At 48.9% G+C, this 72,089-nt stretch overlaps 1 protein-coding gene across 1 annotated transcript; it reads left to right on the forward strand.

Annotated features, from left to right (window-relative positions):
* The first annotated feature begins 5,364 nt into the window (after nucleotides 1–5,364).
* LOC119967078 (myelin and lymphocyte protein-like) lies at nucleotides 5,365–39,759 on the forward strand. Its single transcript, XM_038799129.1, has 4 exons — nucleotides 5,365–5,595; nucleotides 12,628–12,795; nucleotides 22,323–22,448; nucleotides 38,777–39,759. Exons 1-4 carry the CDS (start codon nucleotides 5,488–5,490, stop codon nucleotides 38,849–38,851), a joined length of 477 nt encoding a protein of 158 aa, XP_038655057.1. The 5' UTR covers nucleotides 5,365–5,487; the 3' UTR covers nucleotides 38,852–39,759.
* The last annotated feature ends 32,330 nt before the right edge of the window (nucleotides 39,760–72,089 follow it).

A 72,089-nucleotide genomic window follows, 5' to 3' on the forward strand; every position in this document is an offset into this window, starting at 1 on the left:
GGGAGAAAATCTGCTGGCAGGTCGCGTCTGAAATCTCACATAATAATTTGTAAAGGGCTTTGATACTATGAGGGGCTGAAGGGAGGAGGTTGGGGGGGGGGGGGGGGGGGGGGGGGAGAAAGGTGCGATGGTTCCAGGACAAAAGAGTTTAATGAGTTGGGCAGTGATGCAGGGAGAGTGGGGGGTGGGGGGGTTATAGTTGAGGGAGGGTGAGAATGCTAAAAGGTTACTGTCATAACCCTCACAAGGACCACGGGGAAACCATTATCGATTTCTGTTGCCTTTTTTTACTCACTGTAAATATGGCAGTAAATAAGGTTGCTCTTCTTTGTCTAGTTATTGATATTATATTGCTGTCAGAGTTGCCAGGTATCAAATGATACCACCACAAGGTTCAACCGGATATCGATCAAAGACCCAACAACCAGTTAGTTAGTTCAAGTTCAATAATACTTTATTTACACACAAGATTACTTATACATGCAACATAAACACTACAAGTTAAACTACACCTAACAACTATGACAACCTGTACTTAATTTCAGGCACCTGGCTTAGGTCAGAGGAACAGTGGCCTTTGTTCGAATCTGGATCTGCTGGGTCTGGAGCAGTAACTGCTGTTCAGCTAGGCTCATCCGTCTGGTAGCGAGCGTTGACCTTGGACTTGCTTCTGGTCGTAGTGCTACAGTTGGAGATAGACGTTGCCGGAGTGCCAGGTCCAAAAGAGATCGAACACATGGCAGTGTCTCTCTTTATCCTTGGGGGGTTTCGTGCTCTTTTGGGTGGTCCTTAGGTTTGGACCCAATTATTGGGCAGTTCTTGATCACTGCCTTCGATCTGAGCCAATAAAGTTGCGGGTGCCTTGATGGCTGGGCGTGTCCTAAGCAGTCATTGACCTTGCTATTTATGCTTCCTGAGTATAGGGAGTGGCGCCAAAATGTCTGGACTTTCGGTTACCTGAGTATCAATCCTTTGTCTTACAGAGATGGGCCATTAAAATGCTAATCGGTTGAGGGTTTCGATGCTGTCTGGCTTCTCTGCTCACGAATATACATGCAGGCTCTGTGCCTGCCTGAATCTTACATTGTCCACATTTCCCTTTAGGCTTTGCGAACGTCCATGTTTCTTGTTGTAAGTGGCCATCCTAGATGGCTACATTTCCCTGTGAGATTCGTGGAATATGAGCTTCCCAAGTAGAGGGCGGAGGCCAAACACCTGGGGCTCGTTATGAGCTAACATAAAAGCTGGCCCAAAACAGGGATTGGCGAAGCTTCACCTCATGCTGTCGAGCGGTGGGAAAAGGAAGGCCCTTCCGGTGATCCCTTGGCCTTTTGCCCCGAAATTCTCCAAGCGCTGTTTGGAGGATGGCTTTATATTGTGAGGCGCTTGTGTGGTCACCCCTGCACTTGGCCCATGCACTTGTATGCCATGGGATCGCAAGTGTACATATAAATGGGCCGCACGGTAGCACAGTGGTTAGCACTGTTTCTTCACAGTGCCAGGGTCCCAGGTTCGATTCCCTCTTGGGTCACTGTTTTTGTTGAGTCTGCACCAGATGCTCCGGTTTCCTCCCACAAGTCCTGAAAGAGGTGCTGTTAGGGTGAATTGGACATTCTGAATTCTCCCTCAGTGTACCCAAACAGGCGCTGGAATGTGGCGACGAGGGACTTTTCACAGTAACTTCATTGCAGTGTTAATATAAGCCTACTTGTGATGATAAAAGATTATTATTATTAAATTCTTCTTAAATGAGGGTCAGAAGCTGATTCATTCAGGAGATTCCTTCAAGAGATTCATTCACAGAGATTTCATGAAGAGAGATTCCGAAACTACCAGGTAAAGGCTTCAAGGAAGGAAAGTCTGTAAGGAACCCCAAGAAGAATTCAACAGAACTGAGACAAGCAGAAAGCTACAGGAAGAAACTGTTGTAAAGGTCGAGCCGTGTTAAAGAAGGAACAGAGAATACGGTTGGTACCTTTTAAACCAGCCCCAGGAGCAGTGAGTATACTCTCTCAGCCTTTAGAAACCCTCAATTAGGTCAGGTTGTTGAGGTGGGTGGTTTGGCAGTAAAGGTGATTGTACAAAAGTAAGAATTTACATTGTGCCGCCGTTAGTTTCTTGTTATCATACCATAGTAGTGGGATATTGTGTGCGGTGATCTGAGTTTTTTTTTGTGATCTGGATTTTCTCGAATAAACTATTTGTTTTTAAGGGAAAAAAAATGTTATGTGGGTCTCTGACTCCACCACCCTATCAGACAGCGAATCTAGGGATCGGCTGGAGGTGTGGGCTGTGGTAGAGAGCTCTTTCCAAGAGCCGGTGCAGACTCGATGGGCTGAATGGCCTCCTCCTGCACTGGAAATTCTATGATTCTATGAATTCCAAACTCCCACCACTCTCTGGGTAAAAATGTTTTTCCTCACATCCCTCTCTAAACCTCCTGCCCCATAATACTGGAATGTACAGGATAATGTCTGGTTTCATATAAGGTCCCGGGGTTCAGGGAAGGATCTGGAGAAAACATGTCGACCACTTGCCGAAACATGAAACTGCTCTTCAGGAAGCCGACCGGTGGAGGTAGCGCCTTCGCCTCAATTGGAACCGCCCCTTGATCCGGGGGCCTGGCGTCTGGTCCAGTAAGGGGACTATGATTTCGGGTCCGAGATGGACGCAGAGGAGTCAGTGCTGGCGGACGATGGCGTGTCTGGAACAGAAGTCCCGGTCAGCCAGGGAAAGCCGATCGGCCAATCGCTACATTCCACCCGACCCAGAGCCAACACAAGCGAAGACGCAGCCATGGGCAAAGTGGTGCAGAGGCCCCCTTTTATGGCGGCTGATGGAGGACTTTCAGACTTTGCAAGGATGAGGGGTGACGTAACCCTCATGGGGAAACCATTATTGATCTCCCCGTGGGACCCAAGGTGTACGATCTTCTCAGGTAGGGAGCAGAGGCCGAGCACCTGGGGCTCGTTATGAGCTAACATAAAAGCAGGCCCAAAATAGAGCCTGGTGTGGTTAATTCTCACAGCTGGGGCAGCACGGTGGTGCACTGGTTAGCACTGGCTCCGAGGTCCCAGGTTTGATCCTGGCTCTGTGTTCAAACTAAAGTTTGTTTAAATATAAAAGCTGTCTACTGGTCAGTCTTATCACTCCTGTGGGACAGTAACATTTCCTCAGTTTTGCCAAATGCAAATAGTTGAGTTCTAATCCAGGATCTTAATCAAAATTGGGGTTCTGTTCTGAAGTGAGTGAAAATTCTACGCATTTTTTTAAGGCTAATGACCTTTCATCAGAGGTAGGGAAAGGCAGGAGAGATCAAAAGGAAGATTTGTGATATAAGGGAAGGTAAGGAAGATTAAATGGAACGGTGAGAATGGTGCAAGGCTAAGGTTCACAATAAAGAAACAAAATGGAGTCAGGAAGATGTAGATGGCAATAACAGAATTATTACCAACGTTATCCAAAAATATGGGAGGGTGGTTCTGATTGTAAACCGTTGGAGGCAGGAATGGGTGGGCCCGGAAGCAACAGAAGCAAGGATTAAAAAAGAAAATTAGAGTGCCCAATTCTTTTCTTTTCCCAATTAAGGGAAAATTTAGCCACCTTCCCTCCCCATCTTTTGGGCTGTGGGGGTGAGACCCATGCAGACAATGTGCAAATTCCATATGGACAGTGACCTGGGATTGGGATTGAATCCGGGTCCTCGGTGCCAATTGCGGCAGTGGTAACCAATGCGACACCGTGACGCCCCTACATGAAAATCACTTATTGTCACTAGTAGGCTTCAAATGAAGTTATTGTGAAAAGCCCCTAGTCGCCACATTCCGGCGCCTGTTTGGGGAGGCTGGTACGGGAATTGAACCATGCTACTGGCCTGCCTTGGTCTGCTTTAAAAGCCAGCTATTTAGCCCAGGGTGCTAAACCAGCCTCAAGCGAGGATGAGAGTTTCGGCAGTGGATGGACTGGGGAATTGGGCGGAGATGTCGGCCGGGATTTAGCAGTCTCCACCTGTGGCCAGAACCGTCGCCAGCGGGACGGAAAATTTGACAGAGCAGCAAAAAGGCCCATTGACTTCTTCACAGGCCATAAAATGCCGGCCAACATTACGGGAGCAAGGCCGCCTTGAAAATATCTCCAGTGGGTTTTTTTTGTACCTCCTTCAGATTTCCAGCTGTTTCACACTTCAAAACCTTCCGGCCTCGTCACTGAGTTCAACCATTTCAGACATTCCCTTTTATTCACTGCCCCTCCTTTCCCTGCCTCTGTCCTTCCTGGTGTGGCGCTGCCAGCGGTGGACTCGGGTGAGCACAGTAAGACGTCTTGCAACACCAGGTTAAAGTCCAACAGGTTTATTTGGAATCACTAGCTTTCAGAGCACAGCTCCTTCATCGGGACCTTCCTGTTACATCTTTACCTTTTCCCCAGTTCGTCCTGAAACGTTAACTTCATTTATTTTTCCATGACCTGGCCGACTGGTCATTTCCAGCACTTTCTGTTTCTATTCCAGATTTCGAACACCCCCAGTATTTTGCCTTTCTTTTTTTTTTAAATTTAGATTAGCCAATTATTTTTTTCCAATTAAGGGGCAATTTAGCGTGGCCAATCCACCTACTCTGCACATTTTTGGGTTGTGGGGGCGAAACCCACGCAAAACCCACACGGGGAGAATGTGCAAACTCCACACGGACAGTGACCCAGAGCCGGGATCGAACCTGGGACCTCAGCGCCGTGAGGCGGTTGTGCTAACCACTAGGCCACCGTGCTGCCCTATTTTGCCTTTCTATTATTAAAAACCAACAGTGATAGAAAATGGACTTTCTGCCTGTGTGGCTGGCCTGTATCCGTGGGTTATTATTTGTTGCTCTACATTATTCCACAATGAAGTCCTTTGAGCGGCTTTATTTGTTCACAATCCCTTCCCGCCCACAACCTACAAAATCTGACACCTCACTGAACAAGCTTATTATCCTTAGCCCAAGACCTGCCTGATTGACAGAAACAGCCTGATGTTCCTTTAACCTTGCAATTTCTACATTTTTGTAACATTATCCCCGCCAGTTGCAATCTGGTACTTTACAAAGGAAATGCAAATGAAAATCAAGCTGGACGCAGCCATTGATCAATAAAGCGTTTTCACTAGATTTTGAGGAAGGGCCAATAATTTAAAGAATGCGGCCATTCATCCCCCCCAACATGCATAGTTATAAATAAGCTTTTGGTGCTTAAGTCTAAGCAAATCGTCCTAGATTTCTTTACGTCTTGGTCACTTCAGAGACTACACATTGAAACAATGCAAGAGAGTATCATTTTTGTTTTAGGAGTGCCAGGTACGACAACCAAAACCAGTTTCTCAAGCAAAATCATGGGAGGGGGTGTGTCCAAAGCAGCAGTCATTTATCAGCGCAATGATCACTGCTTACTGCAAACGATACGAAAGCCCTGAGAATTGAATTGACAGCAGCAGCTTCGGACGGGTGGAATAAAACTATGGAATCCCCGGAGACCAGCAACACTGACCCCCCATCAGACTGTATAATACCTGGAGGGACCAAATTACTAACCAACATCCCAGATGCCCTAATGCTACCTGAGCTTGTGAGTAAAATGGTTCATTTGAAAGAATTGCCAGAGAGCCCTTGCTTTGCCTTGCTGATGTGTATTAGAATGCTCTGTGGCAGGAAGGTATTTTTTAAACCGATGCTCAGCTTCAGTGGCATTTGCTTCTTCTTCAAACCAGGAAAAACACAACATCAAGCAAGAGCAACATAAAGCAGAATTTGATAGCGAGCTACGATAAGAAGATGCTAGGGTAGATACTCAAAATCTTGGGAAAGGAGGTAGGTTGTCGGGGGTGTCTTAAAAGAGGGAAGCGAAGAAAGGTTTAGGCAGGGGATCCTCAACTCAGGGTCTTGGCGGCTGACGGCAAGATGACCAATCGCGGAGCAATCAAAACTGAGACGCTCATCAAGATCAGAGTTAGCAAATGGGAAAGTTGTGGGGCTGGAGGAGATTGTAGAGATAGGGAGGGGCCAGGCTGCAGAGGCGTGTGCAAACGTGGATGGGAATTTTAAAATTGCAGCCTTGGGCGGCACAGTGGCGCAGTGGGTAGCACCGCTATCTCATTGCGCCGAAGATCCGCGTTCGATCCGGGCCACCGTCGATGTGGAGTTTGCACATTCTCCCCATGTCTGCGTGGGTTTCACCCCCACAACCCAAAGCTTATCAGGATAGGTGGATTGCCCACGCTAAATTGCCCCTTAATTGAGGAAAAAAGAATTGGTACTTGAAATGTTTCTTTTAATCACTGCCATGCTTAGCAGGGTGCCAATGCAGTGATGGGCGAATGGGACTTCCTGGGGATTACAACATGGGCTGTAGGGCATTTGGATGGCTTTGAGTTTGCAGAGATTAGAATGTGCGAGGCCGGCTTAGAGTGGGTTGGAATAGTCAAGTCTATTGAGATAATAAATGAAGGTTTTGGCAGTGGGTGAGCTGAGGCAGGAATGAAGTCAGGCAATTTTATGGACTTGGATATATTCAGTCTTCATGATGGCATGTATATGTGATTGGAAGCTGGTCTTGGCTGCGATATAACATCAGGGGCAGAGTTTCACGGTTCTACACCCGTGGGTTTGAAGGCAGGAGAGGCCTCACAAATGCACATTCTGCCCGCCATCTAATTGCCCGCTGCCGACATGTCTTCAGCCGCCCCACCCACCCCAAAATGGCCACATAAATGCCTCATCCCGCTGGCATTTTTCAAATTCAGGCGTGGCCCACACCAAGCAGGAATCCTGTCAGTTTTAGCTGCACGAACTGAGATTGGGCAAGGGTACGGAGGGGTACCGCCTTTGGGGTGCCCTTTGGAGGCCAGCCCACATCTCATCCTCTTCCGCTTTAATCCTCCGTCCCACCCTCACCCTTTGCTCCTACTCCAATCTCTCAAACCCAGCCCCCAACATAGAGAGAGCAGATTTGCAAAAGTCAAAATCGGGACACATTGAGCAGCTCCCGGTCAGTTGAGTTCCCCATACTGCACTGGAGTTATTTGCTGTTTGTTTTCACCAAGTCGGGTCTTCAAAACTTGCTTTGTTTTGCCAAACATTCCTTTCACAGTAACTTAATTGAAGCCTACTCGTGACAATAAGCGATTTTCATTTCATTTCATTCATTTTGGAACCAAAGTGATTTCCTTGTCGAGTTAAGCATTTTGAGTTATTTGCCGTTTATTTTCATAAACCTTTCACCATAATTTACTACTTTATGCCAAATATAACTTTTTTTAACCAAAGTGATTTTCCCGTCTCCCCCAAACCCCCCCCCCCCCCCCCCCCCCCCCCCCCCCCCCACCCCCAACCATCCCCAAGCCTAGATTACACTCCAGTTGCATCTGTATTTTGCCACTGCTTCGTTCCCTTTGGAATAATTTAAAGATTGTTCAAGGGCGGGGCATTGCTGCCTCACGGAGCCGAGGTCCCAGGTTCGATCCCGGCTATGGGTCACTGTCCAGGTGGAGTTTGCACTTTCTCCCCGTGTTTGCATGGGTTTCGCCCCTACAGCCCAAAGATGTGCAGGCTAGGCGGACTGGCCACGCTAAATTGCCCCTTAATTGGAAAAAAATGAATTGGGTACACTAAATTTATTTAAAAAATGAACCTGGCAGTGCTGGAACTACAGAGCTGCCAGCCAGCCAGGAGGTCTCTGAGGTAGGACTTCCTCCCCTGATGGGAGAGAAAATCTCACCCGGAGCCAATTAACCCCGCTGAATATTAAATGGCGGTGAGGCAGCCGGTATTGGGGGGGGTGAGGGGGAGATCTTCCCCACCGACTATTCAGGTGGCAAGAAGTCCCGCCATCAACAAATCCTGCTGCCAGCTTGCGAACAGTCTCCATTTTGTTCGAAAAGGAGAAAAAAATCCCTCAGTTTGAATCAACTGCCGTGAAGTCACTGTATAAATCGCAAACCAAAGGCCAGGCATATCGTATTGAAAATAGAGGGCTTACCCATGCTGACCAATTAATTCTAATTAATGCACATCTTATCCAACTGTACAAGCACCTATTACTGTCAGAGGATCGAAATGCTGTTGGATTATTTGGACGACGTCCAAGTCATTGTTTTCTTCAGTCACAAGGATTGAGAAGGTTAATAAAAATTGAACGACTTGCATTTACATGGTGCTTTCCACAGCCACCAGACATCTCAACGCGCTTTGAGCCAACAAAGTACTTTTTGAAGTTGTAATGTTGGAAACACGGCAGCTAGTTTGTGCTCCGAAAACTCCCACAAGCAATAGTGTGAGGATCTACTGCAGGAACTCCTCTCACAGCGATCACTGCACTCTGTAATTGTGTTATGAAATGCCTTGGATCTAAAGGTTCACCATTAATCCTGGACAAAGTGAGCTGGGTACTGGTGTTTTTTTATTATTTTGGGTAATCTGAACCAACCAACAGTTCAAGCGGTGGTAGCTGGCCATTTGGACCATCAGGTATTTTTCTCCACAGCATACAATTATGGCCAGTTAACTTACTTGCCTAGACAGTTGGCTTGTGATGCGAAGGCTAGAAATGTGGGTTCAATTCCCGTACCAGCTGAGGTTATTCATGAAGGCCCCGGCCTTCTTAACCTTGTTCCTTACCTGAGGTGTGGTGATCCTCAGATTAAATTACCACCAGATAGATAGATAGATAGATAGAACAGTACAGCACAGAACAGGCCCTTCGGCCCTCGATGTTGTGCCGAGCAATGATCACCCCACTCAAACCCACGTATCCACCCTATACCCGTAACCCAAGAACCACCCCCTTAACCTTACTTTTTTAGGACACTACGGGCAATTTAGCATGGCCAATCCACCTAACCCGCACATCTTTGGACTGTGGGAGGAAACCGGAGCACCCGGAGGAAACCCACGCACACACGGGGAGGACGTGCAGACTCCGCACAGACAGTGACCCAAGCCGGGAATCGAATCTGGGACCCTGGAGCTGTGAAGCATTTATGCTAACCACCATGCTACCGTGCTGCCCGTAATAAAGTAGACAGAAAGGAACCTTTCCCCTTGATGGAGGGGTCATTAACCAGGGGACATAGATTTGAGGTAAGGGGCAGTAGGTTTAGAGGGAATGTGAGAAACAGCTTTTTCACCCAGAGGGTAGTGGGAGTCTGGCCAATGGGGTGGACGGGTTGAGAGTCATGAATGTATGATACAGCAACAATAACAATGGAGGGCAGCACGGTGGTGCAGTGGTTAGCACTGCTGCCTCACGGCGCGGAGGTCCCAGATTCGATCCCGGCTCTGGGTCACTGTCCGTATGGAGTTTGCACATTCTCCCTGTGTTTGTGTGGGTTTCGCCCCCACAACCCAAAGATGTGCAGGCTAGGTGGATTGGCCACATTAAATTATCCCTTAATTGGAAAAAATGAATTGGGCACCCTAAATTTATAAAAAAAAACAATAACAATGGATGTGATTTAACAAAAAAAAAGTCCGTTCTCGGCAGGACTCGATGGGTCATTCCCAGTGCTTGTAGCTATCTACAAGCTGTCGAACGGCACTCTTTCCCCCCCCCCCCTCCTGCACTTAGTCGCATATCCTGCACTGAGGAGCTCCTCCCAATGCAAGATGAGATCAGCCTGCCATTGATCTCTCGACCCTTGATGTAACCCTGGAAACCCCCCCCCCCAACTCACCTGCTGGTGGGTCCTCAAGCCCCCGCACCCCACTACATACCGGCATGGTACCCCTGGGTCCAATCCCCGGCTGGGGCAAAATACCAGCGTGGCATCTTGACAGTGACCTTGCCAGCCTGGCAATGTCACCTGGCTACGCCGGCCATGCCAGGGTGGGGCAGCCGGTGTTCCAGGATGGCAGCAGCTGTGCCAGATTTCCAGTCAACCCAGACGCCGACCAACCTGGGGCCTCCAATCGTCTGGGAGACCCCCAAGTGCCGTTTGGCCTCACCCCCCGTTTGATGGGACCAGTGCTGAATGGTGCCCGGCTGGGGTCTCATCGCTGAGGCTGATAGATGCTGGGCGGCCGTTCGAATCAACGGCAGCATACCTAAGTCAGCTTTTAAGTTCCTTTAGCTATGCAAGTCAGAGCCCTGCCCATTGTGGGCAGGATCCAGATCGCGATGTCTCGAGATCTCCTCAGATCTCACGAGGCATGACGACCGGCGGGAATCCCAGGAGAGCCTCTCCTGGGATTTACCAGCCACATTCCGTCCCGATTCCAGCAGCACGCGGCTGGCAAATGGCTCCCAAAATGTGAATTTCTTTAGCACCTTTATGAAATTAAATGAAATGAAAATCGCTTATTGTCACGAGTAGGCTTCAAATGAAGTTACTGTGAAAAGCCCCTAGTCGCCACATTCCGGCGCGGCTGGTACGGGAATCGAACCGTGCTGCCGGCCTGCCTTGGTCTGCTTTCAAAGCCAGGGATTTAGCTCAGTGACCTGTACTAAAATTCCCCAAGGCGCTTTACCATACAATCAAACACAATCTGACACCAGGAAAGCAAGGAGATATTAGGAAGATTTCGCGGTCAAGAGGGAGGCTTCAAGGAGGGAGAGGTGAAGAGGCAAAGATTTAGGTTGGGAATTTAGTTTGGGCTTTGGGTTGAGACACGCTGAAGGCACAGTTGCTAATATTGGAGAAACGGGGTTGTATAAGAGTGCAAAGACCAGAGTTTGATAAAAACAGAGATCTCAGAGTGTTTTTGGGTTGAAGGAGGATAGAGTGACAGTCTGTGTTCACGGAGGTATTTGAACACAGAATGAGAATTTCATCATCTTGGCATTGGTGTAAGGTGAGCACGGTGGGTGGGGGGGGAGAGGCGAGCAGGACTTGCTGTGATTTAGGACAGGTTAGGCACAGTCTCTGCTCTCAATTCGGGATGAAACTGAGATGTAAAAGATTCTTTGACACAATTCGAAGAAGAAGAGGCGGATCACTGGTGTCCCGAACAATATTTATCCCCCAACCAGAATGACTAAACTAAATTATCTGCTCATTGTATCGTTGCTGTTTGTGAATTTTTGCTTGTGTCAAATGATTCCTACATCGCAACAACGCCGACATTTCAAAAGTAATTTATTAGTTGTGAAGAACTTTGGACACCCTGACGCCTTTGAGGCATTATATAATTGCTAGTGTTCTTTCCTTTTTTTTCCCCCCAACCACTTCTCCACTCTTACCCTGTGGCATAGCTGAGTGACGCAGGCCGATTCCTCGGGTTGTTTGACATTCGAATGCGGGCCGTAAATGTGACACTGCTGTTGAAATCAGCTGTGCTCACTGCTGCCACCATCAGGACAGACACCTGCTTATCCAGCAGGCTTCCACGTACTGTTATGGACACCTGGGGCGAAATTCTCCCCTACCCAGCAGGGCGGGTGGTCCCGGCGTAGCGGAGTGGCGCCAACCACTCCGGCGTCAGGCCTCCCCAAAGGTGCGGAATTCTCCGTACCTTTCGGGGCTAGGGGCGGAATTCTCCAACCCCCCGCAGGGTCGGGGAATCGCCCGGGGCCGGCGTAAATCCGGTCCCCGCCGTGGCCAGAATTCTCCGCCACATGGGAATTGGAGGGAGCGGAAATCGCGCCCCGCCGATCGGCATGCCCCCCGCGGTGATTCTCCGGCCCATGATGGGCCGAAGTCCCGCCGCTGTCAGGCCTCTCCTGCCGACGTGGTTTAAACCACCTCTGTGCCAGCGGGATTGGCGGCGCGAGCGGGACCCCGGGGTCCTGTGGGGGCGCGGGGCGATCGGACCCCGGGGGGGTGTCCCCACGGTGGCCTGGCCCACGATCGGGGCCCACTGATCGGCAGGCGGGCCAGTGCCATGGGGGCACCCTTTTTCCTCCACTGCCGCCACGGCCTCCACCATGGCGGAGGCGGAAGAGACCCCCTCCACCGCGCACGCGCCGGTGGTGACGTCAGCGGCCGCTGATGCTCCGGTGTATGCACGGACTCACGCCAACCGGCGAAGGACTTTCGGCCAGCCCCCGACGCCGATCGGTGTAGCGCCAAAGGCCGTTGGCACCAGTTTTGGCCCCAGTCAGCGGAGCGGGAGCCACTCCAGCGTGGGCCTAGCCCCTAAAGGTGCGAAGAATTCCGCACCTTTGGGGAGGCCCAACGCCGGCGTGCTTGGCGCCACTCCGTTACGCCGGGACCCACCGCTCCGATGAGTATGGGAGAATTTCGCCCAAGGCCCGTGCCGGAGTGGCTCCCGCTCCACCGACTTTGGCGCTACGCGATCGGCGTCGGGGGCTGGCTGAAATGCCTTCGCCGGTCGGCGTGAGTCCGCGCATGCGCCGGAGCATCATAATGTCCAGTGCTGTCAATGTCCAGTTTATCATAATGTCCAGTTTATCATAATGACCAATTCTCCCAATGGCTTCAACAATGGCGGAACGTGCTGAACTACCTTTGCTGGTTAGAGGATCATCCAACCTGGCAAGTGTGATCCACGTGGACAAAACTATTTGCACCCTAGTTGTACGCCCTTTGAGGCAGTGACAAAACGGTTACTGAGAAGGAGGGGATGTGGGAGCTGTTTATAATTTTGTTCGGGAAACGATTGACTTTTACAAGTGCAAAGTAATAATCTGTTGTTTTTCCGACAGATTTGTGGCGCCTTAGTCTGGATTCTCGTGGCATCTATTGACGTTTTTGATAAATTTAGCCAAGGCTGGGTGATATTTGTGTCCATCCTCCTCTTTGTGTTAACTCTGCTGTTGCTGATATGCTACTTCCTTGGGTGGCCTCGAAGTTCAACAGCCTGGTGTTTCTTGGTAAGCTTGCAATTTTTATCACAACTTTACACAGGACAGTTACTTAATTTAAAAATAAAATTATCTTTTGAATGTGAGCACTGTTGGCAAGTCCAGCATTTATTGCCTGTCCCAAATCGTCCTTTCCAAGTGGCTTGCGAGAGGTATGTGGAGTCAACCACATTGCTGCGTGTCTGGAATCACAAGTAGGCCAGATCCGGTAAGGACTGCAGATTTCCTTCCTTGAAAGACCAACTGAACCAGATGGGTTTTTACAACAATTGAGTGGCTCCATGATCATTATCACTGAGACTGGTATTTTACTCCATATATGTTCATTCATTGAACTTAATTCCCCCCACCTACCCTGATAGGATTTAATATCATTCCTCTGCAGTTTTGGTCCGGTTATCTAGGTGCAAACAAGGACTCAATGAAACTAACCATCGGATTTCAGCCCTTGGTTAGCAAATGCTGGAGTCGGCGTCTGATTCCTGTGGTTGGGGTTTGATTCCTGTGATTGGGGTCTGATTCCTGTGGTTGCCGTCTGATTCCTGTGGTTGGGGTTTGATTCCTGTGGTTGGGGTCTGATTCCTTTGGTTGGGGTTTGACTTCTGAATTGGGGTCTGATTCCTGTGGTTGGGGTCTGATTCCTGTGGTTGGGGTCTGATTCCTGTGGTTGGCGTCTGATTCCTGTGGTTGGGGTTTGATTCCTGTGGTTGGGGTCTGATTCCTTTGGTTGGGGTTTGATTCCTGAATTGGGGTTTGATTCCTGTGGTTGGGGTCTGATTCCTTTGGTTGGGGTTTGATTCCTGAATTGGGGTCTGATTCCTGTGATTGGGGTCTGATTCCTGTGATTGGGGTCTGATTCCTGAATTGGGGTCTGATTCCTGTGGTTGGGGTATGACTCCTGTGGTTGGGGTCTGATTCCTGTGGTTGGGGTCTGTTTACTGTGATTGGGGTCTGATTCCTGTGATTGGGGTCTGATTCTTGTGATTGGGGTCTGATTCCTGTGGTTGGGGTCTGATTCCTGTGATTGGGGGCTGATTCCTGTGGTTGGTGTCTGATTCCTGTGATTGGGGTCTGATTCCTGTGATTGGGGTCTGATTCCTGTGGTTGGGGTCTGATTCCTGTGGTTGGGGTCTAATTCCTGTGGTTGGTGTCTCATTCCTGTGATTGGGATCTGATTCCTGTGATTGGGGTCTGATTCCTGTGATTGTGGTCTGATTCCTGTGGTTTGGGTTTGATTCCTGTGATTGGGGTCTGATTCCTGTGGTTGGGGCCTGATGCCTGTGGCTGGGGTATGATTCCTGTGATTGTGGTCTGATTCCTGTGATTGGGGTCTGATTCCTGAGATTAGGGTCTGATTCCTGTGCTTGGGGTCTGACTCCTGTGATTGGAGTCTGATTCCTTTGGTTGGGATCTGATTCCTGTGATTGGGGTCTGATTCCTGTGGTTGCGGTCTGATTCCTGAATTGGGGTCCGATTTCTGTGGTTGTGGTCTGATTCCTATGGTTGGGGCCTGATTCCTGTGATTGGGGTCTGATTCCTGTGGTTGGGGTTTGATTCCTGTGATTGGGGTCTGATTCCTGTGTTTGGGGTTTGATTCCTGTGATTGGGGTCTGATTGCTGTGATTGGGGTCTGATTGCTGTGATTGGGGTCTGATTCCTGTGGTTGGGGTCTGATTCATGTGATTGTGGTCTGATTCCTGTGATTGGGGTCTGATTGCTGTGATTGGGGTCTGAATGCTGTGATTGGGGTCTGATTGCTGTGATTGGGGTCTGATTCCTGTGGTTGGGGTATGATTCCTGTGATTGGGGTCTGATTCCTATGATTGGGGTCTGATTCCTGTGATTGTGGTCTGATTCCTGGGTTAGGGTTTGATTCCTGTGATTGGGGTCTGATTCCTGTGATTGGGGTTTGATTCCTGTGATTGGGATCTGATTCCTGTGATTGGGGTCTGATTCCTGTGATTGGGGTCTGATTCCTGTGATTGTGGTCTGACTCCTGGGTTAGGGTTTGATTCCTGTGGTTGGGGTTTGATTACTGTGGTTGAGGCCTGGTTCCTGTGGTTGGGGTATGATTCCTGTGATTGTGGTCTGATTCCTGTGATTGCGGCCTGATTCCTGTGATTGGGGTCTGATTCCTGAATTGGGGTCTGAGTCCTGTGGTTGGTGTCTGATACCTGAATTGGGGTCTGATTTCTGTGTTTGTGGTCTGATTCCTGTGGTTGTGGTCTGATTCCTGTGATTGGGGTCTGATTCCTGTGGTTAGGCATCTGATTCCTGTGATTGGGGTCTGATTCCTGAATTGGGGTCTGATTCCTGTGTTTGGGGTCTGAGTCCTGTGGTTAGGGTCTGATTTGTGTGATTGTGGTTTGATTCCTGTGATTGTGGTCTGATTCCTGTGGTTGGGGTCTGATTCCTGTGATCGAGGTCTGATTCCTGTGGTTGGGGTCTGATTCCTATGGTTGAGGTCTGATTCTATGGTTAGGGCCTGATTCCTGTGATTGGGGTCTGATTCCTGTGGTTGGGGTTTGATTCCTGTGATTGGGGGTCTGATTCCTATGTTTGGGGTTTGATTCCTGTGATTGGGGTCTGATTCCGGAATTGCGGTCTGATTCCTGTGGTTGGGGTCTGATTCCTGTGGTTGGGGTCTGATTCTTGTGGTTTGGGGGGTTGATTCCTGTGGTTGGGGTCTGATTCCTGTGGTTGGGGTCTGATTCTTGTGGTTCGGGTCTGATTCCTGTGGTTTGGGGGGGTTGATTCCTGTGATTGGGGTCTGATTCCTGTGGTTGGGGTTTGATTCCTGTGATTGGGGTCTGATTCCTGTGGTTGGGGTTTGATTCCTGTGGTTGGGTTTTGGTTCCAGTGGTTGGGGTCTGATTCCAGTGGTTGGGGTCTGATTCCTGTGGTTGCGGGGGTTGATTCCTGTGATTGGGGTCTGATTCCTGTGATTGGGGTCTGATTCCTGTGGTTGGGTTTTGATTCCAGTGGGTGGGGTGTGATTCTGTGGTTGGGGTCTGATTCCAGTGGTTGGGGTCTGATTCCTGTGGTTGGGGTCTTATTCCTGTGGTTGGGGTCTGATTCCTGTGGCTGGGGTTTGATTCCTGTTGTTGGGGTCTGATTCCTGTGGTTGGGGTTTGATTCCTGTGGTTGGGGTCTGATTCCTGTGATTGGGGTCTGATTCCTGTGGTTGGGGTCTGATTCCTGTGGTTGGGGTCTGATTCCAGTGGTTGGGGTGTGATTCTGTGGTTGGGGTCTGATTCCTGTGATTGGGGTCTGATTCCTGTAGTTGGGATCTGATTCCTGTGATTGGGGTCTGATTCCTGTGGTTGGGGTTTGATTCCTGTGATTGGGGTCTGATTCCTGTGGTTGGGGTCTGATTCCTGTGTTTTGGGGGAGTTTGATTCCTGTTGTAGGATCTCCGACCTTTTTGATTTTCCCATCACTCTTTTATGACACAGGTTGACCATCTTCTATCTGATCCCCAGAGCTGAAACTGCTTTAATCTTTCCGCACAGGTGATAGCTGACCACTCATGGACATCCTGACTTGTCACCTCTTTTCGCTCTCCAAGGCTCTTAAATTATTTATTGTAGTTTAGCCAGGAGATTTGGGCCTAATTTTGCTACCTAATGGGTTGGATTCTCCGGTCTACCAGCCCCGTGTTTCTTGGCGGCGCTGTTCGCTGGTGGCCGGATTCTCTCTTCCCGCTGCTTGTCAATCAGCATTCCCGAAGCCACTTCACGCCGCCGGGAAACCCGCAGAAGGGGTTGCGTTGCTGGCGGGAACAGAGAATCCCAACGGCCAGAGAATTCCGGCCATTGTTTGGACAGGGCAGCAGCTATAAATAATGAATATCTTGCCGGGCCCTTTACTGATAATATTCCACCCCGAGGGTTTGGGTCACTCTTGACTTCCGTTCAATTGCTCAGAAGCTTGGACCCTAATCCTGAACCCACCACTAGATGTGGTTTCAACTTTCCCTGTGGTTTCCTGCCCCTCAGCTCCCAGGTGACAACCCAAAAGTACAAAGCTGGTATTGGAGGCCAAGAGGTGGGGAAGCACGGTAGCATAAGTGGCTAGCACTGTGGCTTCATAGCGCCAGGGTCCCAGGTTCAATTCCCTGCTGGGTCACTGTCTGTGCGGAGTTTGCACGTTCTCCTCGTGTCGGTTTGGGTTTCCTCCGGGTGCTCCGGTTTCCTCCCACAGTCCAAAGACGTGCAGGTTAGGTGGATTGGCCATGCTAAATTGTCCTCAGTGAACAAAAAAGTTTAGGAGGGGTTACTGAGGTAGTGAGGGCTTAAATGGGTCAGTGCAGATTCGATGGGCCGAATGGCCTCCTTCTGCACTGTATGTTCTATGTTCTATGGAAGTAGGGTGCAAGTCATTGGGTGAAGCGTTGCCTAAAACCTGCTGGTCATTCATAGACTGAAAATAATTCTCCAAATAATCAACTCATCCTGTTGATACTGAAAACAAACCCGAAAGGTTTACCAGCAAGAATCTATAGTGTTTAATAGAACTGCTGCTTATCTGTGGGAAATGCAGGATTTCCTCTTGCAATTCCTCTGTTTTGAGAATATGGAAGAAGAAAGGATCGATGCAATGGGAGCTTCCAGATTCTGTCAAAGCCCAGCCTTGGATACCCAGGTTAGGGGTTCTAAAAGTTGAGTCTGAATTCCTCACGCAAGGGGCTGGATTTAAATTGAGGCGATGAGGCTTTGCTGCCTGCAGCTAGAGAGCCAACATTTAACTGGACAGCAGTGGTCCTGTCCAGTGATCAAAGACCCCCAGCCAATCAGAAGCCGACAGCTTGATTGAACAGCAGCGCCATTGGCCAAGTGGTGGTTGCTGCTGGTATTACAACAACAGCCTAAGGCCGAGGATCATCACTCACTTCCAGCTGCAGGTGAGCTACGGCGAGACGGCGCGAAGGCGGTTTCCTTCATCAGTGCAGTGCCTTAGATCGAGGGAGCACCACATCCCCCCTCCTCGCTCTGCACCTGGAAGCCCATAAGCAACCCCGCACAGTTTTGTCCGTCATACTCTCCAGCAGGGTGAGCCTTCCCGCCCACCACTGGGCTAATTCCAGCGGTAGAGGAATGAGGCCCTGAAGTGGGCATTAAGTGACCACTTAAGGGCCTCAAGTGGTGGCGGGGGTGGGAAGGGCGTCCATCGGTTTTCCCACCCCGGACTTAACAGGGGCCGTGGCGGGAAGGTAGGTGTGTGAAAAGGCTGCAGGACATACCCAGGTGCAGTATGGGAGATATGCCATTGGCTGGACTCAGGTTTGCTATTGTGGCTCAGTTAGTCCCACTTTTGCCTGAGTCACAATGTTCACCTGTAGGCAACAGGTACAACAATGTACGATGCACTATAATACATCTTAATTCAGTTCCTGAGGGTATTCCGAAATCCCTTCTTAGGTTTGTTGATATGTCTGGGGAAGACCTACAATACTGGCAAGAATGGCCAGAATGACAATGGCAAGAAGCATAGCGCAAGGTCTTTACCGTTCAAAAAGCTCCTTCAAACTGCAGATGACTGAGATAATATACACCAGTATATCATGGTGCAGACACACACTGATGGACACACACAGGGACCAATCAACATGTCCAAACACCGCAGCCAATCACCAGTTAGAATACACACACTATAAAGGCAGAGGGCACCACGGTTCCCGCTCATTCTGGGTGCTGCCTCTCAGTGTAACAGGAACTCATCCAGCCCAGCACAGACTCACACCACGTGCTGAGAGAATCAACTGGTTCGGACAAGGCTTAGGTCTCTAGTTTAAGTTAGCATCATTTAGACCCACAGTCATCGTGTGTTAGTTAGTTAGAAGTTAGTTAATAAAATTGAGTTGAACCTTCATCAGTGTTGGAAGTGTCTGTACATCTTTCAAGTCTACACTAGCCAACACTTCAATGATGAAAGAGAAGGCTTTCAGCACAAAGAGACGGCCCAGGAGTGAGACGAGGTGTCAACAAGAGAGATTAAATAGGAAATCATCTGCACAGATCCTCTCGACCATAAGCCGTCATCACAAGAAACCAATTTCCTACCACATCTCATGATACAGGTTACCAGTAGTCCAGAGAATGGACTTTATATAAAATGAGAGCTGAAGACTTCATTAAGAAATGACACAAGCAAGCGCAGCACGGTGGCGCAATGGTTAGCACTGCTACCTCAAAGGGCAGCACAGTAGCACAATGGTTAGCACTGCTACCTCAAAGGGCAGCACGGTGGTGCAATGGTTAGCACTGCTACCTCAAAGGGTAGCACAATGGTTAGCACTGCTACCTCAAAGGGCAGCACAGTAGCACAATGGTTAGCACTGCTACCTCAAAGGGCAGCACAGTAGCACAATGGTTAGCACTGCTGCCTCAAAGGGCAGCACGGTGGCGCAATGGTTAGCATTGCTGCCTCAAAGGGCAGCACAGTGGCACAATGGTTAGCACTGCTGCCTCAAAGGGCAGCACAGTAGCACAATGGTTAGCACTGCTACCTCAAAGGGCAGCACGGTGGCGCAATGGTTAGCACTGCTGCCTCAAAGGGCAGCACAGGGGCACAATGGTTAGCACTGCTGCCTCAAAGGGCAGCACGGTGGTGCAATGGTTAGCATTGCTGCCTCAAAGGGCAGCACAGGGGCACAATGGTTAGCACTGCTGCCTCAAAGGGCAGCACGGTGGTGCAATGGGTAGCACTGCTGCCTCAAAGGGCAGCACAGTGGCACAATGGTTAGCACTGCTGCCTCAAAGGGCAGCACGGTGGCGCAATGGTTAGCACTGCTACCTCAAAGGGCAGCACAGTGGCGCAATGGTTAGCACTGCTGCCTCAAAGGGCAGCACGGTGGCGCAATGGTTAGCACTGCTGCCTCAAAGGGCAGCACGGTGGCGCAATGGTTAGCACTGCTGCCTCAAAGGGCAGCACGGTGGCGCAATGGTTAGCATTGCTGCCTCAAAGGGCAGCACAGTGGCACAATGGTTAGCACTGCTACCTCAAAGGGCAGCACGGTGGCGCAATGGTTAGCTCTGCTACCTCAAAGGGCAGCACGGTGGCGCAATGGTTAGCACTGCTACCTCAAAAGGCAGCACGGTGGCACAGTGGTTAGCATTGCCGAGTTTGATCCTGGCTCTGGGTCACTGCCCGTGTGGAGTTTGCACATTCTCCCCGTGTCTGCGTGTCGCCCGTGTCGCCCCCACAACCCAAAGGTGTGCAGGTTAGATGGATTGGTCACGCTAAATTGCCCCTTAAGAGGAAAAAAAGAATTGGGTACTCTAAATTTATTTAAAAAAAATAAATTACACAACATAGAACATACAGTGCAGAAGGAAGCCATTCAGCCCATCGAGTCTGCACCGACCCACTTAAGCCTATCCCTGTAACCCAATAACCCCTCCTAACCCTTTTGATCACTAAGGGCAATTTATCATGGCCAATCCACCTAACCTGCACCTTTTTTGGACTGTGGGAGGAAACTGGAGCACCCGGAGGAAACCCATACAGACACAGGGAGAATGTTCAGATTCCGCCCAGATAGTGACCCAGCGGGGAATTGAACCTGGGACCCTGATGATGTGAAACCACAGCGCTATCCACTGCCCGTGCTGCCCACGTAAATCAATAATATCAAATACTTCTTTTATTTCCTGTCACAGTATCTATCTTCGGTAACTTGAACCTTATTCATAAGCAAAAGTAAGTGTTGATTTCCTGGCCCTTACACCTGGGAAATAAACATTCCATGGGAACAAAGGAACAGAGACCCGGATTGCCAAGTCAATGCTGCTGTAATTCTATTCCAGGACTCCAAGTAGGGTGCAATGGGGCTAATCACAGCCAGTCCGAGTACAAGTCCCCAGATATTATAGACCTGTTACTTTAAATTTGGCTCACCCTGCTGGCTGGCCCTTCCATATTTCAGTCAGCTGAACTTGTCCAAACCTCTGCTGCTTGTATCCTGGCCCAAACCAAATGCCATGAACATGTCATTGTTGTGCTCACAGACCTAGATTGATTGCTGGGCCAGTAACTCCTCATTCTGTCAATGTTCATCCTTATTCTAATGCCTCCCCCGCGACTTTGCTTCTTATCTCCTCCAGCAGTACAATCATAGAACATACAGTGCAGAAGGAGGCTATTCGGCCAATCAAGTCTACACCGACCCACTTAAGCCCTCACATCCACCCTATTCCCGTAATCCAATGACCCCCTCCTAACCTTTTTGGTCACTGAGGGCAATTTAGCATGGCCAATCCACCTAACCTGCACGTCTTTGGACTGTGGGAGGAATCCGGAGCACCCGGCGGAAACCCACGCAGAGGTGGGGAGAACGTGCAGACTCCGCAGAGACAGTGACCCAGCGGGGAATCGAACCTGGGACCCTGTGAAGCCAAGCTGACTTGTGCTACCGTGCTGCCCTGAATCCTTTGAGATCCCTGCACGCCTACAGTTCTGGCCTCTTGTGGATTCATATTTGTTCCTCAATTCATAGAATCCCGACAGTGCAGAAAGAGGCCATTCGGCCCATCAGCTCGGCACCGACCCTCTGGAAGAGCACTCTACCTTAGCCTTCTCCCATGGCCAATCCACCTAACCTGCACATTTTTGGAACCTAAGTGGCAATTAGCATGTCCAGTCCACCTAACCTGCATATCTTTGGACTGTGGCAGGAAACCGGAGCACCCGGAGGAAACCACTGCAGACTCAGGGAGGTAATGCAAACTCCAAACAGACAGTCACTCAAGGTTGGAATTGAACCCAGGTCCTGGCGCTGTGAGGCAGCACCGCTAACCACTGTGCCACTGTACCGCCCATAAGTGGGCTGCCCGTACTCCCAGCTGTCTCAGCCCTCTACCTCTCTGCTTCTTTCTCCTTCTTTAAGATGTTTACCTTCTGTGGTGAATGTAATATAGATGTATATATGTTAATTCACACTGTCTTTGTAAGCGCAGTAGCGCTGTGCTACCACTAGGGGGAGTAGCACTGGGAGCACTCAGGAACTTGTCCTGGGCTCCACCCTTGGCTCCGCCCACGACTCCTCCCCCTAGTGCAGCTGTATAAATACCCGTGTCCAGAGTCAGCCTGGGTCACTACGAGTTCATCGACAGGTAACAGGCTGGGTCTGAAGTAAGTCGATTAAAGCGTAGAGTCACATCGGAAACACGTGTCTGGTGAATTGATGGTTCCATCACCTTCTTGACCAAATTATTGGTGACCTTTTACCTCATGATAGTCTGATAATGGTCTTGTGAATTGCCTAGGGATACTTTAACTGTGTCCAATGCAATTTGTCATTGTTGATTGTAGGAAACCATTCTTTTCCAATACAGATTATAAAAGGGATGTGGTTAACATAGTTTTTAGCACTGCCCAGCATCTGCGATCATTCCATGGTGACAATGCTTCCAGTTGTTGGCTTAATTAGTCTCTTGGTTTTTTTAACCTAAAACTATCACCACTGTTCTTGAATACCAGTAGAAGTTATTTCCAAGGAGCTTTTTCTAATCTTTTCTTGTTCATCTTTCCAACAGGATGCTTGCTATCATGGCATGGCAGCGCTCTTTTACTCCACTGCTGCAGTCCTACAGGCTAATTCTACATTACGCCTGCAAAATACCGTGTTGCGAAAGCAATACCAGACTGATATTGCTGCTACGGTAAGCACGCACTCTGTTTGCTAAAATGTTCCAATCCTAGCTGTTCTTTTCAGATCTAAATTATACACAAACAAAAATGGGGGCCGGTATTTTCTGAGAGATATTTCCTGTTTACTTTTTTAATCTTGGTTACTTCGCTCTCAGTTTCCAGGTATTTTTTTAAATTATTTTTTTTTATTGGCTCCAGGCGTTGATGGCTAGGCTAATATATATTGCCTATCCGTAGCTGCCGTAGATACAGAGGGCATTTAAGAGTCAACCACATTGCTATGGGTCTGGAGTCACATGTAGGCCAGACCAGGTAAGGACGGCAGATTTCCTTCCCACATTAATGAGCCAGATGGGTTTTTACAACAATGCTTCCATGGTCGTCGTTAAGACTTTTAATTCGAGCTTTGGATTGAATTCAATTTTTATTATCTGTGATTAGAACCCAGGTCCCCAAATATCCCCTTGGGTCTCTGGGTTACTAGTTCAGTGACAATGCCATGACAGCACCACTTTCACTGGATATATAAAAGCAGGTGTCAATCTATGGCAATCGTTGAAGAATAAAGAAATAAATTGTTATGGTGTTCAGGCGGGAAAGAAATGAAATGAAAATCACTTATTGTCACGGGTAGGCTTCGATGAAGTTACTGTGAAAAGCCCCTAGTCGCCACATTCCGGCGCCTGTCCAGGGAGGCTGGTACGGGAATCGAACCGTGCTGCTGGCCTGCTTGGTCTGCTTTAAAAGCCTGCGATTTAGCGCAGTGAGCTAAACCGGATGTCTGGCCTAACAGTCCAGGATTATATGAATTCCAATCCCAGCATCAGAATTTGAATTGAGTTTTAAAATTATATAGAAATAGGGCAGCACAGTGGCCCAGTGGTTAGCAATGCTGCCTCACGGCGCCGAGGTCCCAGGTTCGATCCCGGCTCTGGGTCACCGTCCGTGTGGAGTTTGCACATTCTCCCTGTGTTTGCGTGGGTTTCGCCCCCACAACCCAAAAGATGTGCAGGCTAGGTGATTGGCCATGCTAAATTGTCCCTCAGTTTGAAAAAATGAATTGGGCACTCTACATTTATAAAAAAAATATTATGTGGAAATAAATGGCTGTTATCAGACAAATGTGACCATGCCATATTATTGTAAATTCCCAACTGGTTCACTGTGTCCTTTAGTGGAAGGAATCGTGCCATCTTTACCTAGTTTGGTATACATGTGCCTCCAGTCCCACACCAATTTGGTTGACTTTTCAACTGCCTTCTGAAGTGGCGTCTCAATTGAAATGGAATTAATTTAATGGCTGTGGTGGAGGCCTCGTCCACAGGCTGATGGAAAACCAGCGGCAACCACGATACAGCCAATACTGGGAGCCCCGATGGGATTAACTCCCAATCAGGCACTCACGTGCCTGCCATCAAAGTTCTTGGGTCTTCAGGTTGATGATCTCACCTCCAGGAGTTGCCTGTCAATCAAGGCCAGCAGCTCCTCATACCCGGCAGATCCACTGGGAACGGTGACCACTGCTGGGCCTGTAGGGGATTGGAGACAAGGAGCAATCCTGAAGGCCCCAGATCCCAGGTAGGTGGTGTGGCCTTGACAGGGCCAGTCTGGCTGTTCCCAGTGCGAGGGGGAGGGGGTATTGGGGTGTGGAAGGTTGGGGGGGGGGGGGGGGGGGGGGGGGGGGGGGGGGGGGGGGGGGGACTGTGCTCCCACTCGGCCATCTTCTGCCACTGGCAGGACCATCCTATGGGCACAGGGTGCCCGAATGAGAAGGCCATCCTAGCCCTCAGTTTGCCAGTGGATGCCTGGCAGCCTGCCCATGTGGCATGAAGACGTGGCCACTAAAGGGTCTGGATTGTCCTGGAGGTTAGCAATCCAACCATAACCATCCCCTCCCCTCACCTAATTGGGGAGACCCAAGGAAGGAGCAGTGCTCCGAAAGCTAGTGTTTGAAACAAACATGTTGGGCTTTAACCTGGTGTTGTAAGACTTCTAATTGGGGAGAGGTCAAGACGGTGACAGCCTCTCCAAACTACTCCTTCCCAACCAATATGAAATAGTGAACTTAAACCCACCCCCCATACCCGGCTTGGTGGTATGATAGCACAGTGGTTAGCGCTGCTGCTTCACAGTGCCAGGGACCTGGTTCCAAATCCCGCTTGGGTCACGGTGCGGAATCTGCACGTTCTCCCCGTGTCTGAGTGGGTTTCCTCCAGGTGCCCCGGTTGCCTCACACAAGTCCCAAAAGACGTGCTGTTAGGTGAATTGGACATTCTAAATTCTCCCTCTGTGCACCCGAACAGGCGGCGGAATGTGGCGACTGGGGGATTTTCACAGTAACGTCTTGGCAGTGTTAATGTAAGCCTTCTTGTGACACTAATAAAGATTTTTATTATTAACCCAGCTTATAAACATGCCCTCCCGAGCTGGGGGAATTAAATTCGGCCCAGTAGCACGCTACCACCACCTGCTCAGGGCAACAAGGGATGAATGATAAATATTGCCCTTGCCAATGACATTCATATCCCAACTTTTAAAAAAGGAATCACTGAATATTTGCCTTCGGGCGAAATGTTCAACCGGACTCCAGTCTGAGAGTTAGGCTGATTAAAAAGACTTTGCGATACTTTGCAAAGATAAGAGCCTTTATCCATTTACCCTAAAAGGACACATAAACTGTTGCAAAGGAACGTGCTGTTTTACAAGTTGGTTGTGAAGTTAGTACAGTATTTTAAGAGCAGTGATCCAGCAAGAAGTGGGACTGATCCATGTGATTCGAACAAACACCTCACAACTGAAGTGCTGGCTGCTCCCCTGAATATTTCCAGTAAGAAGTCTTACAACACCAGGTTAAAGTCCAACAGGTTTGTTTCAAACACGAGCTTTCGGAGCACGGCTCCTTCTTCAGGTGAATGGAAAGGCTTTCCATTCACCTGAAGAAGGAGCCGTGCTCCGAAAGCTCGTGTTTGAAACAAACCTGTTGGACTTTAACCTGGTGTTGTAAGACTTCTTACTGTGCTCACCCCAGTCCAACGCCGGCATCTCCACATCCTGAATATTTCCAGCATTTTGTGATGTTGTTCCCTGCTGCCTTTGTGGTGTAAACATCGGTAATCCAGTCAGGCCTAGGGAGGAGGGCTAGGCCACCAGAGGGTCACCAGCCTGGGTATAACTTTCTGCTTCTTGTTCGCCCCACCGCAGGAGTAGCTATTTATTAACTTGCAAGGCAATCACATGCCGAGATTTAACAGCTGTGCGCACCATTGGAAATAAAGCTAGTGGAGCATTACACTTTTAACATTACTGTACATACATCATTAAAGTAACTGCAATTTAAAAATTAATCTGCTGTTTAAAAAAAAAACCCTGCACCTGATTAAGACCCTCCGAAATAGCCCCAGGAGTGCTTCAAGGAGTGCTTCCCGCACCAGCCTCCCCGGACAGGCGCCGGAATGTGGCGACTAGGGGCTTTTCACAGTAACTTCATTGAAGTCTACTCGTGACAATAAGCGATTTTCATTTTCATTTCAAATGAGCGGGCGGGAAACCTAGAGCAGCAACAGAGCCTCGGGAGGTCGAGGTTTGGAGGGGGGGGGGGGGGGGGGGGAGCGATTAGGGTGGGGTGAGGGACGGCAAGTAGTGATTGGTGTTCAGGGGATTGCAATCTGCAGGTAATGGGTAAAGTAAATCAATATGTCAGATGCGTGATAAACTTCCTGACAAGACTTACAGGCCTTGAAATGCTGAAAAACGAGTTCAAATGCAGCCCCCTTTAAATGCCAAGGGAGTTATTTTGAAACACGCCTATTGCGTGGATGTAGGTAAAATGCAGAATCCATCTCGCACACAGCTAGGCCCCGTTAACAACAATGAGATTGATCGGGTTTTAAAAACAAATTTAAAGTACCCAATTCTTTTTGTTCCCCAATTAAGGGGCAATTTAGCGCAGCCAATCCACCTACCCTGTACATCTTCGAGTTGTGGGGGTAAGACCCACGCTGACATGGGGAGGATGTGCAAACTCTAGACAGACAGTGACCCAGGGCCGGGATCAAAATCGGGTCCTCAGCGGCGTGAGGTAGTAGTGCTAACCATTGCGCCACCGTGTTGCCACGAGATTGATCAGTCAACCTATTTCTGATGGTCTTGGTCAAGGAAGGAATTCTGTGATGTTTTTATAGGAGGGAAAACTGAGAAAATGTTGTAGAAAGGGACTAGATGCACCTGCCACTATGTGTTTGGGATGTTGGGAGTGGTGGGGATGGTCAGGGTGGTGCAGTTATGTCCTATAATAGGCAACTCCCTTCACTAACCACCCCTACCCCTACACAAACCAGTTGGTGATAAGCACTGGACTCGGATATCTGTACATCAGGGTTACAAGCACCTTGCAACTCTATTACAGATTGCTGGAGAAGATATCTGTCTTCTAGTTGATAAAGGAAGTATCTGGAGGTTGTGTAAAAGGAAACAAGCTCATGTATCCAAGAGTTGGTGTCTATCCTATTGGACTGCAAAGAGGAGAGCAGCTGTTGACGAAGCTCTTTACCTCCAACAGCTGGAACCACCATTCAGCTAGTTTGCTATATCCATCTTGGAATTACGGATGATAATGACAATGCACTCACACAATTCATATGGGTGGCACGGTAGCACAGTGGTTAGCACTGCTATTTTACAGCTCCAGGGTCCCTGGTTCGATTCCCGGCTTGGGTCACTGTCTGTGCAGAGTCTACACGTTCTCCCCGTGTCTGCATGGGTTTCCTCCGGGTGCTCCGGTTTCCTCCCACAGTCCAAAGATATGCAGGTTAGGTGAATTGACCATGATAAATTGCCCTCGGTGTCAAAAAAGGTTAGGTGGGGTTACTGGGTTATGGGGACAGGGTGGAAGTGTGGGGGATAAGTGAGGCACTCTAATCGAGGGCCGGTGCAGACCCGATGGACCGAATGGCCTCCTTCTGCACTGTAAATTCTATGATAACTGTTGCGGAGGTGGCAGGGAGGGAGGAGGACCCGCCTACTGGTGGGTCTGCTCCTGGACCTGGCCACAGTGGCCATTGATAAGTGCTGGCAGTCAAGGAGCACAATTCGTATTGATCATCACACTTGTCAGAAGCTCCTAGTGCTCCCCATCCAACTTTTCAGGGTCCAGTTATATACGGACCAATGATGAATCAGTAATGAAGATAAGTGGGGTCTTTCTGGGTCAACATGTGTGCTGATGGCAATTCAGAACCATAGAATCATAGAAAATAGAAGCAGGAGGAGGCCATTTGGCCCTTCCAGCCTGCTCCACCATTCATTAGGATCTTGGCTGATTGTCCAACTCAATAGCCTAATCCCTTACTGATTAAAAATCTGTCTGTCTCAGCCTTGAACAGACTTAATGACCCAGTTTCAACAGCCCTTTGCAGTAAAGAGTTCCACAGATTCACTACCCTCTGAGAAGAAATTCCTCCTCATCCCTGTTTTAAATAGGGCAGCACGGTGGCGCAGTGGGTTAGCCCTGCTGCCTCACGGCGCCGAGGTCCCAGGTTCGATCCCGGCTCTGGGTCACTGTCTGTGTGGAGTTTGCACATTCTCCCCGTGTTTGCGTGGGTTTCGCCCCCACAACCCAAAGATGTGCAGGCTAGGTGGATTGGCCATGCTAAATTGCCCCTTAATTGGAAAAAATGAATTGGGCACTCTAAATTTAGAAAAAAAAAGAATCCCTGTTTTAAATGGGTGATCCCTTACTCTGAGGTTATGTCCTCTGATCCGAGACTCTCCCACAAGAGGAAACATCCTCTCGGCATCTAACTTGTCAAGCTCACTGACAAACCTAATTTGTCTCAATAAGGCCGCATATTGTTCTTCTAAACTCAGCGAGTACAGGCCCAATCTACTCAACGTCTCCTCATAAACAAATCTCCCATAGCCGGGAGCAATTTAGTGAACTTTCTCTGGACTGCCTCCAGTTTCAGTATATCTTTCCTTAGATAAGGGGACCAAACCCTTTCACGGTATTCCAGGTGTGGTCATAATAAAGGAGCAGGAAATGGCTGACATTCTTTGGTTATCTATTTAAGATACTATTTGCACATTCTTTGCTCCTTATACATAATTTTTTTTAAAAATTCTTTATTCTCCTCCTTTTTCGCATTTTCTCCCAAATTTACACCCACCAACGATAAACAATAATCAGCAACAAATGTCAATCCCCACATCAATAACAACGATCCCATCCTCCCACCAAACCCAAAACATTAGCCCGCATGTTCACATGAACAACTGACAAGAAGGGATCAGGAATCACCCATGGCCCCCATTAACACCCATCACCCCCTCCCCTCCCACCCATCCCCCAACTAATGTTTGATGTTATCCAGTTCTTGAAAGTGCACAATGAATAATGGCCATGAATTGTAGAACCCCCCCATCCTTCCTCTCAATTCAAACTTAACCTTCTCAAGAGTCAAGAATTCCAACAGATCCCCCTCGCCACGCCAGGGCACAGAGTGGAGAGGCTTCCCTCCAACCCATCAGGATCTGCCTTTGGGCGATCAACGAGGTGAAGGCTACAACATCTGCCTCCGCACCCGTTTCCAACCCCGGCTGGTCCGACACCCCGAATATGGCCTCCCGGGAGCACGGGTCCAGTTTCACGTGCACCACTTTAGAAATGATCCTAAAAACCTCCTTCCAGTAATCCTCCAGCTTTGGACAGGACCAAAACATATGAACGTGGTTAGCGCCTCCCCCATCCCCCCCCTAACATTCACACACACCTTCTACTCCTTCGAAGAATCGGCTCATCCTTGCCCTCATGAGGTGTGCTCTGTATACACCTTCAGCTGTATCTTCCCCAACCTCACACACGAGTTGGAGGCACTCACTCTCTCCGGTGCACCTCACACCAGAACCCCTCCTCCATATTCTCTCCCAACTCTTCCTCCCACTTTGCTTTCATCCCTTCCAGTGGTGCCTTCTCCTCCTCCAAAATAGCTCCGTAGACCGCTGACACTACCCCCTTCTCCAGTCCTCCTTTCGTCAGCACCTCCTCCAGCAATGTGGAGGCCGGCTCCACTGGGAAGCTCTGCATCTCCTTTCTGGCAAAATCTCGAACCTGTGTGTATCTAAACATTTCCCCCCGCTCCAGTCCATACTTCGCTTCCAGCTCCTTCAATCCTGCAAACCAACCCCTAAGAAACAAATCCTTCAGTGTCTTAATCCCCTTCCCCTCCCATTTCCGAAAATTTCCATCCCACCTCCCTGGCTCAAATCTGTGGTTCCCCCGAATCGGCATTTCCCTTGACCCTGCCCCCAACCCGAAGTGCTGGCGAAACTGCCTCCAAATTCTCAATGAAGCTATTATTACCGGACTCCCTGAGTATTTCCCCCGGAGCCATCGGGAGCGGTGCTGTTGCTAGTGCCTTCAATCCCGACCCCCTGCACAAACTCTCCTCCATTCTGACCCACTGGGAATCAACCCCTCTGACCCACCTCCGCACCTTCTCAACATTCGACGCCCAGTAGTAATACACCAGGTTTGGAAGACCCAAGCCCCCTGCCTGCCTTCCCCTCTGTAGCAGCACCTTTCTAACTCTGGCCTCCTTCCCTCCCCATATGAACGAGGTAATCCTTCCCTCAATCTCTCTGAAAAATGCCTTTGGCAGGAAAATCGGCAGGCATTGAAAAATAAACAGAAATCGTGGCAACACGTTCATTTTAACCGCCTGTACCCGACCCACCAGTGACAGAGGGAGACCATCCCACCTTGCCAGATCAGCTTTCACTCTCCCCACCAAACTAGAAATGTTGTACCTGCGGAGCCCCCCCCCCCCCCCCCCCCCCCCCCCCCCCCCACTCCCGGGCAACCTGCACCCTCAGGCACCTAAAGTGAGTCCCTGCCCTACGGAATGGCAGCCCCACCACCCCTGCCCCCACCCCCGGCTGAGACACCACAAAATACTCACTCTTGTCTAGATTCAGCTTGTACCCCGAGAAAGACCCAAACACTCGAAACAGCTCCAATATTCCCCTTATCGACACACTCGGTTCTGACGCGTATAACAGTAAGCCGTCGGCATATAAGGACACCCTATGCTCTATCCCCCCCCCCCCCCCCCCCACCCCCCCCCCCCCCCCCCCCCCCCCCCCCGCACTATTCCTTTCCATACCCCCAAACTTCTTAATGCGATGGCCAACGGCTCCATCACTGGGGCAAACAGCAGGGGAACATAGGACATCCCTGCCTCGTCCCACAGTGGAGAGAAAAGTATCTCGAGCTGATATTGTTTGTGCGGACACTCGCCCTCGGCTCCTTTATATAATAGCTTTACCCAGTTCACAAATCTTGGCCCAATCCCAAACCACTCCAGAACTGCCATCAGGTACCCCCATTCTACCCGGTCAAACACCTTCTCAGCGTCCAATGCCACAACCACCTCTGTTTCCTACCCTTCCGCCGGTGCCATAACAACGTTCAAAACCCTTCTAATGTTTGAAAAGAGCTGCCTCCCTCTCACGAACCCCGTCTGATCCTCACCTATCACCTTCGGGAGGCACTCCTCCAGCCTACCCGCCAGTACCTTCGCCAATACTTTTGCGTCCACATTCAGAAGTGATATGGGCCTATAAGACCCACGCTCCGTCGGATCCTTATCTTTTTTTAGCAACAGGGAAATCGATACCTGCCCCAAATCGATACCTGCCCCAACACCCCCTTCCCTATCACCTCTTCAAACATCCCCACCATCAGGGGTGCCAGCTTATCCTTGAATTTTTTATAATATTCCACCGGAAACCCATCCGGCCCTGCCACCTTCCCCGACTGCATCCTCCCAATCGTAGCCATGTCTCCCTCCCCTAACCTCAGGCACCCCAACCCATCTAGAAATTCCTGCATCTCATGGTCTCCCCCGGGTGGCTCTGATCTGTACAACCTCTCATAAAATTCCTCAAAAACCTTGTTGATCAGACCCGGAGCCGCCACCAACTTCCCTGCCCTATCCTTCACCTGCACAATTTCCCTTGCTGCTGCTTCCCTCCGGAACTGACCTACTAACTGCCTTATCTCCATGTTCGTAAACTGCCCCCCTTGCTTGTCTCAGTTGGCGCACCGCCTTCCTGGTAGATAGTCGGCCAAAGCTCGCCTGTAGTTCTTCCTCTTTTCCAGCTTTGCTGGGTCCCCATCCTCTGCATAACTCCTATCTACCTGCAACATCTCATTTATTAGCCTCTGCCGCTCCAACCTCTCTTTATCCACCCTGGCCTTAAACAATTTGTCCACCCTGGCACCCCTCACCTTTGGAGCCTCCCAGACGACCACCTTTGACACCTCACCCGTACAGTTGAAACCTACATATTCCTTAATTACTTTTTTAATTTTGTCACAGAACACTTGGTCCCCCAAAAGTCCCTCATCTAATTTCCACCCCGGCCTCTGCACTACCCCCTTCTCCAGCACCATATCCACCCAATACCAGCAGCACAATTCAATTTCCGTACCAGCCTCCCCGAACAGGAGCCGGAATGTGGCGACTAGGGGCGTTTCACAGTAACTTCATTTGAAGCCTACTTGTGACAATAAGAGATTTCATTTAATTTTTTCAATGCGGAGCATGATCTGACACTGCAATTGCTGAGTATTCCAACCCCTTAACCCCAGCCAACAAAGCCTTCCCCACCACAAAAAACTTGATTTGTGAATATACCTTATAGACTGCTGAGAAAAACGAGTACTCCCGCTCCCTCGGGTGCAGAAACCTCCAAGGGTCCACCCCCCCCCCCCCCCATTTCCACCATTAGCCCAGCTAACGCCTCCCCCCCCCCCCACCCCCACTAATGGGACCAGTGTGTGCGGCCATGACCTGTCCAACCTTGGCTCCTGCACCAAGTTCCAGTCCCCCCCCCCCCCACTATCCGTTTGTGTCCAAGTTGGGGATGGTCCCAAACATCTTCTTTGTGAATCTCACATCGTCCCAGTTGGGGCCATAAACACTTAACAGCGCCACTAACCTCCCCTCCAGTGTCCCTGTCACAATCATATACCTTCCCCCCCCCCCCCCCCCCCCCCCCCCCCCCCGATCTGCCACCACCTTTTCTATCTGGAAGCGTACTCTTTTGCTGACCATTACCGCTACCCCTCGAGCCCTTCCATCAAATCCAGAGTGAACCCAGCCCTTTTTAAGTCTCACCTGGTCCTTCACCCTCAAGTGAGTCTCCTGCAGCATTGCCACATCTGCTTTCAAATTTTTAAGATGCGCAAGCACCCTTGACCAGACCTCCTGACCCCCTCACGTTCCACGTGACTATCCTAACTGGGGGTCTCTCACCCCCCCCCACCCTTCTTATCCACCATCATCATAACACCGGGCCCTGCCCCATGAGCCTGACCTGCCCCTGTCCATTATTAACATCGAACCCCTTCCCCACCTCCCAAAAAGCCCCCCCTACATTTCCCCCTGAAACAACATCTCCCAACATCCATGCCTTCCCTCCCCCTCGCTCGCCTCGTAGGCCCATTGAAACCTGCTATCCAGGCTCCAACGTCCGCAGCCCTCCTCTCACCTCACCTCCGTTTACTAGCTGACTTTAGTTAGTTAGCACGGGTGGCTCCCCCCGCCAAGATATACCGTCCCCTCCCACCCAGTCCCAGAGAAAGAAAAAGCGAAAACAACAATCCAACCCATACAATTCACTGAACTAAGATATAACCGTCGCAACACAGAATGCCAATCAACCCAACTAGTAACTTAAACACTGTAACAATGTGAAGAGAAGTAAATTACAATACACGTCAGTAAAAAGAAAGTTATAATATTTATACATTTTTCCAGCTCCCCAATCACAGTCCACAGTCTCTCTTCCAGCTCCGCTCCTCACGTCTGTCCCAAGCCTTCTGCCCTGACGAACGCCTCAGCGGCCTCCACTGTCTCAAAATAAAAGTATTTGGCACCATACGTCACCCTCAGCTTCGCCGGGTATACCATACCAAATCGCACCCCCTTCTTGTACAGAGCCGCCTTCACTCGCCCGAATGCCGCTCTTCTTTTTGCCAACTCCACCGTCAAGTCTGTGGTGATATGCATCACTGTAAATACACAAGGGGTTAATATAAATACACGTAGACTAGCTAGACACTAGAGGGAGCACCAGAGACATGACACACAGACATTCAACCAATAGGTCAGTAAGATAGGACACAGCCAATGTGCATTTACGACACACACAGAGGAGACACTACCACAGGAGGGCATTACACCGACCCCTATAAAAGGACACAACACACATGATCTTCCTCTTTCCAGTGGAGACACTCGGTGTGTACACAGGGTTGATTTGAAACACATCACACCCACCACGTGGATTGTAGCAGACTGGTTTGTCGGTCTGAGTAGCTATAGCAGGATTAACAGGAGTGTCTAATCCAAGTAGGAGAATTGTTAACAGTTTAAATAAATATGTTAAAGCTATCTCCAAGTCTGAACCTTCCTTTGTCAGAGTGCACATCAAGGAAGCAGCTTATGCTACGTCAAGAGCATAACAAAACAAAGTCCTAGTAGATCCGAACTCCGGCACCATCCCACTGCACCCCACGCTTCTGCTTCACCCAGCTTAACACCTTCTCCTTCATGCAGTAGTTATGGAAACAGATGATAACTGCTCTTGGCGGCTCATTCACATTGGGCTTCAGCCTTAACGACCGATGAGCTCGGTCCAGTTCATACTGAGAGGGGTTCTCACCCTCCCCCATCAGCTCCGCCAACCTCTTACCAAAGTACTCTGTTGGCCTTGGACCCTCTCTCCCTTAGGGCAAGCCCACAATTCTTGGATTGTGCTGCCTCGAGCTTTGCTCGGAGTCCTCTGTTGACCTCCGCAGCTCGTCCCCCATCGAGGTGAGCTGGTCGCTGTGCTGCAACGCAGCCTCCTCCACTTCCTTCATCTTCTCGCCCTGCTCTCTCACCTCGGCTGATGTCTGCCACAGCTACTCTCTCCGGGGTGATTGCCTCCTCCACCAATGGCTCCAATGAGACCACCGTCTCCTTTCTCAAAGCCTCCATGTGCCTCGCAAACTGCTTTTCCAGCTCCACTGCCATCACCTCGGTCATCTTCTCCACCGTAAGTAGTGCGGCCCCACCATGCGGTCCGGCACCCGCCACCTTGTCAGCACTTTTGCTTGTCCTCTCATTCAGTGGCGAGCCCGCATTTCCTCCCTTACTCGGCGCTGCTTTTTGCATCCTTTAACGGCTTCTTATTTTTCCTTTTTCTCACTCTTCCTTCTTCAATCTCAAATTTCTTTAAAACTTTCCTCTTTTTTTTGTATACCGCCAGAATTTCCCTGGGACCGGGCTTCAGTCTTGCCACATTCTAGGCGGGAGCCACCCGCTGTGGGACATCTCACCTACATCGTGCCCTGGCTTAGGGCCTGCCGCCTTGGCCTCCGCTTGGCTCTGCCCCCGCCGCTACCGTCAACTTTTCTGGGGAGAGTAAAAACAGAAAAAAATCTTTTTCTTTTCTGCATGTGGTCTTTGAGGCCTTCAGCTTTCTGGGGAAGGCCTTGGGGATTAAATCGTGATCCTCGCTCCTCCTCCACGTGCAGCCGCCCCGCCGAACCCACCGGGACCAGTCGCTCGCCTCCCGCCCTTTCAACCCTCCCGCTCAGTGAAACGGAGCTTTTATCCTATCACCAGGCGAGGGAGGCAGGGCCGACACCGGAGAGGTTTATTCTTTGCCAAAAAATTCACGGGGAACCCCCGAGAAAGACCGCGATATCGCGGACCAGTGGGAGCTTCTTCCGAACGCGGCAGACGCCACCGGAAGTCCTGTTTCTTTTACATTTTAATGAAAAAATAAATATATATTTTGTTGTGTATGCGAGTCTTCCTCAGAGAATCATAGAAGCTTGAAGCATAGAATAGTAATAATAATAATAATTATTATTATAAGGAGGCCATTTGGCCACCCTGCCCGTGCAGCCTCCTCAAAACAGCAGTCCTTCTGAGTTACACATCCCCGTTTTTGGCTGTAAACCTGTGAATTCCTCATCCTCACGTACATGTCCAACTCTCCCAAATTATTTATGAAATCAGCTTCCGATAACTTCTCGGGTGGAGCGTTCCACATCCTAACCGTTGTCTGCGTGAAAACATTCCTCCTTGGGCCGGGTTTTTGGCCCTCCCCACGGGCAGGACCTTTCGGTCCCCATCGAAGGTGTCCCTGTGGCAGCCTCCCTGGCAGTAGGGAGCCATACAGAATACTATGGGCCTCAGTCGGACTGGAAGATCCCGAGCACCAATGACATGTTGTCTCCGCTACTGGAAGCACACTGCTTTCTCCTGTGAAGGGGAGAGCTGACTGGTAGTGATTTAACCTGAGGATCACAACACCCCAGGCGAGGGACATGGTTGAATAACCTCAGCTGGTACAGGAATTGAACCCATGCTGTTGGCCACGCTCTGCATCACAAACCAGCTGCCCTGCCAACTGAGCTAATCCAGCCCCCAAGATTTATGGATTTGGACACTAAAGGTCCCTGCTCACCTGCAATTTACAAAATTGCGCCTTTTATAGTATGCTGTTATCCTACAAAGCACATCGCTTGTACTGTCTACCATGCCTACTTCACCATCCTGTCTCTGCCATCCTAGTCTAGGACTATTCTCATCATGATCTTCCACTTTGCCAGGTTTCCGACCATCTGAAACCTTTATAATGCTGCTTTCTCCACCTGGATCTGGACCATTTATAAAGATTGAACCAAACACTTGTCCCAGTCTGAAAAATGTCCATCCATCCTTCGCTCCATTTCACTGAGCCAATTTTGTATCCATACCACCTGCACTTTCCCCTTAGTGCCCTGGGCTTCCTGCTTCTTAATAAACTGCCTCTGTGGCACACTTTCTGAAAGTCCACATATACATTCACTGCCCTACTTTGATCAATCTCCTCTGCTACTTCCCCAAATAATTCAATCAAGTTAGCCAAACATAAATAAACTTTATCCACTTCTCTATTCACGCATTCACCTGTCCCTTCTTCCCGTTTCTACACACACTTCACACATGAAACTGAGAGCTCCTTTTCTGAAACTACCTCTGCCTCCTGCAATGCTGACTAACAGACCTCAACACTTTCTTAACAAAACTAAGTAATCGCTTCCGAAATGGACCACAACAGCCGGCTCTTTCTCTTCTCCTTGTGGAATGTTCTGCACCCACTCAATGATGTCTTTTGCCCGGGCACCATGGAGGCAACATGATTTGGGAATCAATGTTGAGTTTACAGAATGTCCTGTCTGTGCTCTTATCTATTGAATCCTTAATGACTAGGGAAGTTCCACTCTTTGGGTAGTCTCTTGTGTGAAGTCAAATGTAATAATAATATGATAATTTTTATTGTCACAAGAAGGCTTACATTAACACTGCAATGAAGTCACTGTGAAAAGCCCCTCGTCACAGTGGCGCCTGTTCGGGTACACAGAGGGAGAATTCAGAATGTCCAAATTACCTAACAAGCACGTGGGAAGAAACCGGAGCACCCGGAGGAAACCCACGCAGACACGGGGAGAACATGCAGACTCTGCACAGACAGTGACCCAAGCTGGGAATCTAACCTGGGACCCTGGAGCTGTGAAGCAACGGTGCTAACCACTGTGCTACCATGCCGCCCATAATGTGCCCCTGTGTCAGGAGTTGTATTCTTACCACAATGTTGCCAGCAGTCATCGCTCTTTGCAGTATTCAAAACTGAAAACCAGCTAGTGGGCGCCACTGACTGGGGGTGGAGGGGGGATTCCTGCACTACCTCTCTCTTACCTTGTCTGGTGGTCACCCAATTTCTCACCTACTGCTCCTTTTGTAGCTGGGGAATGACCATACCTTGGAACATATTCTCTAGCAGAGACCCAGACCTCCAGATGCATTTTGTCAAAAATAATACATTTTTACTGGCTTCACTGGCGAGGCCAGCATTTATTGACCATCCCTAGTTGCCCTTAAGAAGGTGGTGCTGAGCTCCCTTCTTGGACCGCTGCAGTCCATGTGGTGTAGGTGCACCCACAGTGCTGTTAGGAAAGGAATTCCAGCATTTTCAACCAGCGACAGTGAAGGAACGGCGGTTATATTTCCAAATCAGGATGGTGAGTTTCTTGGAGGGGAATGTCCATGTGGCAGTTTTTCCAGGGATCTGTTCCCTTGACCTTTGAGATGGGAGTGAATACAGCTGTGCTATAAAATTCTGAGCTTCCAGTTGGTGAACTGAACCTTTCCCATAATCCCTCTCTCTGACTTGGCTCACCATGCCTGGAATCAGATGTTCTCCCCGTTCCTACCTCCACGGCCACACTTAAAGCGGAGACTGTACCATTTTTAAAACAGGTTCATATGAAAAGAAGAAACAAAAACTAGGAAGACGTGTGGGCAAAGGATAGTGAAGTGGGATTAGAGTAGAGATCTTCAGCGGAAGAGCTGACAACACCGGTGAGCGGGGCTTCCGTGCTGTCAATTATATGAAGCTCTTGGGTGTGATCTTCCGACTGTACACGCCGGCATGATCTTCTGGTCCTGCTGACGGCGCACCCTCACTGAGGATTCAGTCGGAAACCCCATTAACCGGGCCGGCACCGGAAAGTCCTGCTTTCGGCCAATGGCAGGCCGCCTCCCACCGCTAAGTAACACCCAGCGGGGGAGACCAGTGAATCTCATCTATTAAATCCCAAGGGTCGATGACTTACAATGTGGAAATCATAGAATTTACAGTGCAGAAGGAGGCCATTCGGTCCATCGAGTCTGCACCAGCTCTTGGAATGAGCACCCCACTTATCCCCACACTAGCCCCGTAACCCAATAACCCTACCTAACCTTTAGGACACTACGGGCAATTTAGCTTGGCCAATCCACCTAACCTGCACATCTTTGAACTGTGGGAGGAAACCGGAGCACCCGGAGGAAACCCGCGCACACACGGGGAGAAGGTGCAGACTCCGCACAGACAGTGACCCAAGCCGGGAATCGATCCACGCTGCCCACAATCTTTATTCTCACAAGAGGAGCACACAGGAACTAACTCAATTCAAATCTACATGCTAAACCATTGCAGCCTTGTACTGACACTTGGCTTCTGATTAAAATTGAAACTATAGGGCAGCACGGTGGCCTAGTGGTTAGCACAGCTGCCTCCCGGCGCTGAGGTCCCAGGTTCGATCCCGGCTCTGGGTCACTGTCCCTGTGGAGTTTGCACATTGTGCGGAGTAGGTGGATTGGCTACACTAAATTGCCCCCTTAATTGGAAAATAAAATAATTGGGTAATCTAAAATTGAAACTATACAGTAACGCCTATTTCCTTTCTCTTTTGCAGATATTCGCATTTATAGCTACCGTGCTCTATGTAGTTCACGCAGTGTTCTCGTTCAAAAGGTGGAAAACGGTGTAACTGTTTTCGAGGTGTACGGAAAATGTCGAATTTGGGGAAAATAGCTCTCGATATTGTCTCTCAGAAAGCTGATCTGTCTCCACTCAATTTACAACACAGTCATGTGATTCTACATTGTGCCTGGGGTGGTAATTTTGCATAACCTTGTTTTAATTTTCCTTGCATTTTCTTTATTCTGCACACCCCCCCCCCCCCTCCCCCACCCAACTTCCCAGTCTATTCCATTTCATTATGAAGTATAATTGAACTCTAGAGCCATTTTGGGAGTTACAGAGAAAAATCCAGAATCCAGCTCAACACAGGCTAAAAGGAACATTAAAAAATATGCAATTGCTAAAATTCAACGTGTGGCTCAGTGTACCACGTGCCGGAGAGCGATATAGAAATCTGGTCGTCCATACATTCCTCACTGGAAATGAAAATGGAGGCAGGCTGAGGGTGGGTACAGTTACCTTAGCCAGTCCTCCCCTTAATTCACCCCCCACACCTCCCAATATTGGAAGAATATGAAGCAAGCAAGCTCCAATATTCACATTTCTACCTTCAGACCCTGACAGGTTGCACACTACCCAAAGCTTGCTTTCAAACAGTGTTCAGAAAACAGTCAATGCATCTTCTTTATCTATACCAAGCTGTGACCATGTCAGAAAATCGTAAGCACAATACCGCAGAGGCTAGAAATCTGAAATATAAACAGAAAATGCTGGAAGAACTCAGCAGGCCAGGCAGAAACCTGCTCTGATCAAAGGTCATGAACTGTGCTGATCAAAGATTGCTAACTGTTTAGTTCAGAGATCACAACCTATTTTGATCAAAGATCTCATTGTTCTGATCAAACATCACTGATTGAGGGCGGCAGAGTGGCGCAGTGGTTGGCACACGGCTGAGGATCCGGATGTGATCCCGGCCCCAGGTCACTGTCAGTGTGGAGTTTACATATTCTCCCCCCCCCATGGGCCTCACCCCCCACAACCCAAAAGGTGTTCAGGGTAGGTGAATTGGCCACGATAATTTGCCCCGAATTGGAAAAAAAGAACTGGGTACTCAAAATTGATTTAAAAAAAAAAAAAAGATCATGAATTGTTCTGATCAGTGATTACAAACTGATTTGATCAAAGATCATGGATTATGGGCGGCACAGTAGTTAGCACTGCTGCCTACGGCGCTAAGGACCTGGTTTGAATCCGTGCCCCGGGCCACTGTGTGGAGTTTGCACATTCTCCCAGTGTCTGTGTTGGTTTCACCCCCATAACCTAAAGATGTGCAGGGTAGGTGGATTGGCCGTACTAAATTGCCCCTTAATTGGGAAAAGAAAATAATTGGGTAGTCTAAATTGATTTAAAAAACCAAAAAATATATAAATTTTAAAAAAGATCATGAATTGTTCTGATCAAAGATCATGAATTGTTCTGATCAAAGATCATGAATTGTTCTGATCAAAGATCACAAACTGTTCTGATCAAATATCATGAATTGTTCTGATCAAAGATCACAAACCATTCTAATCAAAGATCACAAACTGTTCTGATCAAATATCATGAATTGTTCTGATCAAATATCACAAACCATTCTGATCAAAGATTATGAAATGTTCTGATCAAAGCTCATGAATTGGGGGGCGGCATGTGGCACAATGGTTAGCATTGCCGCCTACAGCGCTGAGGACCCAGGTTTGAATCCTGGCTGTGGGTCACCGTCCGTGCAGAGTATGCACATTCTCCCCGTGTCTGCGTGAGTTTCACCCCCACAACCCAAAGATGTGCTGGTTAGGTGGATTGGCCACGCTAAATTGCCCCTCAATTGGAAAAAAATAATTGGGTACTCTAAATTTAAAAAAAAAACAAAATCACAAATTCTTCTGATCACAGATCACAAACCGTTTTGATCACAGATCACAAACCGTTTTGATCACAGATCACAAACCGTTTTGATCACAGATCACAAACCGTTTTGATCACAGATCACAAACCGTTTTGATCACAGATCACAAACCGTTTTGATCACAGATCACAAACCGTTTTGATCACAGATCACAAACCGTTTTGATCACAGATCACAAACCGTTTTGATCACAGATCACAAACCGTTTTGATCACAGATCACAAACCGTTTTGATCACAGATCACAAACCGTTTTGATCACAGATCACAAACCGTTTTGATCACAGATCACAAACCGTTTTGATCACAGATCACAAACCGTTTTGATCACAGATCACAAACCGTTTTGATCACAGATCACAAACCGTTTTGATCACAGATCACAAACCGTTTTGATCACAGATCACAAACCGTTTTGATCACAGATCACAAACCGTTTTGATCACAGATCACAAACCGTTTTGATCACAGATCACAAACCGTTTTGATCACAGATCACAAACCGTTTTGATCACAGATCACAAACCGTTTTGATCACAGATCACAAACCGTTTTGATCACAGATCACAAACCGTTTTGATCACAGATCACAAACCGTTTTGATCACAGATCACAAACCGTTTTGATCACAGATCACAAACCGTTTTGATCACAGATCACAAACCGTTTTGATCACAGATCACAAACCGTTCTGATCACAGATCACAAACCGTTCTGATCACAGATCACAAACCGTTCTGATCACAGATCACAAACCGTTCTGATCAAAGATCACAAACCGTTCTGATCAAAGATCACGAATTGTTCTGATCAAAGATCACGAATTATTCTGATCAAAGATCACAAACCATTCTGATCAAAGATCTTGAAATGTTCTGATCAAAGATCACAAATTTTCTGATCAAAGATCTTGAAATGTTCTGATCAAAGATCACAAACCATTCTGATCAAAGATCACAAACCATTCTGATCAAAGCTCACGAATTGTTCTGATCAAAGATCTTGAAATGTTTGATCAAAGATCACAAACCATTCTGATCAAAGATCACGAAATGTTCTGATCAAAGATCACAAACCGTTCTGATCAAAGATCACAAACCGTTCTGATCAAAGATCACAAACCGTTCTGATCAAAGATCACAAACTGTTCTGATCAAAGATCACGAATTGTTCTGATCAAAGATCACAAACCGTTCTGATCAAAGATCACAAACCATTCTGATCAAAGATCACAATTTGTTCTGATCAAAGATCACAAATTGTTCAGATCAAATATCTTGAATTGTTCTGTTCAAAGTTCACAATCTGTTCTGATCAAAGAGCACAAACCATTCTGATCATGAATTGTTCTGTTCAAAGATCACAATCTGTTCTGTTCAAAGATCACAATCTGTTCTGTTCAAAGATCACAATCTGTTCTGATCAAAGATCACAATCTGTTCTGATCAAAGATCACAATCTGTTCTGATCAAAGATCACAATCTGTTCTGATCAAAGGTCACAATCTGTTCTGATCAAAGATCACAATCTGTTCGATCAAAGATCACAAACTGTTCCGATCAAAGATCACAAACTGTTCCGATCAAAGATCACAAATTGTTCGATCAAAGATCACAAACTGTTCGATCAAAGATCACAAAATGTTCTGATTAAAGATCACAAATTGTTCGATCAAAGATCACGAAATGTTCTGATCAAAGATCACGAAATGTTCTGATCAAAGATCACGAATTGTCCGATCAAAGACCACAAACTGTTCTGAGAAAAGATCACAAAATGTTCTCATCAAAGATCATGAATTGTTCTGTTCAAAGATCGCAAACTGATCTGATCAAAGGTCACAAACTGTTTTATCAAAGATCGTTTTCTCTCCACAGGTGCTGTCTGACCTATCATAGAATTTACAGTGCAGAAGGAGGCCATTCGGCCCATCGAGTCTGCACCGGCTCTTGGAAAGAGCGCCCTACCCAAGGTCAACACCTCATCCCTATCCCCATAACCCAGTAACCCCACCCAAACTAAGGGCAATTTTGGACACTAAGGGCAATTTATCATGGCCAATCCACCTAACCTGCACATCTTTGTGACTGTGGGAGGAAACCGGAGCACCCGGAGGAAACCCACGCACACACGGGGAGGATGTGCAGACCTGTTGAGTTTTCCAGCATGTTTTCTATTTCAGATATCCAGTATCTACATTATTTAGCTTTTATTTGAATGTTTCTCGCGTTTTGTGTCTTTATTTGACCATGTCGATTTGAAATATAACTGTGTGGGGATGGGGTGGCATGCACTGTAACCTGTCTCACTGTATACCCACTTGGGAATGTAAACTTTACTGGATTCAGTAAAATGTGAGAACAGAATTTGTAAAGTACGTAGGCTAAATACAACTTTGTAACTGAATTGACAGACTCCTGTTGTGGGAGCAGCGTCACCACAAAGACTGACGAACATCAAGAAGGCACAACTCTCTCAGGGCAGCTAGGCTCAGGCAATAGATGTGACCCTGGGAGCACGGCCAAGAGCATGAGAACAAATAAAAACATGCAGATAATTTGGAACTGCAAAGTTGGACATGAGCATTTTTACGGTAGAACTGTGAATTGTTATACATCACTTTTTATTGAACAGTAAGCATTGGTGCAGATATGATGGGACAAATGGCCTCCTTCTGTGCCATAACAATTCTGTGATCTTTTTACAGAAATCAGATTAAAAAGGAAAGGTGTAAGAGGATATGACAAAGGAGATGAGAAGCTGGGTTCTCCGGTCCTCCAGCCGCGTGATTCTCCGCAGCGCCCATTCAGTGGCGACGGGTCTCTCTGCTCCCGCCGCTTGTCAATGGGATTTCCCATTCAAGCCACCACATGACACCGGGAAACCTGCGTGCAGGGGTGCATTCCTATCGGGAACAGAGAATCCCAACGGCTGGAGGCTTCCGACTGAGGTGTCTGTCCGTCTGTGACCGTTGCCACGGAGACCTGTTCCATGTAAGAGTTAGAGGAACGGCAGATTGCAGATATTCGCCTCTGAAAGGCACAGTTTCGTGCCTTCGCTGAACCGGGAGGAGACGTTTCCCAGACTTGGTCGCCTAAGTGATAATGAGTGTTAATTATGAACTGGATTTGACCTATAGAATTACTAACATTGGATGTTGCTTGGGACAGGGGACCCCTCAGTGAGTTCAGGGAATGTGGGTATATTTTGGGAACAAGAGTAACTTTAGCTCCAATGGTGTGTTTAGTTATTAATATACTTATGTGCCATAGAGTATATTAATCTTTTATCGTGTTTTTTTCTTTCCTGTCACTTGAATAAATATACTTTAATATTCACACAACGACTGGTCTGGTTCCTCATTGGGTTGTAATATGTTCCTCTCTCTATTCAAAACAAAAATACACCCGCTAAGAACCAGTGTTTTTCAAGTTATCCTTCTGGGCTTTGAGACGCTCTTGCAGGTATGAGCAGCACGGTAGCACAGTGGTTAGCACTGTGGCTTCACAAGTGCCAGGGTCCCAGGTTCGATTTTCAGCTTGAGTTACTGTCTGTGAGGAGTCTGCATGTTCTCCCCGTGTCTGCGTGGGTTTCCTCCGGGTGCTCCGGTTTCCTCCCACAGTCCAAAGACGTGCAGGTTAGGTGGACTGGCCATGATAAATTGGCTTTCGTGACCAAAAATATTTGGAGGGGTTATTGGGTTACATGGATAGGGTGGAAGTGAGGGCTTAAGTGGGTTGATGTAGAGTCAATGGGCTGAATGGCCTCCTTCTGCACTGTATGTTCTATATAACAACAGCGGGATTCTTTTTAAATAAATTTAGAGTACCCAATTATTATTTTTTGATTTTCCAATTAAGGGGCAATTTAGCGTGGCCAATCCACCTAACCTGCACATCTTTGGGTTGTGTGGATTAAACCCACGCAGACATGGGAAGAATGTGCAAACTCCACACGGACAGTGACCCAGGGTTGAGATTCGAACCCAGGTCCTCAGTGCCGCAGTCCCAGTGCTAACCACTGTGCCACATGTCACCCTTACTAGTGGGATTCTTAACAGGAGGTAATGTTAGACCTGTACGAAACACCATTCAGACTGCTAGACTACTGAGTCGGAGTTCTAGACACTTTTGCATGATGTGTGCGATTACACAAGAGAGGATGCAAAGATTTACAAAGGTGCCACCAGGAAAGGAATAGGTTGCTATGAAGAAAGATTTGATAGGTTGGGTTTGTTTTCTTGGAACAGACTCCACTGGCATCATTCCAATATATATATTTTTAAAATTCCAATTCAGAGGTAATTTAATGAAGGGCAGCACGGTGACGCAGTGGGTTAGCTCTGTTACCTCACAGCACCGAGGTCCCAGGTTCAATTCCAGCTCTGGGTCACTGTCCGTGTGGAGTTTGCACATTCTCCCCGTGTTTGGGTGGGTTTCACCTCCACAACCCAAAGGTGTGCAAGGTAGGTGGATTCAACAAGCTAAATTGCCCCTTAATTGGAAAAAATGAATTGGGTACGCTAAATTTATTTTAGAAAAGAGGTAATTTAGCGTGACCAATCCACCTATGCTGCATGTCTTTCAGTTGTGAGGGTGAGACCCACGCAGACACGGGGAGAACGTGTAATCTCCACAAGGACAGTGACCGGGGCCGGGATCGAACCTGGGACCTCAGCATCATGAGGCAGCCGTTCTAACCACTGTGCCGCTTGCCACCTCAATCATTCCAATATCTAATAGGATTGAAAGAAGATGATTAATAGGATGTTGCCTGGTCTGGAGTGTGTTAGCTATGCGGAGAGGCTGAATAGACTCGGACTGTTTTTATTAGAAAGACGGAGGTTGAGGGGTGACCTGATAGAAGTCTACAAGATTATGGGGGGCATGGGTAGAGTGGATGGGCAGGCACTCTTTCCCATGGTGGAGGGGTCAGTCGCCGGGGCATAGATTTAAGATCCGTGTGACAACGTTTAGAGGAGATGTGCGAGGCAGGTTTTTTACGCAGAGCGTGGTGAGTGTCTGGAATGTGTTGCATGGGGAGGTTGTGGAAGCAGATACATTAACGACGTTCAAAAGGCATCTTGACAAATACATGGACAGGATGGGTGTAGAGGGATATGGCACAAGGAAGTGCTGGGGGTTTTTGCAAAGGTTGGTATCATGACCGGTACAGGATTGGAGAGACGAAGGGCCTGTTTCTGTGCTGTATTGTTCTTTGTTGTCTGTTCTTTGAAAGATTATAGTCAGAGACTCTGCTATTTCCATCCCTAATTCCCTCAGCCGCCAGGGCAGAATTCTCCCTTCTTGCCCGCCATGGGTTGGGCGGGAGCTGAGGATCTAACGGGAGCGAAAAAGTCAGAAACCGGCTGGTGTAAAAACGGGTTGCAGTTCCCCCAAATGGCAGAATAAGGGCGGATCAATGTTCCTGCTGTTTGGTAGCATGACCACCATTTGCATTCATTTGCACTTCATTAAACAGCGGCCAGCTAGAATCTCCCTGTGCCCTCTAATCTTGTGTCACACCAGCGGCAAATCAGGCCGGCTTCAAACCCATGGCGTACACAAATTGGGGTGGCACGGTGGCACTGCTGCCTCACAGCTCCAGGGACCAGGGGCTCGGCATTGGAGGAATTCTATGGTTCTAAGTTCAGTTCACAGGAGACTCTGAGGTGAATGAGATACACCCCCTTGCCATAGCTCGGCACCGTTCCTGTCACATTGAACGTCACTCTGCTGGGACAGTAGGTGGGTTTGTGCCCTCCAGCTCCATGTCAAGCTGGTCTGCATTGACAGCACTGTCCCACGGGACTCATGCACCTTCCACTTCAACTGACTGAATTTTGACAGGGGGTAGGGTGCAAAGTGAGGGTGGACCTGACCAACACAAGAGGGGCAATGGGGAAGGAGGGCTGTGCAAGGGCGGGTGGGGGGGGGGGGGGGGGGGGGGGGGGATGGGGTGTGAAGGGCAAGGGGACACGATGGTAGGCAGTGGAGCAGGAAGGTGAAGGAGCATGGCGAGCATTGGGAGGCAGAGGGAAGACCGAGGGGTGGGACGCTCGAGCTCGACAAGAGTACAGGAAACTCTGACAAACAAGGGGGCCAAAGGGCTTCCACATTGTTTACTGGGAGGGGGTGCACGCCGACTCTGGAGGTGTTGCTAATGTAGCACATTAAAGTTGGTACACACAAACACTCGAAAGCTTTGGCTGGTGTGTCTTGAGAGTATCAGCGTTGTCCTGAATGCACTTTGGAAATGGGAAATTTGTTAAGGGGCTGGGAGGCAAGAGTCAGCTACTGCAGACATTCCTCCTGCGGAATGGAAAGGAGTCACGGATGATAGGCAGCGCAGAGGATATGTGGTCCTCACAGTCAGACGTCAGAGACACAGTGCGGAAGAGTAGCAGGTATGCAGCAGGAACAATGGGTGGAAGCGTGGTGTACCCCCAGCTGCAGTGAGGGACAAGGGCTGGGTGCTTCCGAGGGAAAATGCACAGCTTGATGTGTAGGACTGAGCTAAAGTCGATGCCCCTGGTTGTGGCGGAGGCTGTACTGGGCGGCAGGGGGAACGGAGGTGGTCACTGGGGGCAACTACAGCTGGTAGATAGGGAAGACATGGGGGGAGGTGTTCTGAGGTTCTCATGGTGGGCTAGGGGAGGAGGGGGGTTTAACCTCTCTATGTTACTGTGCACACAGCCTCCAGGTAAGAATAATAATCTTTATTAGTGTCACATGTAGGCATACATTAACACTGCAATGGAGTTACTGTGAGTCATAGAATTTACAGTGCAGAAGGAGGCCACTCGGCCCATCGAGACTGCACCGGCTTTTGGTACGAGCACCCCACCCAAGCCCTACCCCATACCCATAACCCAGTAACCCCACCCAACACTCAGGGCAATTTTGGACACGAAGGGCAATTTAGCATGGCCAATCCACCTAACCTGCACATCTTTGGACTGTGGGAGGAAACCGGAACACCTGGAGGAAACCCACGCACACACGGGGAGGATGTGCAGACTCCGTACAGACAGTGACCCAAGCCGGGAATCGAACCTGGGACCCTGGAGCTGTGAAGCAATTGTGCTTACCACTGTGCTACCGTGCTGCCCATGTGTAGAGGCTCACATGGGGCATGAGCGGTTCACAGGTGATGGACACCTGTGGTGGGGATTGGAATGTCCACCATCACGACACTGGGATCCAGTATTAGTGGGGGAGGATAGCAGCCCGTAGTACTGCCTGCGCATCGAGAGGCGCCAGGTAAATCGAAGGCACATGGACAGTGAGGGTCAAACTCGGTCCTGTAGTACTGACGTAGCAGAACCATCTTGAGATCCCAGAACGTGGTGTCACACAAAAATGAAAGCAAGACCGGTTGTGTTTGTGTCTGGGAGAGGTATGAGGCAGTGTGGGAGGACCGGTAAGCTGGGCTCTGGCGATCCTTCTTGTGACACACACTCACTGTGGACAGGATCTAGGTCAGTTAAAAAGGAGAGAGATGCCCAGGAAGCAACTGAAAGCCAATCATTTCATCCAGTGCTCTTAAAGGTATAGACAGAACTCAACAGCATTGCACGCATGGAGACACAATGGTTAGCACTGCTGCCTCACAGCACCGAGGACTGACCCCGGTCCATAGATTATCATAGAATTTACAGTGCAGAGGAGGCCATTCGGCCCATCGAGCCTGCACCAGCTCTTGGGAAGAGCACCCTACCCAAGGTCAACACCTCCACCCTATCCCCATAGCCCAGTAACCCCACCCAACACTAAGGGCAATTTTGGACACTAAGGGCAATTTATCATGGCCAATCCACCTAACCTGCCCGTCTTTGGACTGTGGGAGGAAACCAGAGCACCCGGAGGAAACCCGCGCACACACGGGGAGGATGTGCAGACTCCACACAGACAGTGACCCAAGCCGGGAATCGATCCTGGGACCCTGGAGCTGTGAAGCAATTGTGCTATCCACAATGCTACCGTGCTGCCCTTGGTCTCTGTGGAGTTTGCACATTCTCCCCGTATCGGTGTGGGTCTCACCCCCATAACCCAAAGATGTGCAGGGTAGGTGGATTGGCCACGCTAAATTGCTCCTTAATTGATAAAAAAGAAAGAATTAAGTACTCTAAATTTAAAAAAAGAACTCAATAGTATCGCACCAAAGTCGCAACATGGACAGAATTTAAGGTAGGAATGCATCTTGGGGAGTGAAAGCAATAGTGAGGGGGCATAGGGGCATCATATCTGCCAACCATCAATGAAGGGCAGGCACAGGGTAACAATGAATGCCATTAATCGGTGGCCAAATGGGAAGGTGGTAGCGTGGTGGTATATTCACTCGTCTGATGATCTGGAGACTCAGGTGACTATGGGGGCCCAGGTTCAAATCCCACCATGGCAGATGGTGGAAATTGAATCCAATAAATATCTGGAATTAAAAGGCTAATGGCGGCCATAAAAAAACATTGTTAATTGTCGCAACAAAAAACCCCAGCTGGTTCACTAATTCCTTTAGGGAAGAAAATCTGCTACCCTTACCTCATCTGGCCTGTATGTGACAGATCCACAGCAATGTGGCTGACTCTGAATGGCCTGGCAAGCCATTCAGTTGTATTCAACCGCGACAAAACACACAAGGAACAAACCGGACAGACCACCCGGCATCGAAACAGGCACCGGAAACAACTACGGGAAACCCAGCCCTGTCGACCTTGCAAAGTCCTCCTTACTAACATCGGGGGCTTGGGCCAAAGCTGGGAGAGCTGTCTCACAGACTAGTTAAGCAACAGCCTGACATAGTCATACTCACAGAATCATATCTTACAGGCAATGTCCCAGACAGCACTATCACCATTCCTGGGTATGTCCTGTCTCACTGGCAGAGGTGGCGGCACAGTGGTATACAGTCGGGAGGGTGTTGCCCTGGGAGTCCTCAACATCAACTCTGGGCCCTATGAGGTCACATGGCTTCAGGTTAAACATGGGCAAGGAAACCACCTGCTGATTACCACGTACCGGCCACCATCAGCTGATTAAATCCCGTCTTCACATTGAGGATACCCTCCATCATGTTGTGTGGCACTATCACTGTGCTCAATGGAATAGATTCAGAACAGATCTAGTAACTCAAGACTGGACATCTATGAGGTGCTGTGGGCCATCAGCAACAACAGAATTGTACTCAGCCACAATCTGTAACCTCATGGCCCAGCATATCCTCCAGTCTACATCAGCATCACCGTTGACAGTCCCCAGCCAATATCACTCCACGTGATATCAAGAAACGCTGAAGGCACGGGATACTACAAAGACTATGGGCCCTGACAATATTCCCGCAATAGTACGAAGGATTTGTGCTCCAGAACTTACCTCACCCCTAGCCAAGCTGTTCCATTACAGCTGCAACACTGGCATCTACCCAGCAATTTGGAAAATTGCCCAGGTGTGTCCTGTACACACGAAACAGGACAAATCCAACCCAGCCAATTACTGCCCTATCAGTCTACTCTCCATCATCAGCAAAGTGATGGAAGGGGCCATCAACAGTGCTATCAAGTGGCACTTACTCAGCAATAACCTGCTCACCGACACTCAGTTTGGGTTCCGCCAGGTCACTCAGCTCCAGACCTCATTTCAGCCTTGGTTCAAACATGGACAAAAGAACTGAATGCCAGAGGTGAGGTGAGAGTGACTGCCCTCGACATCAAGGCAGCATTGACCGAGTATGGCATCAAGGAGCCCTAGCTAAACTGGAGTCAATCGGAATCAGGGGGAAAACTCTCTGCTGGTTGGAGTCATACCTGGCGCAAAGGAGGATGTTTGTGGTGGTTGGAAGTCACCTCAGTTCCAGGACATCACTGCAGGAGTTCCTCAGGGTAGTGTCCTAGGCTCAGCCATCTTCAGCTGCTTCATCAATGACCTCCCTTCTATCCTAAGGTCAGAAGTGGGGATGTTCACTGATGACTGCACAATATTCAGCACCATTCACAACTCCACAGATTCTGAAGCAGTCTGTGCCCATATGCAGCAAGACCTGGACAAAACTTGGGATGACAAGTGGCAAGTAACATTGGCACCACACATGTGCCAGACAATGACCACTTTCAAGATGAGAGAATCAAAAAAAATCACCCCTTGACATTCAGTGGCATTACCATAATGGAATCCCCCCACTATCAACATTCTGAGGATTACCATTGGTCATGAGCTAACTGGACTAGCCATATAAATATGTGGCTACAAGAACAGGTCAGAGGTTAGGATTCCTGTGGCGAGTAACTCACCTCCTGACTCCTCAAAGCCTGTCCACCATCTACAAGGCACAAATCAGGAGTGTGATGGAATACTGCCCACTTGCCTGGATGAGTGCAGCTCCAATAACACTCAAGAAGCTTAATACCGTCCCGGACAAAGCAGCTGCTTGATTGCTCCTCCTTCCACAAATATTCAAAGCCTCCACCACTGACGCACAGTGGCAGCTATGTGCACCATCTACAAGATGCACTGCAGGAACTCATCAAGACTCCTTAAACAGCTCCTAAACTCACGACCACTACCATCTAGAAGGGCAGCAGATACCAGGGAACGTGACTTGGAAATATATCGCCGTTCCTTCACTGTCGCTGGGTCAAAATCCTGGAACTCCTTCCCTAACAGCACAGTGGGTGTACCTACACCACATGGACTGCAGCGGTTCAAGAAGGCAGCTCACCTCCACCTTCTCAGTGGCAACTAGGGATGGACAACAAATGCTGACCCAGCCAACGAAGCCCACTATCCATAAAAAATGAATCTTAATCAAAACGAGCAGCTGAAAGGTCATTGGTATGTCACTTCAAAGAATGTAGGGCTGAGCTACTTTGTTTGAATCGTTTCATTCACAACTTATCACTCCCCCACCACCCGAGGTCTCCAGATGTTACACCTGTGGAATGGAATGTTGCTCAACCCATGTGTGCGAGAATCTCAGGGAGAAGGCTGCTTCAGGCATAATGTAGTTAAGGCACACAGAGGTGTGGAACTCCACATAACCCACAGGCTCTTCAATCACAGCTTCCCTTTCTGTAGCCTTTAACCATTGTTGTCTTTGATGTTTACATTCAGAGCATAGGCCAAAGGATGGGCAGCACGGTAGCATGGTGGTTAGCACAATTGCTTCACAGCTCCAGGGTGCCAGGTTCGATTCCCGGCTTGGTTCACTGTCTGTGCGGAGTCTGCACGTTCTCCCCGTGTCTGCGTGGGTTTCCTCCGGGTGCTCCGGTTTCCTCCCACAGTCCAAAGATGTGCAGGTTAGGTGGATTGGCCATGATAAATTGACCTTAGTGTCCAAAATTGCCCTTAGTATTGGGTGGGGTTACTGGGTTATAGGGATAGGGAGGCGATGTGGGCTTGGGTAGGGTGCTCTTTCAAAGAGCCGGTGCAGACTCGATGGGCTGAATGGCCTCCTTCTGCACTGTAAATTCTATGATTCTATGATAAATAGACCCAGGACTCAATGCTGGCCTGGTGGGGGGGGGGGGGGGGGGGGAGAAACGCCACTGCGGGCAGCTCCAACAGGAGACACTGCCTGGGGGTCATGGCGAGGAGGAGCCTAAGTATGAATAGGAGGGTGAGGAGGAGAGACTCAGACAGCGGAGGCCACTCGCCAGACTGAAAGAATCTCCTCCTTACAAATGAGTGAGTGGCAGTGCCTGACCTGCCTGTGAATGTCCAGAGATCTCAAATATTTGCCATATTGTTTCTGTTAACCTGACATCATGTGAACTTGGGCATAATCCCCTGGCTATCGACAGTAGCACTTAATTCCTTTGCCGCTGGGTCATTCCCGGGATCAACAGTCTGCAAAAACATCGATGCATAAAGGAGTTCACCAATGCCCCTCAGGAAGGCCAATCATTATGTCAGCTTGGCCCTGGACAAGGATAGCCAGCCTCAAAAATTCTGCGGTTTTGCAACTGTCCCAGGCTTTCCAAGACAGCGGGGTGCAATCGACTGCACCCATGCTGCTGTCTGGGCTCCCTGGCAACAACCCCTAATGTTTATAAACTGCAAAGGCTAAGATTCGATCGATGTGCAAATTGCATATCACCATTGCAAGCACATAGAATCATAGAATTTACAGTGCAGAAGGAGGCCATTCGGCCCATCGAGTCTGCACCGGCTCCTGGAAAGAGCAGCCTACCCAAGGTTAACACCTCCACCCTATCCCCATAACCCAGTGACCCCACCCAACACTAAGGGCAATTGTGGACACTAAGGGCAATTTATCATGGCCAATCCACCTAACCTGCACATCTTTGGACTGTGGGAGGAAACCGGAGCACCCGGAGGAAACCCACGCACACACAGGGAGGATGTGCAGACTCTGCACAGACAGTGACCCAAGCCGGAATCGAACCTGGGACCCTGGAGCTGTGAAGCGATTGTGCTATCCACAATGCTACAATGCTACCGTGCTGCCCCACACATCCTGCATGGATGTGTGGGATGTCTGGGATTTGAAGACCTGCAGTGATGGTTACCTGGGTGATAAGGGCTACCCACTTAAAAACTGGTAGCCATGATGTGGAGATGCCGGCGTTGGACTGGGGTGAGCACAGTAAGAAGTCTGACAACACCAGGTTAAAGTCCAACAGGTTGGTTTCAAACACGAGCTTTCGGAGCACTGCTCCTTCCTCAGGCGAATTCACCTGAGGAAGGAGCAGTGCTCCGTAAGCTAGTGTTTGAAACCAACCTGTTGGACTTTAACCTGGTGTTGTCAGACTTCTTACTGCACTTAAAAACTGGCTGCTGACTGAGGTTGGGGGATGGGGAGTGGGGCGGGGGAGGATTCGTGTTGCCTCTCTTTGCTCTGCTGTGTGTGTCAAAATGCTGCAATATCAAAAGCCTTTGCACTTCAGGTCAAGTTCTCAAACAATATTGATGCTTTTTCTGGGGAGTCCCCTGCACACAGTGTGGGATGGATGTTTGGGAGGGGCAGAGGGCCGGCTGCATATTTGTAATATAGAATTTCCCTGGCCTGATGGCAATAAATATCAAAATAAGTTTAGATCAAGCAAGTCAGATAAAAGTGTCAACTCATATTAACTGGGGTGTCAATGGAAACCTTTAGCCCAGCCCTATTGCAGCCCAAATGAGAGTAGCTATCTGGGTACATTCCAGGGATTCTTTTCATGCTTTAGGTAGCTAGGTTATGAACATGTTTCTAATTTGAGTCCCATTACTTACATATTAAATACTCCAATTCCTTCCATAGAACAACAGAATCGTAAAAAAAGGTCCAGAGGGAGGCCATTCGGCCCATCCTGTCCATGCCAGCCCGATGATATCCAGGTGCACTTTCTAATCCCACCTTCCCGCACCAGGTCCGTAACCCTGCAGTTTACAGCACTTAGGGGCTTTTCACAGTAACTTCATACTTGTGACAATAAAAGGTTATTATTATTATTATTATTATTAAGGTGCAGATCCAGGTACTTTTTTTTTGAACATATTTTTATCAGTGTTTCAAGTAACAGTTGCAGAATAAGAAAGAGAAGAAAAAGATCTGGGTTTCACATGTGGAGTGTCATTCAACGACAAAGAAGAAAACCGTGCATAGGTCTGAACAACCCGCCTCGGGTCCTTCTTGGCACCATAGCTGTGACTGGGACTCTTGCTCGGTAATATTAATCTTTTTACATTAGTGACCTTGGACTTACTTGCTTCTGGTGCAGCTGGTGGACGGGTCTCTCCGCTTCGAGAGCCGAGTCCAAGAGAGCGATTCTCTCTCGGGGGCTTCTTCTTATACCTGAAGGGGCTTCGCACGCTTTTGGGCGGGCATTGAACTTGGCCCTGATTAATTGGGCCGTATCTTGATCACTCGTATTGATCTTGACCAATAAAGGGGTGGGTGCCCTGATGGCTGGGCTTGTCTTTGGTGGCCGTTGGCCTTGCTTTGTTTGTGTCTTTCTGGCACCGGGATGCGCTTTAATTCACTTAAAGGGGTTGGGGGGTTTGTTGAAGTCTGAAAATAGGGGATCTAAATATGTATATCGGAGTGTGGGAGGCTTTCCTCCACCATTTCCTGAGTCTTAGGGTCTGAACGACACTGCAGAGTATCGCAAGTACTAATAGTGATTCCACAACATGGAAAGGGAATACCAAGTTATGAACTTGTCACACGAAGTCGGTGTATTGGTTACTGTCTCGGGGTACACTGTATGGCAGGGGTGGGAAACATTCACGACCTGCGTGGTAGGAGGTCAGTGGGGTAGCTTCCGTGCGCAACTGGACTGATCCTGCTAAGATCCAACTGTAGAGCATGATGGTTGTCTTCATCTTTTCTTCTTTCTTTCTTCCTCTTGAGGCTTCTGTGGTTCCGGAGCTCTATGGACACAAGCATAATTTCTATTATTATCTTGTTTAAGATCTCGCATGTCTGTCTGTCCTTTTATTGCCAATTTCCCATTATAATTGGTCACCATCTGTGACTCCCTCATTTTTTTGAAACCAAATCTTTGAGACAAGACATCCGAGAAAAAACTGACACAGTGCGAGCCGTCTCGCAGCCTGTGCGATCTACCATCCCAGTGTTCGAGGATGTAAATAGCATTTGGAAGCAACCTAAGGGTCACCATAAACAAACGGAAGAGTTTTGATCTAAAAGTGCCAAAATGCGGTGCGTATGGGCCGCGGCGGGTAAGAATGGGTGGAATCCCCGGGTAGGACGGTGACCAGTGCCGTATGTGCTCTACCCAAGCATGGCTGACCAGGAGGGTCCTCAGGCAGGGCGGGGACCAGTGCCGTTACTCCACTGCCTGAGTGACCGGACAAGAACGGGTAAGAGTGTGGTCATCGTGGTGGTTGCAGTTATGCTATCTCCTGCCTCGAAGCAGAAGAGCAGTTATGAACAGTTGTCTATGGACAAAATTGTTCCTTTAACTGCCAATGGGCGTCAAAGGAGTGATGGCGTGGGGCCATGAAAACATTAAGCGAACAAACAGCATTCAACATTGACAGTAACAACATTTAAACAACAAACTAACATAACAAAATCGTGCAGGTTCCATCAGAAAGGACACCGGAAAGCTCCATCGGTTCCTTTTTACCATCATGTGGACACCTCATTGATCTATAGCGAACAGAGTCGCAAAGGGATTCATTTGGTGGGAGTCAGAATCTAAGTTATCATCTTCTCCCGGTTGCCATACTCTTGACTGGAGTAGTCGTGCCAAAGCTGCGTGGGGCGAATTAGGATCCATCTCATCAGTCTGGATGAGCCTGAATGAATTGTCTCGGTGCCAGTATTTAGTATCGAGGTTGGGGCTGCTAGGGGTCAATCCATAATCGTCGGGCGGTGGGTCTGGACCAGGGGCTTTAATGTACGTAATTTCAAAGGGGTCGCTGGAACCATGTTCGGAATTGCTGGGAGTGGGGCCTGGTGGAGGGGTGTAATCGTAGCGTGGTGTGCTGAGGCTGTCGCTATCGCTATCGCTGCTGGTTGGAGGAAGGGAGAGGTGAGTCGTGCCTCTGGGGGTGGAGTCGAAGTCGTGTCTGAGGATGAGCTGGACAGGTTGGGGGTGGGTAGAAGTACGTCATTTGTGGGCGGGGCGTGCTCATCTGCTGCTGCCAGCGAGATGTGGTGTGAATGATTGTTCTGCGAGCCATAGGCCTTCAGATGGTTTATGTGGAACCACGCAGACTTGCCTTTAGGATATGTGATCATATATACGGAGGGGCTGACTTTGTCAGAGGTGGAGTACGGTCCGACAAATTTGGGGGAAAGGAATGAACTGGGGTTGTATAGGGCTAGCATAACTTGCTGCTCTACTACAAAGTCGGTGGCGTGCACCGTCTTACCAAAGCAAACTTTGCTTTGCTTCTTGCGGGTTCCAAGTCTAACAGCTGCTGCAAGCTGGGCTGCCTTTATATTGTCAATGATCTGCTGTACAGCTTTCTCATGCGTGAGGGCAGTGACTGCGGGGCTGGCCAAATCCAGTCCTAATAAATACTCTGTCCCTTTCATGGGGCATCCGGTCATGAGGGTGTGGGGGGGTGTATCCTGTGGACGTGGATACCGTGTTTCGTATGAACATTAATGCAAATGGGAGAACTGTGTCCCAGGTGTCATTGTGCTGGTGCACCATTTTTCTGAGGGTCGCTTTCAAAGTTCTGTTCATTCCTTCTACTATGCCGCTTGATTGGGGGTGGTATGCAATATGGAACTTCTGTTTTATTCCGAAAATTGTAAGGACGTTTTTCATTACTCACCCTGTAAAATGGGAGCCTTGATCGGACTCTATACTGCGGGGAAGTCCCCACTTGTGAGGATTTTAGCTGTCGTTTTGACTGTGTTTGTTCTGGATGGAAACGCTTCCACCCATTTTGTGAAGGTGACTACCAACACATACTTAAAACCATTCCTGCAGGGGGGTAGGGATCCTATATAATCAATCTGCAAATTCGTCCAGGGGCCATTAACAGGGCGGGTGTGACTAAACTGGCCTTTTCTTGCATATCTGTCCGGATTGTTCTGGGCACAGATTAAGCAATTCTCGATGTAATGTGTAACATTGACTTTTAAATCAGGCCACCAGCAGAGAGGACTGAGGTGGGCTAGGGTGGGTTCAATGCCCTGGTGTCCATGGTTGTCCTGTCCTGGCTGGGGACTACATAAATTCCGTCTTTTAAAATAACACCGTCATGTGTTGTCAACGCGTTTTTGGACTTATCATAGGGGGCTGGGAAGTTGCTTTTTAAAACTTCCCTGAGCTTCTCATTTTCCTTTTGGGCCTTCGCTAGGTCTTGAATGTTGGTCTTTGAGACCTGAACCGAGTGTACTGGGGCGCTCCCGGGGGGTTTCCAAAAGTGACCGTATCTGGAACTTGCCTTTGCTAGGGCGTCTGCCTTAACGTTACCGGGGGGGGAAGAACGATGATGGCTACGGACCTTGATAATGCCCTGTCTTTGGCCATTTTCAGAATATACTGGAGCAATGGGGCTTAGGGTAGGGGTTTTCTGTCTGCGGAAACGAATCCTCTAGATTCCCACAGGGGTAGGAATTCAGTCAAACTGTTGCAAACATATAAACTGTCAGAATAGATGTCTGCTGAGGTCGGGAACGAGTCGGGGTGGTCTACAATATAAGCTATGGCTGCCAGTTCTGCTGCCTGCGTGCCTAAGTGTCCTGGCAATTTTAACGAAATCTCTTCTCTGGCGCGTCCCTGCGCGTCCTCTGCATAGATACCGCAACCGGTAATCCTTTTGCCGTTTAAAACTATGGAGGAGCCATCCACATAGATTCTAAGGGGTGCGCATGTGTCTATGGGCTGGGGTCTCTGGGGTGAAGTACCTGGTTTCGGGAGAGCTGACTTAGGTATAAAGGGTCCTGTATTGTGCCTTGTGGTTATTATTTCACACTCGTGGGGTACCTGCATATTGTAAATTATCAGCGAGGAAAGTGTGGGTCTTTGTCCTCTTAACTGTAATGTCCCGTCCCTGTAAGAGAAGGGTCCAACAGGCTGCATGGATTTGGCTGACTGTGCCTTCCTTAAGTCTACCATCTAGTAGGAGTTGTGTTGGGGTGTGTTCAGTGAGAATGGTGATGGGGTTGAGTCCTGTAATGTAGGTGACGTATTGTACTGCCCAAAAAACTGCGAGCAGGTGTCTTTCGCAGGCAGAAAATCCTTGCTGGACAGGATCTAGTACGCATGCGGCGTATGCCATGGGGCCTAAACGATCATGTCGTTCCTGCAGGAGCACGGCTGAAAGGGTTCGGTCGATGCTTGCAACTTCAATTGCGTATGGGGAGAGTGAATCTGGGATCTGTAATGCGGGAGCTGTGCTGAGGGCTCTTTTTAATGCATCCCCGGTATCCGTGTGCTGTGGAAGCCATTCCCAAGGTGCTTGCTTCTTGGGAAGGTCGGATCGGGGCGCTGCCTTTGTGGCGAAACCATCGGTGCGGTTTCTATAGTAGCCAACCAGTCCTAGAAATGACCGGAGGGCTGTGACATTGTGGGGCAGGGGCAATTTGACGATTGAGTTGATTCTTTTCTGCTCGATCTCGCGTTTGCCATGTGTGATTACTGTACCTAAGTAAATCACCTTTACCTGTAAAATCTGGGCCTTCTTGGGGTTCACTTTACATCCAATTTGTTGTTGGAGTCCTAATAGTTCTTCAAGAAGCAGAATGTGCTCTTTCTTTGTGTCTGTCTGCAGGAGCAAGTCATCTACATATTGGACCAGTCAATCGGGTCGGGAAAATTTTGCTAAACCATTTGCCAGCTGTCGGTGGAAAATGGAGGGGGAGTTGTGGAAGGCACGTCCACGTATACAGCTGTCCCTGGAATGTGAATGCAAACTTGTATTGGCACGCTCTATCCAATGGAATGGACCAAAAGCCGTTGCTAATGTCCAAAACTGAAAAAAACTTTGACTATAGTCCCTGTTTGAGCATGGTCTCGGGACACATGGCTACGGTGGGGGCTGATGCTGTGGTTACTTTGTTTAGTGTCCGATAATCGATGGTTAGTCGCCGTGATCCATCGGGTTTCCTGACGGGCCAAATTGGGGCATTATTTGTGGAGGCTACTGATCGGAGAACGCTTTGATCAAGTAAACTCTGTATAACCTTTGAGATTTCTCCCTCTGCTTCTTGGGGAAAACCGTACTGCTTTTGGGGTCCTGGGTCAGGACCTGTAATATTCATCAAGCCAGCGATCTTGCTACAGTCGTGCTTGTGCTGTGCAAATGCTGCTTTGTGTCGCTGCAGGACATCCCTAACTTGATTGTCCTGACTAATGGCTCGAGGGTCGAACCAGAAGTCTCCTACTGGGCTAATCCTATTTTCATAATCTCCAATTGTGAGCGTGGCGGGGGCTCGTGCTGCCTTTGCCATTTTCCACACACATTTATTTACGGGGTTGAATGATAGATTGTGGAAGCTCATAAAATCAATTCCTAAAATGTGTTTGGCTGCCTGGGGTAGTTCGACCAGAACTACGGGGTACTTAGTTTTAGTGTTCCCTATTTGAATTGCTACAAGGGCTGTGATGTGTCCCTGCTGTAAGTGTCCTGTATAACAGCTGAGAGGTAGGACACCATGTGTCTCGCTGAAACATTGTGGAGGAATTTATCATGGTATGGGACCCTCCTGTGTCCCAAAGAAATTCCACGAGGTGTCCCCGGACTGTGCCTGCCACTCCCGGTCCACCGGATTTGTCCCAAAGGATGTCGCAGCCCCAAGTTGAGGAATCTGAACACCGTCAATCAGTGCCGTTTATATCTGTGGTATCGGAACGGGCGCTAACACTGAACTGGCTTTGCCCTATTCCTATTTAGGGTGCATGTCTGCTGGTTTCTCTGCTGCTTCTGGGGGGCTTGACATTCTCGTGCGAAGTGTCCTAATTGGCCGCAATTATAACACTCCTGTGATTTGGTCTGCTGTGGGCTGTTCCTTCTCTCATTTACCCATGCGGGGTTCTGGTGCATCCCAACTGGATGCATGTCTGCCTGCTCTTCCTCTGCTTTACTGTACTCTGATTTTCCCTGCATGGACTGTTCCCAAGCGCGGGACAATCTTTTAAAAACCCATTTCTCGTTATGGGCCTCGTCTGAGGGGTCGTAATTTGCGCAAGCTCTCTGTCCTGCCTCTGTCGCATGAGAGACTAGGATTTGGGTCTATTTGGCCATATTATCTGGGGACAAATGGGCGCGGACTAACTCTCTGAACACCGCAGTAAAATGTATCCACAAGCGTCCAGCAAACGCTGTGGGGTGCTCTGTCTTCTTTTGCCTACACTTGTTTAGGCCTTCTACGGGGTCTTTGTTATAGCCGATCGCGTCCAAGATCGCTGTGTGCATTTCTTGGAGTGTGCCTCCGCCTACATTCCGTGGGTCGGGAAGGGCTGCCACGACTGAAGGGTCGAGGCTCAAAACTGTGAGCTTCACTTGCTCCTTTTCATCCAGGCCATACATGGTCGCCTGCTGTTTTACTCTTGCAAAGAACTGGTGGGGGTCCGATGTGAGTAGGAACATGCCCCTTAATTGAGTGACGGTTAATGGGGTTGTGTACAGGAAATGTGGGTCTCCATCTGTTGTGGCCTTGCGTTGTGTGGTTACAGGGTTCATGGGGTTGTGCTCTGCCTGTGCAGTCGGGGGTTGGGTGCTTTTCGTTTCTGTGGTTTGTCCTGAGTACATGTGCTATGTACATATCTATGGGCAGTCTCACTTAACTCCTGCCAATCGGGGCCATTTTCTTGGTCTAATTGGGGTCCAAACGTGCTCTGGAACCCATTCTGAACAGAAAACAGACATTTCAGTTCTGCAATTTGCTTCCGGCACTTTGCGTGATCTACCGAGCTCGTGGAAGTGTGGAGTGCTCGTAGGGCGGCTTTTAAATTGTTACACTGTTTTCGTAACTGCTCAACTTGTTCTGTTTCCTGTCTTACCAAGACCGCGCGTTGCGTGTCTTAGTAGGCTTTGTCACATTGGGACTGAAAACTGCTCAAATGGGTGAGACAAGATTGGTGTGCCCACTTGGCATCAGCCACATCTTTGTCCCTCGCCGCTAACTGCTCTCTCAGTTCCCTGTTCTCTCTCATATTCGCTCACATCTCCTTCACTATTCCTGTCTCTCTCCTCAATCTCTCTACGGAGCATCCTCTGTGCCTTGCAATTGTGCCAAGCAGGACACGATTGCCATCGGCTTGCGAGCTTTCTCTAAGCTCTTCTTATGAATCTCTGACAGGTTCTCCCACCAAGTATGCCCTATACTTCTGGGACCTGTCTCCTCATTCACACAAAACTCACTCCAAAGGGGCCATCCTTTCCCTTTGAGGTACTTTCTGATTTCCTCTTATCATACGGGACACTGTCCTACTCTACTAGTCGCTGCAACCTCAAATTCTTGGGGGTTCATAAGGCGTTCCATTGCCTTCATTGCCATTTTTCTCTTTATCTCTGGGGTCTACTGAATTTGGAACAAGGGGTGATAAAGTGGTGATGTAAACACGGGTATGCTAATTTCCGGCCTACAAAACTCCCGACAGTTTTATGCAACAAAATCTCGCAGGTTTACCTTATATCCCTGTTAGTATGCATTCAAATAACACACTTCTGAATTTTGATGGTTTGATCAGTATTGGTCTTACGCCTGTGGTTTTTCTGTTTCCAATTGGATTCTAATTCAAATGTTGGGTTCTCTCGGAGTGACTAGGCCACTTCTAGGTCGAGTCCCGGCGAGTCACCAGTTGCTATATTTATCTGGTTATAAACACAGTGGTCAATATGGTCGCCTTCCTTAATCCTAATTATGTTTGCTCTAGAGTCGCCAGGTATCTTTCAATACCGCCACAAGGTTCAAACCCGAATACTGATCAAAGAACCATTGCACCAGTTAGTTAGTTCAAAGTCAATACTATTTATTTACACACACAGTAATATCTACTCATGCACAAAACACTACAAACTAAACTATTGCTGACGCTAACGCCTATACTTAACTTTGGGTGCCCACTCAGTCAGAGGAACAATGGCCGTTGTTCGGATCTGAGGCTGTTGGGTACGAAGAAGTAACAAGAGAACACCCAAGGTCGTCCGTCTGATGGTGAGCGTTGACCTTGGACTTACTTGCTTCTGGTGCAGCTGGTGGACGGGTCTCTCCGCTTCGAGAGCCGAGTCCAAGAGAGCGATTCTCTCTCGGGGGCTTCTTCTTATACGCAAAGGGGCTTCGCGCGCTTTTGGGCGGGCCTTGAACTTGGCCCTGCTTAATTGGGCCGCATCTTGATCACTGGTATTGATCTTGACCAATAAAGGGGTGGGTGCCCTGATGGCTGGGTGTGTCCTAGGTGGCCGTTGGCCTTGCTTTGTTTGTGTCTTTCTGGCGCCGGGATGTCTGCAATAGCATCGGTTACTTGAGTGTCATTCCTTTGTTCCCGGAGATGGGTCATCAATATGTTAATTGACCTACAGTTTCAGTCTTGCCTGGGAGTTGCCTTCTCAATACGCATCCAGGCTCTGTGCCTGCTTGCTTTCCTAACATTGTCCATAGTTTCCCTACAGTCATTGCGATCATCCATTTTGTATTCTGGAAGTGGCCATCCCAGATGGCTACACCTGTTTCTTGTGTACAGTTCACACCTGGGCAATTTTCCACATTGCTGAAGCATTGGAAAGGGTGCAAAGGAGATTTACCAGGATGCTGCCTGGTTTGCAGGATAGGTCTTATGAGGAAAGATTGAGGGAGCTAGGGCTTTTCTCTTTGGAGCGGAGGAGGATGAGGGCGACTTAATAGAGGTTTATAAGATGATGAAGGGGTTAGATAGAGTGGACGTTCAGAGACTATTTCCTCGGGTGGATGTAGCTGTTATAAGGGGGCATAACTATAAGGTTCAGGGTGGGAGATATAGGAGGGATGTCCGAGGTAGGTTCTTTACTCAGAGAGTGGTTAGGGTGTGGAATGGACTGCCTGCTGTGATAGCGGAGTCGGACGCTTTAGGAACTTCCAAGCGGTTATTGGATGGGCACATGGAGCACACCAGAATGACAGGGAGTGGGATAGCTTGATCTTGGTTTCGGACAATACTCGGCACAACATCGAGGGCTGAAGGGCCTGTTCTGTTCTGTACTGTAAAGTTATTTTGTTGCTAAGATTCTTGCTTAATGTTCTATGCTAGTGTTGTAGCTGTACTGGAACAGCTTGGCTAGAGATGCAGCAAGTTCTGAATTATCCATTACCAACATCATAGGGTATCTGCAAGCGAGAATGAAAAGCATGTCAGAAATGCACGTCAAACGTTGAGGTCAGGGGTCAGAGATTTGAAAATTGTGTCACGTCACTGATGGTGACGCAGCGTGAGGTCAGGACCCGGCGATGGCGATAGTCCCACCATCAGGGCCCCCGATTGAGAGCCCAACCCCAGGTCTGAGAAAAAGAGAGGTGCGGCCCACTCCTCCAAAGATTAACCTCCTGTTTTCAGAGACATTCCCCGCACCTTTGTCCTTTGTAGCGTTTCCAGCATTTGTGGCTTTAATTTTTTTATATTGCACCAGTCATAAACATTCAACGCAGTTAGCATTCTCAGTTATTCAAGGTGTTTTATCGCTGTGAATGGCCTATTGTTAAGCCAGATACTTGCTGTCAAATGTTCTATTGTGAAATACTGTTAGTCTTGGCATCAGTGCTTAAGAATCTGGGTGTTCTGTTTCTGAGTGTTGTGTCCTCATCCACCTTACAGGAATTTGTTTTGAAAATGCTAAGCGATAGCAGAGACTCCATTCTCTCCCCCAAACTGGTTTTGCCACTGCATAGTTGTTCACTTAACTCTTTGTCAAGAATTTATCCCAACCCTTTGGCATTTGGAGATCACACTGATACCTTGTTTGGTTTCATTCAGGGCTTTTTCGTCCCATTCTCATTGGGAAGTTTGGGGCGGAGATCTGCCCAAAAGAAAGTTCTTTTGTTGCTAAGATTCTTGCTTAATGAGCCCAGCTCATGTGGCAGGAGCAGCAGATTGAAATTTTAATCTCCCTAACTCTGACATGTCCAATCCACTCCCACATTTTACTAAACTGACCAGGGGGAAAAAAAAAATAACCTTCGCATAACAACTTTTGAAACAGCCCAAAGCACTTTGCAGCATAGCAACGGGGCAGCACGGTAGCACAAGTGACTAGCACTGTGGCTTCACAGCACCATGGTACCAGGTCCGATTCTCCGCTGGGTCACTGTCTGTGAGGAGTCTGCACATTCTCCCCGTGTCTGCGTGGGTTTCCTCCGGGTGATCTGGTTTCCTCCCACAGTCCAAAGACGTGCAGGTTAGGTGGATTGGCCATGCTAAATTGCCCTTAGTGTCCATAAAAGTTTAGGAGGGGTTATTGAGTTATGGGGATGGGGTGGAAGTGAGCGCTTAAGTGCGTTGGTGCAGACTCAATGGACTGAATGGCCTCCTGCACTTTATGTTCTATGCTCAATGCCCCGTGAACTATTTTTTGTGTGTGTACCAGTCAATCACCAAGCTAGCAATATCTTCTGCAGTGGCTAAATGGAGCTCTCAAAGCCCTCTGCTGAATTACGCCAAGGGGGCAGTCTTCACTGATGTGCGTCATTGATTGGGGTGCACCATAGTTGCAGTCTGGCTTCCCTGCAAGGTCCCACTGTCATGTTCTGTTGACTGGCCGAAGTGAACGATGAACTACAGGATATTTAGTTTCAATAGTTTATTGTAGAACATCTGCGTGATAACATAACGAGGATAAATAAAATAATAAACTACTAACACTAATTAACTACTGGGAGACTATTAAAAAAAATGTTTATCCTTCACCAGGGCCTACTCCCAACTCCCAGACCTCAGGATCACGTGGGGAGCTTACACTGCCACCTAGTGGTCGGAGGTCGTGCATAACATTATGTACAAACTTGCCTCATGCATATCATCGCATCCCACTGGCGCTGATATGCTGCACAAAGGCATACAGACAAACAAGCTCAGGCCTCCAGAGTCCTGGCATCGTGCCACGTAAAATCCCATAAACTATAATGTGGTAAAGGCTGGATAATCTGCTGATCGTAGTGATGTTGGCTGAGGAATTATTATTTACATGAGACCCATTCATACTCATAAGTGGTGCTGCATGCTTAAAAATTGTCTCATGTATGTCTTTGTTCTCTCCAGGCTCAATGGGACCACTGTTGTCCTGGCCGCGACCTCCTACCTCCTGTCCTTAAGCTATCTGATGGAATAAAGTTGGGTGGCAATGTGAGTGATGAGGAAGGCACAAAGAGATTGTGAAAAGATGTACAGAGATTAAGTCAGCGGACAATAAGTGGAGTATAACAAGGGGATGTTGTAATGGGACTAGAAAAGTGAAATGCTTTTTAAAAGGCAGGAAACTTGCAGATCTGAGTGCAAATATAACAGACACTTGCTGCACTATATCGGGCTTTGGCGAGGCTACACCTGGAATATTGTCTGCAGTTTTGGTCTCCATTGGTGGGATTTGCCGACCTCCCAGCTGGGTGTTTCCTGGTGGCGGGAGGCGGTACTTCGTTTGCTGGTGGTGGGATTCTCTGCTCCGGCCGCTGTCAATGGGAAGTCCCATCGAAGACCCCCCCGCCCCCCTCCCCCACTGCTTTTTTCAACACTGGGTCAGTTAAATCCGGAAACCTTTTAAAAACGGGACAGAGCGCACCATCAGGTCTGTTCCTGCCGCACAAGACATTGGGAATCCCTCAACTGCATAATTAATAAGACCAGGGTTGTGTGATATGAAGCAAATTCCTGGCATCCTGCATGACAGGAGGCACTCATCATCACTGACCTCTCTCCGTCCCTCCATGGGAGTTAATACCGAATGGAATAATTTCACCTTTTGAGGGCGTTTTCCTTGGCCGAGGAATCTAGAACACAAGGATACTCTCTCAGGATGAGGGGTTAGTTCGGACCAAGATGAGGAGAAATTCCTTTAACTGATGGGCTGTGAGGGCGGCATGGGGGGGGGGGGGCACAGTGGTTAGCACTACTGCCTCACGGCGCCGAGGACCCGGGTTCGATCCCGGCCCCGGGTCACTGTCCGTGTGGAGTTTGCACATTCTCCATGTGTCTGCGCGGGTCACACCCCACAACCCACAGATGTGCAAGGTAGGTTAAATGGCCCTTAATTGGAAAAGAAAAAAAATTGGGCACTCTAAATTTATTCTTTGAAATAATTTTTGAAAAATCATACATGATAGCAGTGGTGACACTAATCTAAGGAAGAGCTGGTGGCCTTGGAGGTACACTCATCTCACACCACTGCCATGATCCTTGGTCAGATAGGAATTTCAGATACATTATATTCTAGGTATTTGGTGCTGTATGGGTTAAAAGCCTGTGGCAGCAGTGTTTTTAAAGAATGCTGGGGTGCAATTAAAGCATTATAAAAAGCTTGTGTTGGTGGAATGTTGTTTGGATTAATTAGATTTCAGCTTCGAAAGATGATGTTGTTACTGGGAGGAGCCAGGATATCAGGCATTTTAGTCAGATGTTAGTTGGAGATGTCAGCAGAAGTCAGGCATCTCATGGCAGCTAAAATATATCTCTGTGCCTGGATTAGTAACTCCTTTCCAAACAGTTCATAAGGGTGTGAGTAGAAGGTGAGTTGAAACAAGATGAAGCAGCTTCTGAATGAACGCAACCAGCATCTCTGCATGGTTCTGACAGGATTCAGGTCCTGTCTTTAAAGCCGTGTTGAAGGATTTCTTTGCCTATTGGTGTGCCTGTTCACCCTCGGGATGGTGCCACATCCTCCACTGTCAAAGGTCAAAGAAAAACTTAACTGCATGTTTCACATTGGTGCCATTTCACCCGTCACGCAACCAACCCATTGGTGCTTGTGCCTGGTTACAGTTCTCAAAGTAAACAGTCAACTCAGGCTGTGCAATTTAACAAAGGAATGCAAAGGGTGGTCTACCCAATTGGGCAGCCTGGCGAAGCTGCCAACAACATACTCTTCACCAATCTCGACTGTATGAGTGCAATTTGGCAAATACCCCTTGATGTGACCATCAATTCACAAGACACGTGGTTGGAAGTGAACAGTGGTTTTAATAGTCTTACAACAGAGCCTGCCTGCGACATGATGAACTGGCAGGCAGGCTCACAACTGCAAAGCTTTATACTTCCGGTTAGTGGGAGGAGCCATGGGCGGAGCCAAGGGTGGAGCTCCACGCCCAGTACAAACTCCTCATCTCCCCCTCTGGGCAGAGCCGCGTAAGTGCTCGTATACCGAGCTAACATGACTACAGCACATCATATAACAACAGTGTGAATTACGCTGAATGTGATTCACCACATTCACCCCCTATAAAAAATCAAGTCCAGCGGGGGTGATGTGTCTACAAATGACAAATTACAAATTACAGATTATAAATTACAAATTGAGTCGATCCGGCGACCGAGTCGTCCTCTGGGATCGATGAAGCACTGGGGTTGCAGCTTCTTCTGGTGGCTGGGTGGTGGCGGTCGGCGAGGGTACGATGGCGGACTCCGGGGGTGATTCTGTCCGAGCTTCGTATCTGACTGGTTCGACTGGTGACGGGGAGCGTCGGAAACCCAAAGGGCTCAGGGGTGCGGAGCACGGGCAGCAGACCTACAGGCGTGGGGGCGCCGGGCGTGGGGGCTTGGGAGGGGTATAGTGTGAGGGATACCTCAGCGGAAATAGTGTCGGAGTAGGATCCTGCAGGCGCCAGGTCCCGGAGGGAAACAGTGTCCTGACGGCCGTCAGGGTATTCGATGAACGCGTATTGGGGTTCGTGTGGAGTAGGAGCACTCTCTCAATGAGTGAGTCAGTTTTGTGGGTCCGGACGTGCTTCCGGAGGAGAACTGGGCCCGGTGTCCTCAACCAGGATGGGAGCGAATCCCCCGTGGTAGTGCCCCTGGAAAAAACAAATAGCCGCTCGTGAGGGGTCTGGTTGGTGGCCGTACATAGGGGGGACATAATAATATGGAGCGCGTCGGGGAGGACCTCCTGCCAATGGGAGGTCGGGAGCTTCCTGGACCGGAGGGTCAGTAGGACGGTCTTCCAGACCGTCGCGTTCTCCCTCTCCACCTGCCCATTCCCCCTGGGGTTATAGCTGGTAGTCCTGATCGAGGCGATGCCCTTGCCGAGTAGGTACTGACGCAGCTCGTCGCTCATAAAGGACAAACCCCTGTTGCTGTGTACGTAGCTGGGGAAACCAAACAGGATGAAGATACTATGCATGGCCCTAATGACTGTGTGGGAGGTCATATTGGGGCACGGGATAGCAAAAGGGAAGCGGGAGAACTCGTCTATTATGTTCAGGAAGTACACATTCCTATTGGTCGAGGGGAGTGACCCTTTGAAATCGATACTTAGGCGTTCAAATGGCCGGGAGGCCTTGACCAGGTGGGCCCTGTCTGGTCTATAGAAGTGCGGTTTGCACTCCGCACAGATCGGGCAATTCCTGGTGATGGCTTTTACCTCCTCGGTAGAGAAAGGCAGGTTTTGGGCTTTGACGTAGTGGGCGAGTCGGGTGACCCCCGGGTGGCAGAGGTCATTGTGGATAGCTTTGAGGCGGTCGTCTTGCGCGCTGGCGCACGTGCCGCGGGACAGGGCAATTGGAGGCTCGTTGAGCTTCCCCGGTCGGTACATAATATCGTATTTGTAGGTGGAGAGCTCGATCCTCCACCATAGGATCTTATCGTTTTTAATTTTGCCCCTTTGTGAGTTATCAAACATAAAGGCAACCGATCTTTGGTCGGTGATGAGGGTGAACCTCCTACCTGCAAAGTAGTGCCTCCAGTGACGTATAGCTTCCACGATGGCTTGTGCTTCCTTTTCGACCGAGGAGTGTCGAAGTTCTGAAGCGGAGAGGGTTCGGGAGAAAAAGGCGACTGGTCTCCCTGCCTGATTCAGAGTGGCTGCGAGAGTGACCTCTGAGGCGTCGCTTTCCACCTGGAAAGGGACGGATTCATCCACTGCCCGCATAGCCGCTTTGGCGATGTCCTCCTTGATGCAGGTGAAGGCCTGGCAGGCCTCATCTGACAGAGGGAAGAGTGTGGCCTTAAATAGTGGGCGGGCTTTGTCCGCATACTGAGGGACCCACTGGGCATAATAGGAGAAAAACCCCAGGCACCTTTTGAGGGCCCTGGGACAATGAGGGAGAGGGAGTTGTAAGAGGGGGCGCATACGGTCCGTGTCGGGGCCCAGGACTCAGTTTTCCACAACATAGCCGAGGATGGCTAGCCTGGTCGTGCAGAAAACGCATTTCTCTGTGTTGTAAGATTACGTTTCTGGGCAGTTTGGAGAAATCGATGGAGGTTAGTGTCGTGGTCCTGCTGATCATGGCCGCAGATGGTGATGTTATCCAAGTACGGAAACGTGGCCCGCAGCCCGTACTGGTCCACCATTCCGTCCATTGCTCGTTGGAACACCGAGATCCCATTTGTGACGCCAAAGGGAACCCAGAGGAAGTGGAAGAGGCGGCCATCAGCCTCAAACGCCGTGTAGTGGCGGTCCTCCGGGCGGATTGGGAGCTAGTGGTATGCAGACTTCAGATCCACCGTGGAGAAGACGCGATAGTGGGCGATCTGATTCCATAGTCGTTTCCTTAGTCATTTTCTTCTAGTTTCCTAAGACTATTAAATTGATGTGACCATCAATTCACAAGACACGTAGTTGGAAGTGAACAGTGGTTTTAATAATCTTACAACTGAGCCTGCCTGCGATGTGATGAACTGGCAGGCAGGCTCACGACTGCAAAGCTTTATACTTCCGGTTAGTGGAAGGAGCCATGGGCGGAGCCATGGGCGGAGCCAAGGGTGGAGCCCAGTACAAACTCCTCATCTCCCCCTATGGCCAGAGCCGCACAACTGCTCGTATACCGAGCTAACATGAATACAGCACATCATATAACAGTGTGAATTACGCGGAATGTGATTCACCACACCCCTCTACCAGGAGTCCAGGCTGCTGACAACCTTAATCTCGCTCTTTGGCTGTTGTCCATATGGACTTCAGTAAAGCCTTTGACAAGGCCCCTCATGGCAGACTGGTACAAAAGGTGAAGTCAAACGGGATTAGGGGTGAACTGGCAAGATGGACACAGAACTGGCTAGGTCATAGAAGGCAGCGAGTAGCAATGGAAGGGTGCTTTTCTGATTGGAGGGCTGTGACCAGTGGTGTTCCGCAGGGATCATTGCTGGGACCGTTGCTGTTCGTAGTATATATAAATGATTTGGAGGAAAATGTAACTGGTCTGATTAGGGGCTGGTTTAGCACAGTGGGCTAAATAGCGAGCTTGCAATGCAGAACAATACCAGCAGCGTGGGTCCAATTCCCATACCGGTCTCCACGAACAGGTGCCGGAATGTGGCATCCAGGGGCTTTTGCAGTAACTTCATTGAAGACTACATGTGTCAATAAGCTATTATTATTAGTAGTAATAGTAAGTTTGCAGATGACACAAAGGTTGGTGGAATTGCGGATAGCGATGAGGACTGTCAGAGGATACAGCAGAATTTAGATTATTTGGAGTCTTGGGCGGAGAGATGGCAGATGGAGTTTAATTCGGACAAATGTGAGGTAATAGCATTTTGCAAGGTCTAATACAGGTAGGGACAGTGAATGGTAGAACCCTCAAGAGCGTTGACAGTCAGAGAGATCTAGGTGTACAGGTCCACAGGTCACTGAAAGGGGCAACAGAGGTGGAGAAGGTAGTCAAGAAGGCATACGGCACGCTTGCCTTCATTGGCCAGGGCATCGAGTATAAAAATTGGCAAGTCATGTTGCAGCTGTATAGAACCTTAGTTAGGCCACACTTGGAGTATAGTGTTCAATTCTGGTCGCCACATTACCAGAAGGATGTGGAGGCTTTAGAGAGGGTGCAGAAGAGATTTGCCAGGATGTTGCCTGGTATGGAGGACATTAGCTATGAGGAGAGGTTGAATAAACTTGGTTTGTTCTCACTGGAACGAAAGAGGTTTGGGGGTGACCTGATAGAAGTCTACAAAATCATGAGGGGCATAGACAGAGTGGATAGTCAGAGACTTTTTCCCAGGGTAGAGGGGTCAATTACTAGGGGCATAGGTTTAAGGTGCGAGGGGCAAGGTTTAGAGGAGATGTACGAGGCACGTTTTTTAACACAGAGGGTAGTGGGTGCCTGGAACTCTCTGCCGGAGGAGGTGGTGGAAGCAGGGACAATGGTGATGTTTAAGGGGCATCTTGACAAATACATGAATAGGATGGGAATAGAGGGATACAGACCCCGGAACTGTAGAAGATTTTAGTTTAGACGGGCAGCATGGTCGGCACAGGCTTGGAGGGCCGAAGGGCCTGTTCCTGTGCTGTACTTTTCTTTGTTCTTTGTTCTGTACAACCTCAAGAGTGTACTGCCAAAATTCCACCAGCACATCTCCTGTCCCACCAGGGACGACAACACTCTTGACCACTGCTACTCAAAAATCAAGGGCGCCTACCGTTCCATCCCCCGACCGCACTTTGGGAAATCAGACCGTAAGACGGTGCTCCTTCTCCCGGCATACAAGCAGAAACTAAAGTGGGAAAATCCAGCTAAGAAGGTCGTGCAGTGCTGGTCCGAGGAAACAGAAGAGCTCTTACGTGATTGCTTAGAGACAGTGGACTGGTCCATATTTAAGAACTCAGCGATCAACTTAAATGAGTATGCCACCACCGTCACAGACTTCATCAGCAAATGTGTGGACGACTGCGTGCCAAAGAAAGCATTACGTATGTTCCCCGGAAACCATGGCTCAATCATGGATTGATACTCTACTGAAGGACAGATATGAGGCGTTCAAGGCAGACGACTCTGACCTATACAAGAAATCTAGGTACGACCTCTGCAAAGCCATC

Source organism: Scyliorhinus canicula, chromosome 6, assembly GCF_902713615.1.
Source record: "Scyliorhinus canicula chromosome 6, sScyCan1.1, whole genome shotgun sequence".
NCBI lineage: Eukaryota > Metazoa > Chordata > Chondrichthyes > Carcharhiniformes > Scyliorhinidae > Scyliorhinus > Scyliorhinus canicula.

Excerpts from the sequence above, each read along its gene's own strand:
- LOC119967078 (XM_038799129.1), top strand. The coding sequence starts at position 5,488 with ATGGAATCCCCGGAGACCAGCAACACTGACCCCCCATCAGACTGTATA. Across the intron at positions 12,796-22,322 it reads CAACAGCCTGGTGTTTCTTG|GATGCTTGCTATCATGGCAT; the intron begins GTAAGCTTGCAA and ends TCTTTCCAACAG. Across the intron at positions 22,449-38,776 it reads AGACTGATATTGCTGCTACG|ATATTCGCATTTATAGCTAC; the intron begins GTAAGCACGCAC and ends TCTCTTTTGCAG.